Source organism: Artibeus jamaicensis, unplaced genomic scaffold, assembly GCF_021234435.1.
Source record: "Artibeus jamaicensis isolate MK-2021 breed Jamaican fruit bat unplaced genomic scaffold, CSHL_Jam_final scaffold_3151, whole genome shotgun sequence".
NCBI classification, from domain to species: domain Eukaryota; kingdom Metazoa; phylum Chordata; class Mammalia; order Chiroptera; family Phyllostomidae; genus Artibeus; species Artibeus jamaicensis.
Window position 1 is genome coordinate 4399896 of NW_026522037.1, and position 70723 is coordinate 4470618.

Below are 70723 nucleotides of genomic sequence, written 5' to 3' on the forward strand. Positions count from 1 at the left end.
GTCTTGCGACCCAGCTGCTGGGGGCGGGGACCCCAGCAGCACAGCAAGCCGCAAAGATGCCCTTTCGACGGCCTGTAGGAGCTTCAGAGGAAGACGGTGTCACCTCTCAAATCACCAACTCTCCTGCCGGGGCTGGGCTTGTTGTCCTGGAGCTGACACCTACCCCCCCACCAGAATGGGCCCCCCCAAAATGTTAGCAGGAGAGCATAGTGAGTGCACTGAGGAGGCCTGGCCACGCCCGAGGCTGCCACCCTGTCAAGAACTTCTAGAAACAGACTGGGGAGACTGGAGAGACGCCCCCCGCCCCCATCAACGCCACGCAGCAGGCTAAAGACAGGCATGTTTCTCCACTTCCCTTAGAAACGATCTTCCCTGTGGCAGCTCCCATCATAAGGTCCCCCGGCTGTCACCTGGTTATGACCTCGATTGTTTGGGAAGCAAACAACCGAACCGACATTTAAAAATCAGGTACCCGTGCTTACGCCGTGGACGAATGTCACACACCTGTCCCCTCCTGCCTTCTTCCTTCTGTTTCTTCCCCCTTCTCTCCCCTCCCACCCCCACCGTCTCATAAACATGGGCAGTGTCCAGGTGTAGACCTAGGAACATGAGAACAAGGCTGTGCCTGCCCACTCCTTGGTGCCCACTGACACCACACTCGTGCCCAGCGGGCGAGCTCGGAAGCCCTTTTGTACAAATTTGTGCTCATCTCACCAGCGCCCCGCTGCTGGGGGCCATGCACCCTGACTTGCGTGCTTCCCGGGCTTTAACGTCCACACCAGTCCTTCTCTCCCACTCTGCCTTCCCAGTCCCTGTCCTGCAGACCAGCGGCCACCCGGACGCCCCGTCTGCGTCAGCACAGGTTCCGTGCCTTCGGGAGCCCACACGGAAGCTACGCTTTCTCCTCTAAGCAGCCTGGGGGAGGGGGGGTCTTTCCTGCCCTTTGGCGTCATCCACAAGCAGCCAGTTTAATCCTTTTTGTTGTTGTTCATGTTCTCCGCTCCTTTCCTGTTTGTTTTTTTTTAATTTTTTCCTAACAAATAATAAGCAGGGGCTTTGAAAATATCTTACATGGAAACAGTCAACACAAAACATGCCTTTGTACATGAGCCTGACTTGGGGACGAATCAACAATACCAAAGACGAAAAGAAACACCTATCCGGACAACTCCGTAGCCCAGGTTGAGTCCCCCGACCCGCCCCAGCCCCCCCCAACCCCCATCCCAGGAGTACAGCGCGGTCTTGTAACTGGAGCCTGGCTTAGCCAACGGGGGTTCCCCCCTCCACCCCCATTCTGGCTGCGGTGGGCCTCTAATGGCCCTGGGTCTTGGGTGGTTTGGGCTCATGGATGACGGCGGCCGCCGACAGCCACGGCCCTATAGCCCGGGCAGTGCTCTGCTTGGCCACGCTGTAGTGGCTGATGACCGTGTAGAAGCGGCTTCTGGAGCTGGGGTCCTGGGACGAGTAGTAGGCCTCCAGGGAGGCCGGGATACAGCGCTTGTGCTGGGGACAACAGAGAGAGAGAGAGAGTCAGGGGCAGCTCATAGATGGCTTCCAACCCACACCGCAACATGGCCACCCCATCTGGGGACCACGGCCAGAGAGCGGGTGACAGACAGCACCCAGCCTGGGCCTCCCCAGCATCATCACCATCACCACCATCAACTCTGATGAGAGGAGAATGGATCCATGCCTTCTCTTCATTGGCATCCACATTCTGCGCATGGCAGCCTCCCTGCAGACTGTCTGAAGTGTAACGTGTGTCTGGCCAGGAGTTTTCGACTTTGCGTGAAAGACTGGGTCTCTGGTAGGAAGGAGAGCTCCTCCCCACAGGCGGGCACCACAGAGGGGGCCTGACGTCAGAGGGACCGCATGTTAGTGGTGAGGACAGTCAGTCACCTGCCAAAGGGCTCTTACCTTATAGACGAAGCCCTCTGGGCAGCTGTGATCATAGGTGAAGGCTTTGTAAACCACCAGGAACACAATGCAGGCGAGGAACGCGAGGGCCAGGCTGACGAGGATGGTGACCTGGAGGGAGACACACTGACAGTCACCCAGCCTCTGCTTCCGGCCTCAGTCCCCACACGTAGCCAGGCAGGGGTTCGGGGGCCCCAAGACCAGGCTCTGTCTCAGCTCCCTCACTGCCTTCCTGCCTGACCTTGAGCAAACCATCTGCTCTCTTTGGGCCTCAGTTTCCCTCTTCTGCCACATACTTTCTGAAGCTCCTTCTTGGTCCAATGTGGGACCCCCCCACCCCATTTACATTTCCTGTTAACTGCCTGGGGACAGGAGACATGAGCATTCCATCGCCACCACCCCGATGCCAGTACCGAGTTTCAATCTCAGACATGTCCTGCTTATTTCACTTCCACGTGGACCAAAGACACCTTCCCAACCCCAGCCCCTGCTGCCCACCTCCCATCTTTGCAGTCATTGAGGCCAAAATCACGAAGTCATCCCGGACTTCATTTTTCTCATGTTCTGCGTTCAGTCTACCAGCAGATACGTCTGTAATCTGACCACTTCTTGTCCCCTGGGTCTGCTGCGCCCTGGCCCAAGCTGTCACCACTTCTCACCTGCAGCAGCCACACAGCTTCCCAACCAGCGCCCCCCACCCCCCAACCACACGGTGGGTTCTCACATTCATAGCCAGAGAGACCCTTTCAAAGTCCAAGCCACACACTCTGCCCCAGCGACGCCCCGCTTCCCCAGCCGCCTCCAGAGCACCCAGCACTGAACGGAGTGGGACCTCGGAGCCAGGCTGTCTAGACGGAAAGCCCGGCTCTGCCACTCTCTGTGTGACCCTGGACAAGTTGCTTGCCCTTGAGAGCCCTCTGTCACCGTCACCCTCGGTGAGGGAGACACCGCTGGCCTCCTCACACCGGCCGTGAGAAGGGAGAATGTGGTGGTGCTGGGATCCCTCGGGACCGGCCTGGCCCCGGGTCATGACCTCGGTCAGCATCCCTGCAGCACGAGCCTGTGTCACATCACGGTGAGTCCCCGCAGCCCTGTGGGGAAGGTGCCATCCATATGCCCATTTTGCAGATGATCCTTCAGAGGCTGAGGAAATGAGTGGCTTTTCATATGCGAGGGCACAGTGAGGACTTGAACTTGGGTCTGAAGTCCACCTGCCTAACCATACCCGATTCTGTCCGTCCATCTATACCTGCACAGGTGTTTCTTTTTATTAAAAAACCCATTGCCCCGCGATTATAAAGGCAAAATTGGAAGTCCAAGAGGAAAAACACTCGTTACAATCCTGTTTTTACGTGTCCTTTATTCATGCTGGCCACTCGCAGCCCTGCCGAAACCTCCCCTCCTTCTGCTGGTTTTCAGCCTGCTGGTTTTCAGCCTCGGTCACACAGACCGAGTGGGGCCACCCAAGGGCTGGGGGAAGCCTCAGCTTCACCGTCTGCAAATGACTCTTCACCCATACGCAAGTCTGCACAACACCCCCAGGAGGTACCACCATGACAATGTCATGTAAACACCAAAGTGACAAACCCACGCTTCTTGTGGCCCTTGCCACCCTTGTGCGTCCTGAGAGCTGAATCTGGTTCAGACATTTCCTCAGCGCGAGGACCATCGGGTGTTACACTCTGCCGCCATCAGCCGGGGCCTGTCGTCTCCCAGCTACCAACAGCCCCCAGATGCAAGGCGCGCCGTGGCCTTGGGCTTCTGAAGGTCCGAGTTCCTGCTCCCTGGAGGGCTTGCTGGTAGTTTGCGCAGCTGGAGCGGAAGAACACTGCCGGCATGGGCCATCAGTTCCCTGGCCTCTCCTGCGTCCCCCTCCTATGCATCATCCCTGCTGGCCACCGGAGGAACTTCCTCGATGACTCCTCTGAGCAGTGCATGACAGGTTAAAACCCCACATTGCCCCACCGTGGGCTGACTCTGTGCCCTTACGCAGTGGGCCTACGACCTCACTGAGCCTCAGAACCGTCTGAGATAGGTCAGACATAGGATCCTAGGCCCCGCACACGGAGACTCTGGCGCCCGCTCTGCTATTCCGGTGACGAACCCAGGGCCACAGAGGCTGTTGGCAAACGGTAAGGTGGCCCATCGGTAGAGCAGCAAGGCTGAGAAGGCAGGTCTAAATGGGTCTAAACCACATTTTCTTTCCTTGGCACGCCACTACCTTCATCCTGTGGCCTCTGTCTACCTGTGCCACGTCACCGATTGCTGCCACCCCAGGAACGCACACACACACACACACTCACACACAGACACAAAGACTCACACACACAGAAAGATGCACAGGTACAAACACAGAGCTATGCACACAGATGGACACACAGACAGATGAACACACCCTCCATGGTCCAAGTTTCTGAGAATCCTAGGCTCTCCGTACATCTTCCACCACCTCTTCCTGGGAGGGCATCTCGCACACACACACACCAGGGCACCTCCCCACAGCATCCTTCACAACAGGCCTCTCTGGGGCCCCAAGGGTGGTCCTTCCATGGCTCCCAATCACCTGTGCCCTCGTGACCCCTCACTCCTCCAGTCTCCCTGGTGACTGCGAGCTTCTCGAGGGCAGGGAGGGTGCCCAGGGGCCCCCTGCCCAGCTCATGGCCTTGCCACGCCACAGAGTGCATCTCAGCCATCTCTTCTCTGAAGGACTCATACCCACGGCTGCAACCGAGTCCAGGGCCAGGCCCCAGAGCAGAGCCCAGTCTCCTCCCTGCCCAGAGGGCCGTCCATTCACATCCCGGCCCCTGTCAGGGCCACACGCTGTCTCGCTGCATCCCAGCCCACGGGCTCCTGGATGCAGCCGCATCCCCGTCTCCATGGAGACGCCAGCCCTGCAGCCCACAGAGCACATTCCATTAAGCTACTTTCATTCCTCAATCCCCTTTCTTGGCAGAAGAGTTGATAAAAAAAAGAGAAATGGGGTCAGCAGAATTGCTTTGGATAATTAGAAATCATCTTCCCCCCCTTCCAGAGTGTGGCACCGCGGTGAGGGCCAGCGGGGCTTTCTGGGCTGAAGAAGCTGCTCCACACCCTCCCCTAACTCCTGCCCTGGGGAGAAATCACACCCGCCCACTCCGCGAGCACATGTGACTGAGTCCTCTGTCCTCTGCACCGCAGCCCCCTGCCTTTGCCCAGTGGGCAGAAGGGTCTCTACCCAGTGTTCTTCCCCTCCCCCTCCTGCCCTATCACAGACCCACCCACACCAGCACACACACACACTCCCCTCTGCCCCAGGGAGGGTCTTGAAGGAGTTTTCCCAGACCACAGTTCACGGAGGGGCCCGAGGTGGCCACCCTTGGGGAAGTGGCCGCTGCTGGCATCTGGGAGCTGGGCTGCCGGAGACTCCCACCATCCCCAGGACGAGTCCGCCTGGCTTGCTCTGCCCACACGGCACCAGCAGTGGGGTACACGCTGAGCAGCTGCCCTCCTTCTGGGAGCCAGGCACTTGGGTACAGCCCGGCACCAGGTGGAGGCACCTCTGTGAACACCCCTCAGCAAAGGCCCTGGGCCCCGAGTCTCCCCTGAGTGCCCTCAGCTCCTCACTCTGTAACAGGGGAGCAGTGGGGAGAGGCGATAGCAGGTCAAACAGGTCACCTGCCTGGCCTGGGTCTGAAGCAGGGCATGCTGGGAAGTGAGCGGATTGGAGCGATTTCCCCCGTGACATCATGTCTTGGGTAGGACTGCCAACCCTCAAACGGCAGGACAGGCCTGGAGAGCGAGCCTCCGTTTGGTCTCCTCCCTGCTCTGAGGTGAGTTCCTTAGCGGGGCTCAGACCCTGGAGGGGGAGCTGTCTGGGCTTAGGGGCCCTGCTCCCACATCCAAGAGGATTTCATTGCAAAAGCTGACGGTGGACACTAAGAATTATTAAACATGTGTGGTTGTTTTAACTTTCTTTCTTACTCATAATTGTTAAACCAGCCCTATAAAGGTAGGTCTTGCTATCTTTCTCATCTTACAGATGAAGAACGTAACACCCAAAGAAGCCATTTGCCCAAAGAAACTCAAAGACCGGAGCTTGGAGAAGCAGGGTTTGGACTCGGGCGTGATCCCAAAGGTTGTGTATGCCCCTCGCTCCACATCCCTGGAGCAGCGCCTCCTCCAGGACGCTATTAGGATAGCACAGACTGTCCCATCCCCAAACTGAAAGTTTCCATTATCACGTTGCTGGGCCAGCTCCCCGTGGAAGCCCCCGGCCAAAACCCATTAAAGGAGCCCATTCTCTGGGGCCCCAGTCAATCCAGCTAAGTAAATTGCCTTTTGAAAGGAAAAGGAAACATCTGTGGTCTCAGACTTTCTATGAGCAATTCCAGAGTCTCCCAGGAGAAACTCCCCCCAGGAAGGAGGAGCGGGCGCCCGAGCCCATCCAGAGCCAGGCACGCATCAAACCCTCATGGGGCCATTGAAAGAGGAAAAAACACAATTTACATGGGAACAGTTCAGAGCATAACTCATTTCCCAGTTTAATCTGCTATTGGCACAGTTGTTAAAAGGAAGAAATGAGGGTCCGGGGGCCCCGCTTATGAAAGAGATAAATCTCTGGCCTCCTGCAGTATTTTCCAATTTGAAAGTTCACGCTGTCCGTCAACGTGAACCAGAGGATATTAAGACCTTGGACAGTGAGCATCTTACACGATGGAGATGCTGAAGCCGTACTTCACAAGGTCTTCAGAAGCCGATAAAGAAAAGACAAATGCGAAATGGAGATTGGAACCCGTGCACGCACATCTAAACAGCCTTTAAGAGGGAAGGGGCCAACCTTTTCTTGCCACCTACTATGTGCAAGCACAGAGCAGGCAGGTGACAGAAACCGGTGAGGAAGTCCAGGGGTGAGGGAATGGCACGTGTTGGGCACCTCGAGGACTGGGGTGGACGTGCCCCTCCCACCCCGGGCAACTGCGGCCCAGGACCGGAACATGGTCTACCTCATGGCTGATCTGCTTTTTCAGGAAAATCCCCATAAAGACTTAAACTGTAAGTGCAACTTCCCGATTTTAAACTGGGGGCAGCAGACACAAATCTGTGCTTTCAATGAAACCTTACAACAATGCTGTAAAGTCCATTTTTTAACCCTATTTTATAGAAACAAGTTTTCAAAAAGGGGCTGGTTCCGGTGCAGATAGCAGTAATGGCTGACACCAGGACTTGCCCCCCATCTTTTCTAGAAGGATGGTGATGAGGCCTGAGGGGAGTCAGGGAGCGGAGATGGTTAGGGTTGGGTGGAGAGCCGGCTCCCAGGCAGCGCCACGAGCGCCTGTGGCCCCTCGTGGAAGCTGTCCCACAAGCGAGGGACCGGGCCGAGCGTACCCGGAGTTACTGGGTACACACCACAACTGTGCAGTAAAGCTCCGCTCTTCCTGACTTGCTACGGGGACTCCCCAGGGTCACTCAGCCAGGATGGGCTGAGCCTCTCCTTTCAAACATTTGTACCACACGCCAGGGCCTTCCTCCTGCCCGGGCTGCGGGGCAAGGAGAGACCTTGGGGCTTCCACTGCGACCCTCCCAGTCCCCGGTGCCTTGTAAAAGATGGCCCAGACAAGAAGGCGCTCACAAAGTGAAACCCGTGAACTCAAACGTCACCTGGCCCTGCTGCTCCCCCCTCCCCGCCCCCCCGCCGGGCGTGACTGCAGCTGCAGGTCTGTCCTGACACGCAGGTGCTTGGGCTTCGAGCAGAGAGGTCTTGACGTTCCCGTACTGCTTCCCGGATGAGGGTATTAATGTATCAGCTGAGAAAACAGAAGTCTTCCAAGAGTTCAGGGATGGGCTGTGCCTCAGCTTGCCTTGGGCCATTCAGGGACTGGGGTGCAGGGATTTAAGAGGGATTGGGTGCATGGTGGGCGGAGCTGGGCTGTAACACCAGGCCGGCCCTGTGGCCTGAGCAAGCAGTGCGGCTTCCCTGGGCATCCATGTCTGCAAACGTGGGGCCCAGCCGAGCACCCACCCACCCACCAGGCAGGCGCGCAGCAGGGACGGCTCCTACGGACCCTGGCTGTGGTGCTCCCAGCAATGCTGGGCTTCCTTACTGTCGCTCTTGGAGACACTCTCCCCTTAAGAAGTTGCCTGGAGATCCAATTGCTTGACTTCCTGTCACTAAAGCAGCAGCCTGCCGGGACCTCTTAATTGCACCGAAATGGTCTGTTGAGTCACAGCCTTACCACAATTTCCCGTGGTTTTACCGGAGCAGGAATCGGGCCCCAGCCTCCTGCCCCCGCTCCCTGGCTCCGCATAATGGAAGTGCCTGTCCCTTATCATGGCTCTGACTCGACAAAGGCGAGCAAGTCACGCGGCAGACACGTGGGGTGGCACACACAGCCAGCCTGTGGGGCCCCGGAGACCACTGTGCAGAGCACTAGAGCCCGGGCTTGGAACCTGGTGATGTCCCTTTCCTGCAAACACGTTCCAGGCAGGTGGGCCGCACTGGGCATCAGGGCCCAGAGGGAAGGGCCAGCGTCCTTTCCGGGAGCAGAGCTGCTCTTTGCAGGGTTGGGGGGCGAGGTCCCAGTCAGGGCCTCTTCCTGGGCATGGAAAATGAAACAGGGAGTGTGGAATGTTCTTAGCTCCAGGCTGAGAAAGCGGGTTTGACACCTGCCTGGGCGAGACCTGAGTTTGGGCCAAGCTGTTTGCTCCCTGGAGGATCCCAGGGCTTGGCCAGGGCAGGTGCTCGATCAGTCTGTGCAAGTCAGTAAGCGCCACCTAACGAGTTCCATTCATCTTATATTTATGACACCCTCTGTCCTTTTCCAGAAATGACTGAAGGCCACGCACAGGCTCCATGATTTACTCGTCGCTGACACTCACTGGGAACTCGCCATGTGCCTGGCACTGCCTCTAGCCTGTGACAGTCTCTCCGTGGTGTCTTTGCAACCACCCTTCGAGGTCGGTATTGCTATCATGTCCCCACTTTACAGATGAGGAAAATGGTCACGGACAGAGGGAAGGACTGAGGGTGTCCGTGGATTGGAGGCAGGGCTTCTAACGGTGCTCACACTTGCAGTGGGCGGGGGCTGGGGGGAGACAATAAGTTGGCTCCAGGTTTTACCAGAAGCCCGACCCAAGACAGAAACTGGGTCCATTAAAAAGCACTCAAAGTCTAACAGGGGTGCCCATCCTGGGGCCCCTGCAGCTCAGGATGGCTGGGAATGCGGCCCAACTCAAAATTGTAAATTTACTCAAAACACGATGAGATGTGTGTGTGTGTGTGTGTGTGTGTGTGTGTGGTTATGTGTCACAGTGTACTGAATGTGTGGCCCAAGACAACACTTCTTCCAGGGTGGCCCAGAGACACCAGAAGGTTGGACACCCCTGGAGGAAGGTAAGAGCCGACTGACTACTGGGAAGATTAGCCCACGGCTCCTGTCTCAATCCAGCGGCTGCGGGCACGTCACTCCTGTCTCACATTCTGATTTTTCTCCGTTTGGCGAGAACGAGGATGACAACATCCCCGTCTCGGGGCAGACACGAGGGTCAAAGGAGCAGCTGAAGGCAGCAAGCACAGGGCCTGGACCCCAGGAGGTGCCCCACGGATGTCCACCTCCTGGCTTACTTCTGGTCTTTCCCCCACCCCCACGGAGGGCCGGAGGCACCTTGGCGCGTGGGAGCTCACTGGAAGCTCACTGCTGAGGCTGCGGGGCCGCCTCATTATTCCTGGAAAGGAAGAGAGAGGCCATGCTGGGCGCTTTTCAAGCGTGTGCTCCTGAATTTCACATGAGGGCGGCTGAACGGTTTGGCGAGTCCCAGCCGGGGCCCCGCTTGAAATCCATGTTAGCAGGAAAAGGGCCTCCAACTTCCCATTACGTTCTTGCTGCCCTGGGAGACCGGGAGAGTCACGCTTCCCCTGCATCCCCTGCCGCCTCGGAGACGCGCGATTGATTTTCCTGACCTCATTTTCGTGTTGTAAAGAACAGTTTCCCCAGGGCTCCGTGAGAGCTGAAATGGAGCAAATCTCATTCATATTTTACCATGTAACCCAAGGACTAATTGTGTCCCTGACAACAGACATGGACGGAACAGCTTGTCCACCGTGGCCCAGGGCCGGGCACGCGGGAGGCGGAGATGGCGTATAAGCATTCTCTGCCCTCAGCAGAGATATTTGAAGGCCAGGGAGAAGCACTGTGATAAAGACAGCACAGGGGAGCGGGGCAGGGTCGGGGAGGCGGGTGGGGACAAGGTGACCTGGCCAGAGACAACAGCCTGTGCGAAGGCACGGAGGTGCGGGTGGTGCGAGATGGTGACACAGGAAGTTTGAAAGGGAAACAGAGGCAGGCTCGAGAAGAGTCCGGAGTCCCAGACAGAATCTGATGGGATCCTGGAGGGCTAACAGGTAAATACCATCAATCTGCTCTTCACTGACAGGGTTCCAGCTGAGTCTTAAAAATTACTCAGGTGCCCTCAGCCAGTTGGAGCGTTGTCCCTTACACCAAAGGTTGTGGGTTCAATACCCGGTTGGGCACATAGAGGAAGCAGACAATCGATGTGTTTCTCTCCCATCAATGTGTCTGTATCTCTCTCTCTTCCTTCCTGTCTCTCTAAAAATCAGTGAAAACATATCCTTGGGTGAAGATTTTTTAAAAACTGTTTTTTAATTCTTCGGCGCTTTGGATGGAAATGGAACTGGAGGGGGCGATATTGAGGGGTGAGAAGACCAGGCAAGGGCTCTAAAAACAACCCAGACCTGAGCGAGTATTCCACGATCGTCTTCTTCCCAGTCCAGTACTAAGCCAGGTATTTGGGGAGATGCCAGAATGAGGCGATACGCTCAGGTTGACTGGGTGCCCACCATGGTCCAGGGCTTTGTATATGGCATCTCTTCTAAGTATCACAAAACAAATTTAGAATCTTCATCCAACACATGGAAGACCCAAAGCTCAGGGAGGCAAAGAGAAGGGAGTCACACAGGTGAGCAAGGCCGGGCTCCACTCCTGTAGATCAGCCTCAGAAATAGCTGTGGCCCCAACACAAAAAGGAGACAATTATTGTATCGGTGTGTGTGGCCTGCAGCGGATGTTGTCCTGCAGGTCCAATAATGACCAATGTGGCCCTGAACGGTAATGAAATACACAGCCCTGAGCCCTGTTAATATCCCATGATAAACGTTGTGGCTTTAAACTCAAGTTCATGTCCATGGAGGTTTCAGCTGCATGCCTACATTCCAGGGCAGCAGATAGAAGCTGGGTCTGGCATTCCATGACTCACCCACACCACGGACCCCCAGGCCTGGGACATGGCGGCTCCTCTGTAAATACTTATGGGCTGAATGGGGCCACTCAGAGAAAAATCTCTGAAGGAGACAGAATTAAGAGAATGATGATGGGTTTGTTTCAAAGGCTCATCTTTCAAAGCTTTAGAGGGGTGGCTGGTTACAAATGGAATTTATTTGTCTATTAATTCTTCACATATTTACTGAAAAACTCCCTACATCCTTCCAAATATCACTAAGCCAGGTGAGTTTATGGGTTTACTCTTTAACAAAAAGCTTGAAGGAACAGATTATTTCTACTCTTTCAAATTTTCCTAGAGCATTTAGAAAGAAGAAGGTATGTCTGTTCTCTTTCCAAAGATGGCATAACTCTAATACTATACCTGCCCCGGACAGCACAAAAAAGAAAACTCAACACAACCTCACAATCTTAATAAAGCAAAGATTTAAAGAATATATTAGGAAACGGAATCCAGTGCTATGCCATGACCAAAGGAAAACATGTAAGAATAGCTTCATATTTAAAAACCTATCAGCATTCTCTTAATGTATCATAATGTTAGATCAAAGAAGCCAAACCATATACCATCTTCTTAACTGTGGAAAGGGCTCTGGGAAAAACCAAAGTCCATTCCGTTCTCGTGTAAATGGTAAAAGACTGGAACTGGTAGATCTAAGGATACTGACCAATGCAGTTGGACAAGAAAAATGACACTAGGCGTCTAAAATTTGGAAAGAAGCATTAACATAAAAAAACCCTAAACATTAGAAAGGGTAATCAGTGTTAGCATTATGGGCAGATGATACATTATACACGTAGAAAACCCAAAGAATCAACATGCTTTTTGACTTTTTTTTCTTTCCCTTTTTAAAATTGTTTCTTTTTTCCTTTAAAGAATCAAATCTTTAAACAAATTACTAGAAACAATAAGAAAAGTTGGTACCTGCCTGGTGGCAAGTGCACAAGATTGAAAAGCATTTTTATTAAGTATAAATAACCACCAGTTTAAAAATATAATGGAAGAAAGGGTCTCCTTTATTATTATCAACAAAAAAATCACTAAACTACTTTGAAATAAATTTAATTAGAACTATAAGGACAATCTTAAAGCTCAGTGGAAAACTTTGAAAGAAGACTTCAATAGATGCAAAGTTAAATACTGTCTCCAGATGGCGATACTTGAAATGTTAAAGATGTAGCTTCTCCTCAAATTAATCTAGAAACTCAGGGAATGCAAATTAAAAATTAGTGTGATTTTTGGAAACTAAACGATGTATTAACATTTACAGGGAGAAACAGACATATGAGAATGGGTAAGGACTCTCTGGAAAGTAAAAGGGAAGAGGGAAGAAGAGTTTACAGAGACTTTTAAGAGGCATTGTAAATCCAAGTCACTGGGAGAATTTGGTGCTGTCTCCATTTCCAACGCCAAACAATTGTCAGGCCAGTGGAAGAGAAAAGAGCTGAGAAGTGAACGGGAAGGCACGTGGGAGTGCGGAACCTGGGGAAGGCGACATGCCAAGTCAGACACAATTAGCTCATGATCGCAGACCGCCTGGCACCTGGCCATTCACAGAGAAATGAAATTGGATCCCCAGTTTACTCTTTACAAATTCCAGATGGGTCCCAATTTTAACATAAAAATTAAAATCATTCAGATTCCAGAAGAAAACAAGAGTGCGGGGCGGGAGAGACCTCGGTTTTTATAGAGTCGAGGGCGCCCATACTTTCCTTTCCACGTTCTGGAGTCGGTGATCACAGCAGAAGTGAGAAACCCCGCAGGCTTGGAAAAGCAGTCACACCACAAACAAAGCGGAAGGCAGAGGACAACTGAGAAAAGACCAAACAGGCAATAATGACTAAGCGCCTAGCTCTGGGGAGAGGCCATGCCAAGCAGGGGGAAGGATTAACAAGCAGTGCAACCAGATAGAATGCCTTCCAGGAAAGGAGCCAAGGTCAAGAGTCCATTAGTACACGGAAAGGGGGCTCCATCTCACCAGTAATGAAAGACAGACAAGTGTAGACAAAGCTGAGGCGCCATGTTCTATCTGTCGGATTGGTAAAACTTTTCAGGATTGTTGACACTAACAGTGGGGAGGAGAACACATTCGTAGGCAATGGCGGAGGAAGGACCGGTGGGACAAGGACCGGTGGGACAATTGGGGAAGATAATGTGGCAAAACCCACTCAAATGGAAGACTCACATACCCTGTGGCAAGGCTTTTAAGAGGAAGATTCTCATGCCCTCCAAATACACATGTAAAACATATGAAAGATGCATGAGCATGTATGTGAAAGACACACTGGGAGGCTCACTGCCGTGAAAGACTGAACTCGAGATCAACAATGGGGCACTGATTGGGAAGGATCAGGAAAACCCTCAGCGTGCAGTCATCAGCAAGAACCAGATCTCAACGTACTGATGTGGACGGGTCTCTGAGATAAGAGAAAAAGGCCAGGTGCAGAGGAATGTGTACAAAAAGGTCCCATCTGAGAGAACAGAAAGGGATAACAAATGTGTAAATGTTCTGTAAATCCAAGCTGTCCGATACAGTCACTGCTGGTCTCGTGTGGCTGTTGAGCATTTGACATGTAGCTTGTGCGGCTGAGGAATTGAATTTGAATTTTATTTAATTTCAGTTAATTGGAATGCATCTAGCTGCACATGGACAGCATATAGACTGTGGATATTGGGGGGGGGAGAAGGATTATCTAGACAGATAAAAGGAGACTCATTTCCAGTGCATGCTTTTCTGTACAGTTGGACTTTTGCACGCGTAATTGCGTGACTCTATTTCATTGTAAAAGAAAAGTTACTGGCCCCCCAGGGTCGACAGTCACAGGGGTGTAAGGCAGAATCAGGAGGGGTGACATGGATCCTTGGGAGCCCGGGCTCCCCTGGGGCCATGGAGGAATGCAGATAAGGAAGTAACAGCCTGTAGGAGGTCAAGCAGACAAACTCCTCTGTGAGTAAGGCCCCAGAGGAGGAAACAACCACCTTTTAGGACAGGTGCATCCCGGAGGTGACATTTCAGGGGGCCTTTGAGAGGAGTAGGTGTGCACCAGATGATGGGGCCAGAGAGAAGCATTTGGGATGGAGGGAACAGCTAAGCTAAGGAGTAGAGATGAGCTGGGGTATGTGTCCAGGATTCCGAGAGTAACTCAGGTTGGCAAGGAAGTTGTAAAGACAGGAAGGAGAGGAGGTTGAAGACATGAGCAAGAGACAGCTTCTGAGGATGAGGTTCAGAGGACCAAGGAGTTCGGATTCCACCCTGAAGGCCAGGGAAGCCCCAGAATAGTTTTAAGCAGGAGAGAGAAGTGCTTGCACATGATCTGGGGAAGAGACACACATTGGCTATGACTTGGAAGGTCAAAATCAAAGACTGCAGCTGGGAATGAGGGTCTGGGTGAAACACAAATAAGACTCACCTTCATCCTCTGTAGGAAAATCACAATAAAGCTATTTATGGACCTCAAATTGCATTTTGTACATTTTGCCCATGAAAACACTCACATTTGGTCTTTGAGAGTTATGCAGTGCCAAGAGAAAAGAAAATCCAAAGGAAGGTAGTATTCCCACCTTTTACTGCCACCTCATTTTTTAAGCCCCCTAAGCCCACCCTTGAGAAGTCTTTTGTCTTTGCTAATTTTCCTAGGGCTTCAAATATCCAGGAGATGACGAGGAAACTAAACCGTGAACCACACAAACCTGACGCTTCTTGGTGGGTTGGCAGGGGCGTGATTTCTGTGTTTAGACCAATAAACTCGGTAGTAAATCCTAGATAAGGTTTCTCAGCCTCGACCTTATTGCTGTTTGGGGCAGGATAATTCTTTGTTATGGGGGCCATCCTGTCTCTTAGGATGCTTAATGGCATTTCTGGTCTCTACTCATTAAATGCCATTAAATGCCACACACACACACACACACACACACACACACACCGGTTCTGACGACCATAATGTCCCCCAGGGAGCAAAGTCATGTCTGGTTGAGAGTCCTTCTCATAAAACATCGAAGACAGAGAGCCCTGGGTGACTGGCCCACCCACTGTCCTTGTTTTACAAATGGGGACCCTAAGACCCAGAGGCTGAGACAGGAAACTGGGTTTTCTCACTCTGTTTAGAGGCCTTCTCTTTTTTAGAGACAAAAGATCCTTTTTTTGGCCTCAGAAAAATGCGATAAAAGAAAAAAAATGGGAAGGATTTCAAGTCAGTTTCATCTAGCTGAGTATTCATTTATTCTCTCCCTGACATGCAGGAATTTTGACTCATTAACTTGGTTATCTCACCACAAATACCCACAAAAGTAATAATAATAATAAAGATTATGAAAACACCCCCCTAATTCAGCGTTTTCCACTTTTTGCTTGTCCGCCGTGACGAGGTTAAGGGGAAGGTGCCTGGTACACCTGACCAGGGGCCGCTGGGGGCCAGGCCCTCAGCATCGTCAACATGGTCATTACAACCATCTGCACCCCAGCTTACAAAAGAGAACACAGGCTTGGGGCAGTGAGGTGACCTGCCCAAGGTCACACAGCCAGTGCCTTCTAGAGACAGCCTTCGAGCCCAGGTCCCTCAGACTGCGGGGTACAATGAACTTCCGGCGGCGGTGGAGAGTTAGAAGGAGTCCATGACTGTCGCCCAAGGGAGGGCCGAATGCCCTCGGAGAGCCCCGTCCTCCCCGAATTGCTGGGATCGTAGAGCCGAGGGGCCTGTCAGCATCTCCGGGAGGAGGCTAGGTCTGCGCCGCAGTTGCTATGACAACTAGTTTTCGTATAATTATAGAAGGCAGCAGTGAGACCACAAGCTGCACATTCAGTCGCTTTGTGAGCACCTGTCTCCCTCTGACACTTCTAGGAGCTTGAACATAATACATTTTTGTAAAAACCTCACACTTCATGGGACTATGTATTGTAGCCGTGGAGGCTCGGAGAGCGAGAACGCCAGGGAGACCACACCTCCCATCACGAGAGGGCACGGGGCGGGGCACAGGCCCCAAGACAAGGCACGAGGAAAGTGGCGTTTCTCCCTTGGGGAAGGTTTGCTTCTGCATTTTCTCCCGGCTCAGCACCTCTCAGGGCTCAGCTGAAGCGCGTGCAAAGAGGAGGAAGGAGGAAAGGCAGCCAGAGGGACACGGGCCTGATGTGTGCGAAGCCACTAGCTGGGCAGCAGAATGTCAGCATTCTCGAGACCCCTTTTCAGTTCCATTTGTCTTTCCTTTCTTCTTAATCTGTTAAACTTATTGGGTGATGTTGGTTGAGAGGATAGTTCAGTGTAGTTTAGCCAGTTCCCCAACAGAGCAGGGTTTCCTGACTTGGAAGACCGTGTAACGGAAGAGCACAGGCAAACGCACCCTCCCAAGGATCACACGGGCACTGCCCCTCGGGGCGAGAAGAGCCTGGCGCTTCCCCTCGGCGACTCTGTGCCTTGTCTGACCTCTCTGACGCTCCGTTCGCTCCCCTGCACGTCAGATGCAATGCCTTCTGCGTGAGTGACAGCAGAGATCAAATGGGAAATGACTTGCTAACCACTTGGCACATAATAGCAGCTCAGTAAAATGGCAATTATTGTCATTCAGTGATAACAAACAATACTTTTTAAAATACTGTTTTACTTGCCAGGACCCTCTTCCTTCGATCATGGGACCATGGGGCTGAGGTGACCAGATGACACCCTGCCTTGAGCACCACATTCTGCATCCCACGGGGAGCAGGGGAGCCCCGGGGAAGCCAGTGTGCCACCACAGAGCAGAGACAGGTGCAGGAGCCAAGAGAGACGTTCAGATCGTAGGACTCTCAGATGAGAGACTGACCTGGGAGATCGAAGGCAGGTTTCTGGAGGAGGTGAGACCTGGGCTGGGTCAAGAGGCAGAAAATGTGGGACAGCCACCGAGGTGGAGGACAGTGCCTACCAGAGACCGGGACATGAGAAAAGCCACGGTGGTCTGCAGGGACACTGAGAGGCAGGCACAGCTGGAGGGCAGAGACACCGGCCCGGCAGCAAGGACTGCCTTCGGGAGAGCCTGTAAGGTGGAGCAAGGCCCTCGCACAGATGCCTGCGGGAGGCAGAGGGCCATCGAAGATTTCTCCAGTGAGCCTGGCCAGCCAGACCTGATTTGGCCCATGATGGGTGGAAGGGAGTGGGTTGTTGACAGAGAGTCAAAAGCTGGCTCCATGGGAGGGCTGAGAGAGGAGAACCTGTACGGCCAGGGCGGCGCCAGTTGGAACGGAGGCCCCGACTGCGACAGAGCCAGGCACACCGCCCAATGGAGACCCAGCCGGGTGCACGCAGTCCATCCGGTCAGAGGGCCCCGCGCAAGCACTGGAGCTCATGTGACCACAATAGGAAGCTCACACTCAGAAGCAACCGTGGAACCACTTTGATTCCTGTTACCCTGGCCCTCACACCAAGACTGTGACGTGGACACCACTGCCCCACCATGCAGTCTGGGGGACACAGCTTCACAGACGCGAGATGACCGGCTTCAGTCCAACCAACGTGCACCGTGGGGCCCCAGCCACGCACTCCCTTCCTTCTGAGTTGCCTTTGCTCCCACAGGAGAATGCTGGGGGACAGGCTCTGGAGGCAGGGGGGCGGCGGAGGGGGCGTGGCTTATAGCGTTTGCCCATCTCCAGGGTGTGAACACTCGGCCATGGTTGGTTGCAAGCTTGCATGGGTTCGACACCCAGTGTGTAGACTCCAAATGACGGCTCTGGGGAGCGGGGCTTACCAGCGCCAGCCCCTCCCTGCAGGAGCGCCACAGGGCTCACTGAACTCTCCAAGTCTCCTTCTGCACTACATTTATTAACAAGTGACCCTCTTTCCAGCAGCATTTGTCTGCTCATGTTTGCGGCTGTGACGAGGAGACACTGGTGGTGACGGCAGCCAGTCACTTGGTTATGGAGTGGTCACTGAGTCACTCAGTCCCTCCTCCGAACCCTGGGCACGTTCCTCCTGACAGAACACAATCATTTGTTTAAAAAAAAAAAAAAAAAGCCCTGGCTGGTGTGGCTCAGTGGATTGAGTGCAGGCTGTGAACCAAAGGGTGGCCAATTGGATTGCCAGTGAGGGCATATGCCTGGGTTGTGGGCCAGGTCCCCAGTGGGGGCCACATGAGAGGCAACCACACATTGATGTTTCTCTTCCTCTCTTTCTCCCTCCCTTGCCCTCTGTCTAAAAAATGAATAAATAGAATTTTTTAAATAAGCTTTTCAATGATCAACAAAAATACATTTTTTGAAGGTCACTGTCACAGCACAATTCTGTCAGGCCAGGAGAAAGCACCCAGCAACACAGGCCGGCACCTCCATTCAGATTTCCAATGAAACCCCAGCCAGAGGGGCAGTAAGGAACCTCGGGCCCCGTCTCAGCCTTTGCCCCCCCACCCCTGCAAGGTCCTGACTCTGCCCCTCACCCGGCAGGTGGTATTTGTAACAACTTACCTAAAACTCTCCTCCCAATATGTCTTTTAAAAATAGGAGAACAGTAAAAACCAAGGCACCAGATAACAAAGTAAAACTCCTTATATCCATTTGCTTGTGTCTCCAAATATCAGAATCCTACCCATGAGAGGCAGCCCCTGGTGCTTGGACAGTAGAGCACAGGCCAGAGCTGAACATGGGGTCTCCCCTCCCTGGGACGGCGTCACTGGCAAGGCGAAGGGAGAGGACCCGGCTTTAGACAAAGCTATGGACACAAGGCAGCCAGGGCTCGGTGTTTATCATGTGGAGCTTCAGTGTCAGCCACGGGGATTCTTCTGTTTGCTCACTCACCTGTTTATTCAGCTATTGGAGAGATCTCTTGGTGTTTAGGGTGGCCAGGGACTGGCGAGGCTCTTGGGAGCACAGAGGAAGGAGACACCGTCCCAACCTCAGGTCGGCAGGAGGCACAGGAGGTAACTAACTCGGTGGGGCCGACACTGTGCAGCCGGTGCTAGAATGGTGGGGGTCACAGAGCAGGTGCGGGAGCCCCAAGGGGGAAGGACAGAGTGCGCATGGGCGGGCAGGTGAGCCCACACTGGCCAGGAGCCATTGACTTGGGTGCTCCTCCTGGCCCAGGGCTCTGGAGGAGCCCTGGGCCAGGAGGTGATGAGTGAGAACTGAGAACTGAGACTTTCAGGAGGGAGAGGGGCCTGGATCTGCCGGCTAAGTCAGCAGGTCACCTCCCATGCTGGCGCTGGAGGGAACAGGAGCAGAGTGCCATGACCCCATCTCGTGGCCGGATGAGACAGACAGAGGGAAAGGAAAGACACAGCTGGCAGGGAGGCTCGCTCCGCAGCGTGATGGTGAGCCGCAGGGATGGTGAGCCTGGCAGCTGGGACCATTCAGGGCATGACACCGTGAAGTGCCACTCACACGTGGAAAGAGAGCCGGAGCCCCAAGTCCACTGGGCCAGCGGGTGGACGGAACCATGAAAACACAACACCCTGTCATGGGAGGCCTGACGTTTCAACGGGGCTTTCGTTTGACTTTTGTCTAGATTGTTTGTTGCCATTCATTTGTAATAATAGTCCACAGACACCGGTTCTTTAGACAGAAAGTTCTAGTGCCCTCACTCACTTCTCTCTTTTCATCTGTCCATCTGGCTGGCAGGAATGGGGAGTCCTGGTCCCTCCCACTCTGGCTGCACCCCCCTGAGTGGGCTCTGGGGCCGGCCTGCAGGCACCCCAGGATCTTTCCCCGTGGGCCCAAGCACCCTGCCATCTGGCTTGCCCGGGCCGCAGCCACCAGAGTCAGAGTTTCTGACCCCAAACCAGGATGTGTGGTTGGCGATGAACACTGAGGCTGTCCCCAAAGACCGGGGCTCGTGTTCCAATACACCGGACACCCTCTCCAGGCCGGCCCTGTGCAGGGAACTAGGAATAAATGATGGGCCCCGATGCAGCCCTGCCCTCCAGGGGTCAGAGGCTACAGAGGGGAGTCGGAGAAGGCAATTTCAGGTACAGCCACCAGGCCTCATGGGACCTGCAGGGCCCCAAACCCAAGAAGGTGGCTCCAGAGGGACAGCACAGCTGGGGAGGTGGCCAGGACGCTCTCATCTAACCCACACATTTGCGAGCTCGTCCACAGCCAGGACTTATCTTATGCATCTATTTTCTCCCAGAACAGGCATTCGGCCCGGCCTGCAGCAAACCTTCAGCGAGACAGGGGGGAAGCAAAGCAAAACAGGAAGGGTGGGGAGAAGGCAGGAGGCCACCGCTCGGCAAGGACATGGCACTGTGACCCCGCAGTGTGGCAGACAGCGTGGGAAATAGAGACACAGAGCTGGATTCTCGTTTTGTCCTGACAGGACCCGGCTCAGTGGCTTCGGGAGTCACTTCACCTCTCTGAGCACCAGTCTCTTCCTCCGTAACAGGGGACAGTGACCGTAATGAGAGTGCCAAGTTCACAAGGTTGTTGCGGGGCTGAGGGGTGGACATAAAGCGTCTTTGGGATTATTCATGTTATGGCTGATACGTTGAGAAATGGCCTACCAAAACACATTGCCTGCTCCCCGGGAGGCAAAGAAATGGCTCTAGGGGTCAGTGTTGAGAGCCAGAGGCTGCCGTGTTCTGACATTGAACGAGCTACTCTTCGGACAATTCCTCCAGGGTTTCCCAGCCACATTCCCAGGGGACAAGCCGAGGAAGGGACTCCCAGGTCTGTTTCAGTCAACAGACAAAGTTCGGCTAATTAGGCAGAAAGCTAAGAACACAGGAGGGGAAAAGGGACCTAAACAGGTAAGCAAGACCCAGAGTGTGACAAGGACTGGGACCACTTATGTCAAGACTGTGTCCTGGCTTTTGGATGAGGAGTCAGGAGCTTGGGGAAGTGAAGGCACTTTCCCAAGATCATGAACCTAAGAGGACATCATCTGAGCTGCCCAGATGAATCTTTCCCCTGAACCCAGGAGTTGCCAGAACACCTCTCACTCATCAGCTTAAGACAAGCGACCTCCAAATGCAACACTCAGCTCCTTGTCACACCAGCCCAGGGACAACCAGGTCTGAGAACATGCCCAGATGCACCAGCACCCCCATGCCACCAGCGCCTTCCAAGCTCAGAACACCAGCATCAGCCCCTCCCTCAGCATTGGCCCCTCCCACAGCGCTGGCCCCTCCCTCAGCTTTAGAAGAAACCAGGCCCCCAGGAGTAAGAAAGAAGGAGGGGCTTCTCTCTGCATGCCCCTCCCTCCTCAAATAAGACTGCTGAACGATATTTCATCTATGTGGCCCTTTGTAAGAACCTTCTTGGTCTTAGAAAAGACAAATATTCCAGGCAATTCCTCCAGCCAATCTTCCTCAAGTCGTCCCTCCCCGAGTTGCTCTCATCTGTCATTCTCTCACAGTTTAATTGCTCTGAGCTGCTCTCTCCGGGTCAATTCTGGAATGTGAAGTCATAAACCCTTCCACCTCCGCAAAGGTGTTAGAATGAGGGATGGCTGTATCTTTGCTGTCCCCATGGTTACCTCTGCTGTGAGCAATACACTGCGGGGGGCGGTGCGGGGGGGGGGGGGGGGCGGAGCCCAACCAGGTTTACCAGCACCACGCTCTCTGAGACTAACAGCATATCCAATTTCCAGCCCGGAATCTCCAGCCCCGACCTCCGCCCTGAGCTCCGGACCAGTGACATCCAAGGGCAGACAGACCACCATCCGCCTGCAACACCCCCCGTGCACCAGGCACCTCACACTCAGTGTGTCTCCCCAGGCTCCCCCTTCAGTGGGTGGCATCCCCCCGCCAAGTCAGCCAGGCCACATGCCAAGGAGCCCTTGAGCCCTGCCTTCTTTTCCAAGCAGGACCAAGTCCTGTAAATCCCACCTCCGTGACAGCTGAGACCTCAGACTCATAAGTGCCCCCACAGCCCCCTCCTTCATCCCCCCTCACTACCCTCACCCCAGCAGGTGCTGCCCCAGCGGGGCCCGGAGGGAGCTCTCTTCAGGAGAGCAAGCGCAGCGGATGAAGGTGCACAGCTTTAGGTAAGCAGAGGACTTCACTCCATTCCTCCCACTTTGTTCTAAGTGGCAGGGCCCTCTGCCCACACCTGACAGTGCCAACGAAGGGCTGTCCCCCAACACCAACACTCTTCCTTCCTGACCCCAGGCCTAACCGGGTCAAACTGTGTGGGATCTTCTGCGGGCCCCGGACCCCAGCCCAGCTGCAGCTGTGCTCTCAGCTGACTCACGTCTCTTCTAACCTGTAGTCCCCAGCTGCAGGCAGGCGCATGGCTGAGCAGACAGGCTGGCCAGGCCCGGCTCCGGTGCTGGCTCTGCCGCTGACTAGCTGGGCAGCAGGTCACGCCGCCGCTGCCGCTATGAGCCGCAGTGGCCCTTTAAGAAGTGAGGGATTATGGGATTGTGTCCATTTCTCAGAGGTTCGTGGGCAGTGGGTATGATAAAGTAGCTACACCACCAAAAGTTGCCAAAGAGAAAACAAGCAAACCAAACCACGCTCCATCTCCACATCTGGGACCCAGGCACAGACCGCAGCTCGACACATTTCTTCCCACGTCCTGTCTCCTCGGAATAGTGTTTTGTTGGTTTTTTTGTTTGTTTCTTTTAATAGTTCCAATGCTAGAAAACATAAAGTTGTAACCTCTGCTTTATTCACATGATCTTCTCTGTGAGGTGTCTGCCCAAGTTACTGCCTGCCTTCCTAACCATCGTTTAAATGACTGCAAAATAAGGAATAATTTCATCAAAAACTTGGAACACTCTATTGGTAAAAGAGCACATTTTAAAAGTGATGACTTTCTTTTGTTATTGAAACGGCACCTGCTCATAGGAAGTTTGGAGAGCACAGGAAAGTAAAACGGAGATGAGAGTATCTCATGAGCCCATAATTCAGGGTAAACTACATAGTCCCTGGGGAAAAAAGTGATTCCTAGGAACCGTTAAAATAGTCCATCCTGGGGGTGTGGTCCTACGTACGGGATCATGAGAGCGTTGTTGATAACCTAGCATTGTTTCCAGTACTTTGGTTTTATAAATAACACCCTAACCAGCTTTCTTTTTTTTAATTGTTGTTCAATTAGAGTTGCCCCTATTATTCTCCTCTGCCCTACCCACCCCCAACTCCCACGTTGTTTTTTTTAAAGATTTTATTTATTTATTTATTTATTTATTTATTTATTTATAGAGAGAAGAAGGGAAGGACAGAGGGATAGAAACATCAATGTGTGGTTGCCTCTTGTGAGCCCCCTGCTGGGGACCTGGCTCACAACCCAGGCATGTGCCCTGACTGGGAATCGAACTGGCGACCCTTTGGTTCACAGGCTGGCACTCAATCCACTGAGCTACACCAGCCAGGACTAGAATCAACATTTTTATACAAGCATCCGGGCATATTTCCAAAGACCTCCGCAGCCTGGTGCACGTGTATGACACACCAAGACACCCCGGCCCTTCCCACACAACGACCTGCTGGTTCCTGGGTGCACTTGAGTCAGTTCAGGCCAAGTCCATGTTTACTGGGCCCACGCTGTGTATCAGACAGTGAAGTGACAGCCAAAAATGAGAGCCATCCCTGCTCTCAAAGTGGAGTCAGCATCCAGGGAAGCCCCACATCCTAGGGAGAGGCCACATTCCCTCCCAGGCTCACACACCTGGCTGCTGGGACACAGACTTAGCACAGAGAAAGACAGGGTCATAAACAGACCAGGATATCTACCCACGTCCAGGCGCCAAGTCCCAGATAAGCACCCAAGTGCAGTTTCCATTTTCGAAGCCCTGGGTCACAGCTGCCACAGCACGGTGACTGTTAGCGGTGTGCTTCTCCTGAAGAGCCCAGAGCTGTGCTCTGTTCCGCCGGCGTCCTCACGGCCACACTCGCGCGGTCTCCACGTGACTGATAGCGAGGGTCACCGCCCCGCTGGTGGCTGCAGGGCGGGTAGGCATGGAAGCGGCTCACACCCAGACAGCCTGCTCCACTGTCCATCCTCAGGACCCCCTGCTCTGCTGCCTCCATGGCCAGCTTCGCCTCGTAAGTATCTTTTAGGTCTGCCCACGTCTCTCTATCCATTCACCATCTTTATCACAGCCACTGTTGACTTTCATTTGGACACTGCTTAGCCTCTGGTCCCTCTTGCCCTCTAGAGCCACCAGCCACGTCAAAGCCAGTGCTTTGGTCAAAACCCAAATTCAACCGTGCCTCTTGCAGAGAGGCTTCTAGCACAAAATCCAAACCCCCCCCACACAGCACTCGAGGCCTGGAACCATCTGCCCTCTGCCTGTGTCTCCTGCCCTGTCTCCATCTGCTCCCCACGCCCCTCCTAGAGCCTGGCCTCGCTGCCACTGTTCTTATTCCGTGTTGGGGCCAGATTCTCTCCAACCTCAGGGCCTTTGCACAAGCCCTGCTTCCTTCAGCCACCCAAAGTCCTGCGTGACCTCCCCAGAAAGTTCCCCAGAGTCCCCTCCTTCCGTGCCCGCCGAGCGCGCCTCACCGCCCCTTCGCGCAGTTCCTCCCACCGCATACCTACTCATCAGCTGCCCTAGGGACCCCTCCACCAGGAAACAGAGCGACACCTGTTCCGTCTCCCCATTAAGTCAGCTTTCCGTCCCTTTTGTCTTTACTGCATTTCGCTGCAACCATCTACTGACTAAAATTTGAATTCCTGTACATGCTTTCATCCCATTTCCTGGAGACTGTGAAAGGCAGAGAGATGGTTGACAGGAGGGACAAGAAGACACGAGATACGTTCAGCAATTACCCAATGGTCCAAACGCTCCGAAGCAGAAGAGAGCGCAGGTGGTCCTCCCACGGCAGAGCTCCTGGGATTTGATTAGACTCAGTGACCCAGACAGTGTGGTCCCAAGAAATGCGTGGCGTTTGCCACTCTCCAGTAGGACCTGTCTCACTGGTGCGGGGAGCGGGAGCCAGCAGAGGCCGGCCTTACCTTTACCTTTCTGATACACTGCCAAGACACTGACCGTAAACTCGGCGATTTTCGGCACCCGGAACTTCCCTTTGTTCTTCTGCTCGGGCTGGAACTCTGTCCTCGTCTTCACGATCACCTGAAACATTCGGCCAGAGTTAGCACGTGTGCAGACTGGAAACCCTGCTCCCTCCTTCACTTCACTGGGCAGAACTTCCTGCGAGCTGCATAAAGGCCCCCTCTCCAGCACATGCAAGAAAATGGAAAATTCAAGTCACCCACCGCACGCCGCCAGTCCAGTGGAGACAGCCGAGGACGACATCCAGGCCACACCCTCCCAGATGTTTTATACGCAGGTATTATGTGTACTTGCTGGTTAGGCAAGAATGTATTTCCTTTTCACGCTGGATTTGTCGTCTATGAACTAGAACCTACTTTCGTCACACACTATGTTAGTATTTTTTCCACCTAGACAAATATGTGATTGTGTTTTTGCCCTTTTTTAAAAAAAAAGATTTTATTTATTTATTTTTAGAGAGAGGGGAAGGGAGGGAGGAAGAGAGAGAAACATTGATCCTTCACCTCTCACGCGCCCCCCACCGGGGACCTGGCTTGCAACCCAGGCACTGAAACTGAACAGGAAACTGAACCAGCAGAAGGACGCCCAGCGCACTGAGCCCCACCAGGCAGGGCGTATTTTTCCTGTTAATGTAGCATCCTATTCAGTGCATGCAGATGCTATAATTAATCTGATTAATCTCCATTGTTGAACATTTAGATGGTTTCCACCGTTCGGGTCACACCGACAAGCTCTGGTGAGCACCCCGAGGCTAATGCTTTGCACATAGACTGACTTCCAATTTGATGTAGGGGCTGAGAAGCATGGCGGCCTGTTGAATCCACGGTATTTTCCTGAAGTCTGAATATTTTGCAGAGGTGGTTAATATCTTCCTGAGCTGTACTGTCAGCCTGCCAAGGCATTTATGGAACGCCAGCCCCCTGTGTGGGCAGAGGGGGTGGAGAGGCAGCCTGGCAGACAAAGCTGCCGAGTGCCACCGCACTGTGGGGACCCAGGGACAGCCCGAACCTCAGGGCAGTAGCCCTAACGTAACCCCTATGAACCGAGTCAGTGCGTCCTGCGAGCCGGAAGCCCTGGGGTGTTGACTGCCCCGGCCTTTTGTGCCAGGAAGCTTCTAAGACATCAAGTTCCAAAACGTATATAATTTACAGAATATTTGTTCATATCACTTACAGGTTTCTAGTATGTAATTACTCTGTGATATTTATAGCATACATAGCACTTCTTTTTAAAGCGCCCCATTTGCCATGTGCAGTGATGGGTCGGGGTGCAGAGTGTAGGCAGAACTGGGCTCGGAGTCTCCAAATCCAGGCCCCGCTGGCCTTGCACCCCTGTGACATGTTGCTTGTGCCCTGAGTGACTTGTAAATGAAAACAGTTCTTTTGGCTTCGGAGCCTCACTCCTCAAACCACCAAGTTCAAACACAGGCCAAGGGACAGTGGGACACCCGACCCCGTGTCCACCCCCCGTTGTCAGCTCCTCTCTGTAGGTCAGAGAGCAACCAAAGCAACCCAGGCTGCGACATGATACTTGACCTTCAACCCTATGAAAGTGCTACCTCGTTGGAGCCCCATCTCCAAGTCCAGAGCAGATCTTTGCCCACCTGCCTGGACTGATCACCCCTCTGAGCCTTGGGCAGCCAGTCTGTGATGGGCTTGCCGCTTGCTGCTGCTGGGAACGTCCCTGCCCTGAGCTCTGGGTTGCCTCCCCTCTGCCGGCTCACTGACCGGCCCACCTTTGGCCCGACCTCTCGGTGTTAGACTCTCTCAGGGTCAGGTCTTGGGCACTCTCCCCTGCTCTCCAACACCCCCACTGCCACCTCCCCAGGGGCTCTCACTCCCATCGCTTCCGGGTCCATCCGCATCCTCACAACCCCCACCTCTGCATCTCCAACCCAGCACTCCGGTCACCCCACTGGACATCTGCCCTCCCACCCGCACACCCAAAAGTCTCATGTCCACGCAGGGCCCTTCCTTGAGTTCCCTGACCCACCTACCCCTCGACATTTTCTTCCCCGTGTGACCCTGAGCTCAGGAAATAGCAGCAAGATCCACGCCATCATTCATGTCAAATCACATCCAGGAACCTCCCACAACCCTTCCCTCCCCTTCATTCCCAAACGCATTCCATCATCAGCTCCCACGTCCTCAAAAATTGCTCTTGGGTCGACCCATTTGTCCGGTTACACCTCTGCCACACCAGCCCAGAGCATCCTCATCTCCCCTGGAACGTTCGCTCAGGCAGCCTCCACATTCCCATTCTTGCCTCCCCACACCAGGGGAAAAGAGCTTCCTACACCCAGTGGGCGGATGCACCAGCAAACACTGGAAGCACCTGGGGAAAACTCCGAAGGGGTGGTTTTGAGTGGCCAAGGAGCAGGGCTGGTGAGATGGCAGGAGGCAGTCAGAGGCTCCAAACGGCAGGTCAAGCACCGTGCCGTTGAACTTAGGGTGGCGAGGAGCAGAGGAAGGGTTAGGAAGCCGGGAAGGGCTTTGCAGAGGTGCAGGACAGGTCGGCCAGCCGCAGTGAGCCTCAGTGGGTCACTGAGAAATGAAGAAAGCAGAAGAGCCCAGCCCCACAAAGCTACTAGAATCAACCAGCTGGGAGGCGTGGGTGTCATGGAGCTCAGTGTTCGGTTCTCATGGAGAGGAGCCAGAAACTGTCCCCTTTTGTTAAAGAAGATAGCATGACAGTCACTTTTATTAGTGCTATGAAGGGGAAAGCATAAAGAATGTTAGCCGATCGTTATTAATTGGACCTTGGAGGAATCGGCTTGCATAAGCAAAGAGAGGGGAGAGGGAATAAATTTGCAGAGAAAGGCTCTACTCTCAGCAGTTGCAAAAAAAATGGAGCAAAACAGAGCCTCAAGCTCCATGAATAATAACAGAAATGGGAGCAAAAGTCAAGAGAGGACAGAAAAAATTTTCTTCTGTCTACTGTCAAGAGGGTGGCTAGAGATATTTGGGAAAAATGGACGTCCGGATGTTCAAATATCATGGCGGATTTGGGCAAAGAAATAAATTTGTTTTCATCTTTCTGGATCAGTTCGCAGGGCCCTGTCAGTGGCTGATATGAAGAACATCATTTAACATAAGTGTGAAATGATGGCATTGAGGAGATGGGATAAATTATTCATCCCGAAAGGACCCCTCGGCTGGATCTATTCCCCGTCCGCTGGCAAGGCCAGATGATACATGATGGTTCAGATGGCGCAAAGTACAGATCATAAAAATTTAAAATACTGCTTCCCGGGATTATCAATAATGAAGAGGCCCCCACATGGCGGGGCCCCAGTTTGGCAGGAACAACAAATAAAAGTGCAGAAGACCTGACAAGAAGCAAGACTGTATTTTTCTGAGCTGGACTGGCACCTGACAAAAATTGGCAGAAGCCGCAGCCATTGGCTCATCCCTGCGGTACAGAGAGCTGTTCAGAGCAGGACAGAGATTGGCCAGCAGCTGAGGACCTACTATGTGCCAGGCACAGGGCTAAGGGCCCAGCTCACCCCCCCGAACTGCCCTGGCAACCTTCTCTCCAGTCCTTGCATTCTTCAGAATTGTCATTCCCGGTTTTCAGGCGAGGAAATTGAGACTCAGAGAGTTGTCGCTTGCCTATGACCACATGACTGGCAAGTGGCTGTGCTGAGTCAGTGTCAAGGATGACCTGCCCTCTCCTGCAGAGTTTTGGAAAGGGGGTGCCCACTCTGTGCCAGGTACTGGGCCAGATGCTTCACTCCTTCATCGCTGCCCACCCTCTCTGCAGTCCGGCGGGGGAGCGATTGTCCCCATTCTACAGACGAAGGGCAGGAACGACTACACCGCCTGATGTGGCCACAGAGAGGCAGGACCAAGGCTGTAACCCTGGCTTCTGGCTCAGATCCAAGTGCCACCCACTAGAGAGGTCGTCATTCAAGAATCATTACACGGCAGCTGTGTGGCGAGGGGTCAGGTGGGGCAAGATGAGGGAGTCTCCCGAGGGTCCTCTACCAGGGGCTTCCAGATTCTTCTGCTCTGAGTAAGGGTTTGCTTCCTGGGCTAGAATCACATCCCCAGCTCCACCGCCAGGCCCTCCACCTGTGGTCTGGAGGCTCGGTCCATGTCACCCCCTGCTCAGCTGTGCTGGCGGCTGGGGGCCAGCCCCTGAGCTTCTGGGAACAAAGATCCCGGGGCTGAGTCGCCAATGGTAATAACAACAACCATAGCGGCAGCAATGGTAAGAAGTACCTGCCAATAAACTTTTACTCTGCACCAGACACCGCGATAAATGTTCGACACTCACTGTATCCTCTCATTTCACATTTAAACAGTTCTCAGAGGAAGATATTGTTCCCATTCCAACAACAAGAAATTGGGGGCTCAGAGTGGCTAGTGAATTTGCCCAGGGTCACACAGAGAGCAAGTGATGGAGTCAGGATTCGAATCCAATCTCTGTGTATGACTGCGAGCAAGTCACGTGAGCCGTCCAAGACTATTTTATCACCTGGGAAACTCGGGTGACTTTAGTTAAAGAACAGAAAATTTGATACGTGCTCATGGTGAAAAGTGTTTGAAATACAGAATAAAGTTCTTCGAAGGGTCCCACCGACCCCCATCCCTCCATCTTCAGCATTCAACAGTTTTCTCGGGAGACTTTCCAAACTGCTTTATAAATTATAAGAATGAAACACATGCAGGTGTTCCCACAACTGGGACCACCCCTACGATGCTCTTTAAAGTCGTTTTCCCCGCACGCTGCGCCCCTCGAGCGAGCACAGGCCGATCGGCCTCATCCTGCCTTCAGCCACTCTGGTTCCCACGCCCAAGCACCAGGGTTTGCTTAGCCCGCCCCTTTTTCCATGGAGTGTCCTGGTTTCCCAGGGTTTTATTGGCCTTTGCATCCTAGCTAAACTATACCCCCAGGATAACTTCCTACCTGCTGGAAGCATCCCAATAAAATGGCACACAGAGCTTACGTCTTACAGACCATGTCAGCACCCCCTCTGAAAAGCATTGCACCCAATTATATAACCGACAAGCGCACACCAGCACCTGCTAACTGCTAGCGTTAGCAACACCAGGCTCTAGCAATTTGTTTTGCCATCTGATAGGTAGAAAGCTCTATTTTGTTCAAAATTATGTTTTTAAATTATATGGAATTTTTAATAGGCTTAGTGGTCATTTTATACCTGCTCGTTGGAACTGCCTAGTCAGAGCCTTTGCCCAACTTGGAGTGATTTACAATCCCATCTCCTAAGAGACTTTGAGAAGCAGAACCAGGTGGTTCCACGGGGCCGGCACCTGTGGAAATGGGCATTTCTGCGGCTCCCTGGGGAAGGGCAGCTGGGCCTCTGATCCCGTGGCTCGGGGAGAAAAGGAAACTCTTCAATGAAGCCACAAGAGAGGGCAAGAAAGGACACCGGACTCAGTAACAAGAGCGGCACCTCCTCTGCCAACCTTCCGGGTCTACCCGTCTGGCCCCTGCACCCCAACCCTTGAAACCCCACGCTTCTCAGCACGTTTTGCTTTAACAATGGGCCTCCAAAAACACCCACTTCAGGGTCTATATTCTCGATGTCCAGTGGAGGAGAGGAAACTCCAGTGAGCACCATCCATCTGCTTTTAGACGATTTTCATGTTTTTCTTTCACAGTAACCCCATTAGGTCGGTATTGTGCTCACTTTCCTGTTGGAAAAAACCAAAGCCCAGAGATGCTAAGCAACTTGCCTAAAGCCACACAGCAAGTAAATAGCTTAGCTGGGATTTGAACCCAGGTCTCTAGAACTACAAAGAGCATGTGGTCTACCGCGCGAAATATGAAGCGTGCCCAGCATCAGTAATTGACCTCCAAGTGTCTGCACTCCTTTCCCCCCACAAGCAGGGAAGCCAGGATGCGTAAAGACTGAGTAATCCATCGAAAGGGAAGGAACGTTTGCCAGGAGCCTGGCTGCTGGCCCGCCAAGTGCACGATCCACCTGGGGCTTCGCCAGCGTGGGGCTGGGCCTGCCTGTGGCTTGCTCTCTGCTGACCTGCCATCCGCTCACTCCCAGCACACCTGTGTGCAATCGTGGCTGCCCTGGTTTCTTGTGGCGTGTCCCAGGACAGTGTTTTGCCTCTCCAAGACGGTTTCTGCATCTGTAAAGTGGGGGTGATGGTAACGACCTCACATAGAGCCTGTGGGCTGTGTTATTACTGTGGTCACCTAGATAAACGGAAATTAGTGAGGGCCCAGAGGCAGGTTCTGAAATGTGGTGGCCCAGCTTCTCCAGAGCTGGCTCCCACGGCCCGGAGAAGGCCGCCCACCTGCTGAGACTCTAGCCTATCCCCCCGCCTGCCAAGTGGAGGAATCACGCCCAACTTTACATTGGGCAAGGGGCAGCGTGCCTCATTCAACTGGTCTTTCCTGCCACCCGCTGCATGCCAGGACTGAGGCTACAGGCATCAGGGAGAACCAGGGCCCTCGAGCTCAGTGTCACAACCAAAAATGTCTGCAGACGTTGACACATGTCCCCCTGGGGGAAAGAGCCCATCGCTTTAGATCAGTCTGACATGTGGTGTTCCAGGTACACAGTGGGGAGCAGGAGGGACGGAAGCCCGTGGAGCAGGTAATGAAGGACCAGGAACACTGAAGTGAGAATTTGAGGATGGTACCCTGTGGGGCTGCCCGAAAGGGTTTCTGCAGGGAAAGGACCTGGTCACAACTCTGGGGACAGTAGCTCAGGTGCAGTGTGGAGGACAGAGTACAGTGATTAAGAGAAGAGAGGGGACACCAACTGAGGGCCCTGCGCTCTCCCCTCCTGAAGCAGGCGCCAGTCCCCCAGCACTGAGCCAGGGCACCAGAGGCTGGGTTTGCCCTGGGGGATGGTCCCCGGCACCTCGGGGAGGAGCTGTCTACAGATGAAGGCATCTGTGTTTGAAGAAAGACTCTCTGGGAGGGGAGTGGGGGGCTGTCTCATTATCAAAGGTGGAGCGATGTGGAGGGAGAACTGGGGTGTCAGGTGCACCGGGGCTCAGCCCCAGCTCTTCCTCTCCATCTGGGCAGCTCAGACCAGTCACTCCAATGATCTGAGCCTCAGTTTCCCCTTCAGTGATATGGGTTCACTAGCACCCACCGCATGGGGCTGCAGGGAAGATGAGCCGAAACAGCGGCTGCGAGTGCCCCGCATGGCCCGTTCCCGGCCCAGCACAAGGGCATGTCCTCTCCATGTGGCCTCCAAACGTTCCCCCTGAAACTCGATTCCATACCAGAGAGCGCTCAGTGAACAAATCTAAAGACAGTCGTCAGGAGCACCCTCGTTCCGGCCAAGCACACTCTGCATTTTACTTTCACAAAGAAGAAACACTGTGACTGAACACCGGGGCCAGATGGGCTTCTGTCCCACAGCCATGTTAGCTTCACTCGTTTACCATCTATATGACCGGAGCCTCGTCAAAGGGCTGACAACTGGGTCCGGACCCGCTTCGCCTTCCCTGGGCCCTGTGGGGGGGGGGGGTCCCGATGGTGTCAGCCCCACCTCACACATGAGGCTGGACAGCACAAGAAACCTGCTCTGTGTCATTGACCAAGGGAGGCTGGGAAGCGGGGGAGTGGTCAGTGATGGTCATTAGGCATGTGCAAGGCCCCTTTGGCTGTGGAGCGGAACTCACTCTTAATACATCTGTTCTAATGTCAGAGGGAAAGCTTGGTTGCTCTTGTAAAGATTATAAAAGCTAAATACCAGCACAGAAAACTGCTAATTCAACATCCCGCTCAGAAAAGACAGAGGCCTAAGCAGAACAACTCGCGTGAGTTGCGTTGGGGGCTGGCGACTCAACTTGAGCTTGAGCCCCGGTCTGTGGATGCCCAGGCCAGCTGGCTCCTTGTTCCTGCCATGGTGGAAGCTTCTAGAACAACCGTGCCTGGGTTCTAGGTCCTCCAGACATTGCTGAAATGCTTGCCAACTCTGTGCTTTAGGAAGATACTTTACCACTCGGTGCCTGAGTTTCATCATCTTTAAAAACTGGATTAAAATAGCAACTTCCTTGTGGGCTCTAATAACTGTTAAAAATGGCCATTCCTATTCTCTTACAGTTAGTTTTGTCCCAGGCACTTTAGACATGAAGCCACTTCTATGGTTCTGACCATTGGGAGGTAGGTGTGATCACCCCCATTTCACAGAAGAGAAACCCGAGGTCCACCCGGTAAGAAGACTTTGTCATGAACATCAGAAGGAAGCTGTGTGATGTGGCCCTGTAGGGTTGTGTTCCTTTGGGATTCACATCTTTCCGGATGCATTGGTTTCCCTTTCCAGGCAGGGCCCCATTTGTCCTTCAGAATTGGGGACAGCTTTGTGGTCCATCTGCACTAGGTGCTCAGTGGTTATTGGGTCTGTCTCCTCTCTCAAGGAGAGAAGAAAGCCCATGAAGGCAGGAGGATGGAGTGGGATGGGGGCATAAACAGGGACAGAGGTAGGAGTATCTCTGCATGACTTGCAGGTGTGCAGACAGTTGGGGGAGAGGTGACCTCACCACGGTCACCTTGGCACACCTCGCAAGGACATGCAGGTCTCTGAGGCAGCAGGTGTTGGCTGAAGGGTAAAATTTTTCCTGAAGCCTCACAAAACCTCAAGAGACTATCTCCCCTTCTCCCCAACTTTTATTATATCTGGGCTCAAATTCCAGCATCACCACACACTCCTTCCGTGAGCTTGGAAACTAACCAAACTTCTCTGATCTTTCACCTTATTACCTGTGAATGTGAGTGCATAATTCCAGCACCCAGGGGTAAGGAGTGTCTAGCACAGTGCTTCTCAGACTTGGCTGCACACAGGGGTCACCTGGAAAGACTTAATTAACTGTGATGCTCGGGTCCAACCTTCAGAGAGTCTCATTCGGTTGTTCTTGGGTGTGGCCTGGATTTCAGGATTTGCAAAGTCTCCCAGCTGATCCTAACATGCAAGTCAAAAATTGGGAACCTCTGCTCTGCCTGTACCAGACACCCAGTTAATGCTGTTCCCCCATATCACTTCAGTGTTAATTGCCTGCTCGAATTTAATTTTTGAAGGCTTTATCTGTTTCTCAGGACAGCTCAAGGTTTCTTTATTTCTGCCACCCCCGTGCACATTCTCACATTGACAAACTCTGCACTTTCAAAACAGATGACCCAACCCCCAGCCAATCAGCCAGGCCCTTTATCTAGCTCTGGCTCCTCTTCTGTTCATCGGAGAGAGCCAATTGGTTCAGACACACAATGCCCTCCTGAAGACACCAATGAGAGAATCAAACAGACAGGATGGTCCACTGTTCACTCCCTAGCCAGGGAGCTCCATAATTTGTCTCCAAATCTCTCTCTCTCAGTATGTAAAAGCTCACATGATAAATCCCCAGGTACACCAATGGCTCTTAAGTGGCAATGTTTTTCCCACCTGTGTCCATGCGCTAACCACCTCCCCACTCCCCCCACAGGTCTTTGTATAAATGCCCACCTCCTTTCCTCATGGACTACACCCATGCCGGGAGGTATCCCTTCAGCCCGGCATTCATTCCCAGCCACACCCCCCCAAAGACACTCTACGCTGGTCATGCTATTTCCCATGTGTGCCCTTTGCCTTAAATACCTCTTGCTCCCACGGTCTACCTGGAAGATTGGTACTCACCTTTACAAGCCAAATTCAAATGTCCTCTGCAGCTTGCCTCGCCTTTCCTCCCAGTCCCCTCCTGCTCACAGCAGAGTTTAGTTGTTCCCACACCTCTGCTCTCACAGCCTTTGGGGCACTCAGGAACAGCATTTGCCACGAGGCCCATCTTATGCCTTATGCTGGGTAGGGATTTTGTCATCTGTCTTTTTATAGCCAACTTCCAGCACAGGGACAGGGCCTTAGCAGGTGCTAACCAAATGCGTGTTGGGCTGCATCCAATTCTCCACCCTGAGACCTGTACCAGTTGATTTTTGAAATACCACCCCCCAAATAATCAAGACGGTTTTCTCCGTCACCATTTAGAAGCTTATTCGTATTTATCTGGCATGATAAAACTTTTAAAAGGAAGACACATGAACCAAAAAAAAAATGAATAAACACTTACCATAAATCTGACACAACACAGTGATGTCATGCCTCTGGAAGGAATAGCTGTTTTACAGGAAGGCAATGCATTTGGCTGATGCAGGGATGAAAGGGTTGGGGGTGGCATGTTCTGCCGCTTTATTTCCTGAGATGGGGGAGAGTGGAACTGACAAGAAGAGACCTGTTTTACCTTTTCCGGAGCGGGCAGCTGTAAGTGATTCACCTCCAAGGGGGTGATGAGAGGGACCGTCTGGAAGCCATCCTCCACCGAAGGTGGCTTGGGTCCCTTCTCGCTGGGGTTGCTGTTCAGCTTCACCATCCTTAGGCTTTTCTTCCCGACCTAGGCAAGCAGGGAGGTTTCAGTTACAGCCTGAGGGGAGGCAGGCAAAGAGAAAGCAGCGCTGCCCCCACCGCCGCCCCTCGGGCAGCTCTCAGTGTAGGGACCAGGCATGGATCTCCCGCTGGATCTCCTGACATGACTCCCTTCTCCGGAAAACTTCTGTAATCATCCCAACATGTCATCTGTCCACAGGGCTCAACAGTCCTCTAATCTGGGAAACTCACACAAAAATACACAGGCTTAAAAAATATGCAAGACACTAGAGCTTACATGGGCATAGCATCTCAGGGAAGAGCTTACTCCCAACACACAGTTAAATCCTTTTATTCTGGGTCGCCCTGCGGTATGGAAGATCTCACCTTACCACCATGGTTGCTATTTGAGTCTATTGGTTTTCCTTCAGCAAACCTCCCTAAAGCATAACAAATAACACTCACCGCCTTGACAGGCAGTGTGCCCTTTTACATAATACATAGCTTGTACAGGAGACACAATTTCACCAAACAACCCCAAAAAGGACAGGCTTAAACCCGAACCTGTTATTCAGCCATGGTATAGCTCCATTTCCTCAATAGCGGAGGGCCATTTTTTTTTTCCTTCCATGGAAAGTTAGCAAGCCCCGTATTGCAAGACTGCCAACTACACAAACACATCACATCTATTCCTCTCCAGCTCCCTCAGAACGGTGCTGGCGCCCCACCCCCAGAAGCCCCGCACAACTGAATGTCTCTTGTCAATCCGGCTGATGGAACGTTATTAGCAGAAACAGGGCTGTCGCGGGGGTGAAAGGGATGGTGGAGGGCTGCAGGGTATTGGGGAGTGGTGATCGCGAAAACAAATGCCTACTTACTGCGTCGCACTCTTGGGAATCAGAGCAGATTCAAGCCAATTTGGAGAGGAGGAGGACGGCCAAAAATCCTCCCTCCTCGGCCGGCTCCTGGTGCTGAAAGGACAGCGCCTCGCGAGCGTCTAGATTGCGAGCTTCTGAGAGCGGAGGCGCCCGCGAGCGAGCAGGGCTGAGCTCCCGGCAGCGGCCCGCCTGCTCGCCGGCTCGCTCGCGCCCCCTCCCACCGAGGACGGGCTCCCGCACCATCTGTCATCTGGCACCACCTGCTGTTTCTCATGCATGGCCACAACCCGCACGGGACAGAATGGTTTCAAGAAAGTGGGAGGGATTCTGGCCACAAGCACACACAAAATGTAACACGTCGTATAACAATCCTTGAGCCTTTAGAAAAACTGGAAAAGCAAAGCACCTTTTACTGGGAAAAGGCACCGCCTCTGAAGGTCTCCCAGAGCAATAACACTGTGAAACACAGTGGTTCGGGCCCTGCGCCGGGCTCTGACCTGGAGAAACGAGGACAGGGGAGCTAATGTTTATTATCTTCCGTGCAGGGGGTGGGGTATTCCTCCGGGCCCTTTGAGACGAGTTCCCTCGTCTGCAAAACGCGGTTTCCAACAGTGCATACGAGGCAGGGTTGGTGTGAGATGGGAATGTGATAACCTGGGAGAGCATTTAGCTCCGAGCAAGCTGCGCATGGACATCCACTGCCGTCCCCACGATGCCGCTGTGATCGCACGGGTCACATAAGGTCACGGAGCTGAGAGGGCAGCAGAAACTGGGATTTGAGCCCTGATCCAGTGCCACGCGCTCCAAGTGGACAAAATCGTTTCTTGGAAGAAAGGAAGGGAGCATTTCCAAAAGGTGGAAGGGAGCGCTGGGTTCTCCAAACCACAGATATCTAGGTACTGCCTTACCGTGCAGAACAGGGTCAAGTCCATGGGTTTTCCTCCTGACCCTAGTGGCACAGCCTTAAGTGAATTCCTCATTGTAAACTGAGGATACTATCGGGTTGTTAGAAGGATTAGATGCATTACTATACATAAAAGTGCTTAGAACATCTGTAAGTGTGAAACAAGTGTCCACTATTATTCGATTATTAGATAAGCATTTTAAAAAATCATCTTTCATGAGTCATTTTTTAGTTTTCTAATTTATACTTTAAAAATTATTTTCTTCCTCATTTCCTCAAGTTTATTCCATTTTTTTCTTTTGAACTTTCTGGGACAAATATCTAATTTACTGATTTGCCTTCTTCCTGTTTGATACTGAAAGAAATTAATGCTATTAATTCAATTTACCTCTGAAATAGTGCTGCTTTTTTATTATTATTATCATTCCTCGGTTATTTTAGAACCAAAGATTTGCTTCTCTGACTTAAGTCATCCAGTAAAATAAGATTTTTTCATTTTAATTTCTAAATGCCTGGATTTCATTGTTGCTAATTTGTATCTTTTGAGACCAGTTTCTGGTTTTATTGCATGAGATCCAAGAGTGCTTCCTGCACATTTTCTGCTGTGGGGAGCATATTAAATTGTCTTCGTGGCCTAAGACATGATTTATTTCTGTTCAGATTCTCTGAGCAGGAAGAAATTGTCTTCTATATAAATATAGATTTTTATACACAACTATTAAATCAACTCTGTTACTTACCTCATTAATTTTCTTTTACTGGCTGGATCGGCCGAGAAATTAAAGAGGAATATTGTTACTTTCCATTACTACTGTGATATTTCTTCTTGCATTAAAGCTATGTTATCTGGTACATATGTTCATGAAGTCACATCTTGTGAATTTTTTAATTTTATTTTTTTATTGATTATGCCATTATGGTTGTTCTATTCCCCCCTTCATTCCCCTCCACCCCTCACCCCCCACCATTCCCCCCCCCTTTAGTTTATGACCATGTGTCTCAAGTTCTTTAGATTCTATATTTCCCATACTATTCTTGCCCCCCATCTATTTTCTATCTACCATCTATGCTACTTATTTTCTGTTGACCTTCTCCCCCCTTCTCCTCCTCCTCCCACTCCCCTGTTGCTAACCCTCCTTGAGATCTTCATTTCTATGTTTCCACTCCTGATCTAGCTGTCCTTTTAGTTTGCTTTTGTTTTAGGTGTGGTTTGCTGTCCTTTCAGTGTTCATGTTTTTTTAACTTCTTTTTCTTAGGGATGTAAAATAGTTTATTTGTCTCGTTTAGTTTTTGTGACTTGAAGTCCTCTCTATCTAAAGTACAGTTGAAAACCGTTCTTCCCAGCCTTTTATAATTAACTCTGACAATGACATACAATGTCTTCTACTTGACATAATTTTTGTGATTTCTTTCATTGTTTCCTACATAAAGGTTTTTTTCTCCAGTTATTTGGAAAGAACGCATATGTTTTAAAATTATGTCTCTGGTGATTTTTTTAATATGTCGAAACGTATTTGAATTGACATTCACCCCTCAGCCTTAAGAATAAACCAAATTCTTTTGAGCTCCTCCCACGGAAAATGAGATAATTCAGACACATGGCGTGTCTTCCTGTTGGTGTGTCTCATTTCTCATGTTCTCATCGGATGTCAAAGCTAAGTCTTTGGTTTCACTGTTGCATCTTTCCCCGTTTATTCCCATTTCTGAGACTCCCATCAGCACTCAAAGCAGGAGAAAAGTGAATACAATGTGAATCTTTTTCCAAATGCCTCAGACGATGCTTCATGTGGAAATGATATTTTACATCCATAAATTTCAATGAATCGGTGACATTGGTTCATTGTGATTGGTTCATTGCAGTTGGTTCATTACCTTACGAGTTTTGTTTTGTTTCGTTTCCTGTATAGACACATCACCAATGAAAGAGATGATAAAAGCACTTTAAATGTCTCATTATAAATCTTGTTAAGTTGTCAGCTTATGAACATTATTCCAAATGTAATGGTGTGATAGGAATGTAAGCTTTTTAGAAACTTAAGAATCTCCCAGAGGCAAGCATAAAAAAAAAAACGAACTACGCTCAGACTCTGGCTAGGAGCTCTACATTTAAATTTCAAATAACAGTCAGAAAAGCTATGAAAAGCAAGAGATTCTCTTCCCTCTTAAAAAGGAAATGGGTCATTGCCTACTTTTGATTTAAAAGGAAAAAAAAAAAAAAGGTTGAAGGAGAGGCAGAAAGGCCAGCTCAGACTTCTGCAATCGGCTGGAAAGAGTTGAGGAAGGTAACTGCAGATCAAGAAGGCTAGCACTGCTTAGAACCAGCAGAATGACTTACCTAGAACCCTTCCAGGGAAAGCCGGGGAATCCATTTAGAAAGCAATAAATTTGATGAGAAGAAAGGCTTTTTGAGAAAGCTTTTGAATTTCATCTGGAAACGTATGTCTTTAGAAGGAAGACATTCCAGGAGACTCTTTCCTGTTAAACGATCCATTCATCTGACTCTTCTAACACAAGGCTGCCCAGCCTGTGTTGTAAAATAAGTCACAACTCAGTGGGAAGTTTGGGAGTTAGAGAGCTTTGAACGCAGGACATTTTTACTAGCGAGAAGGGAAGAAGGGAAGCAAAGAAAGCAGACTTGGTCAGACAGTGAACTTGAGCTCAACCAAGTCTCAGCAATGCCCTCAGCCAGTCTCCCGAGGGCCTCTGCAACTAAAAAGGCCCTTTTTAGCTGTCCTTGGCTGAGATGTGGGAGGGTGCCCTTCTTCAAAAGTTCAAGACCTTGGGCAGGGCGGCTCTCTCCACCCGAGGGCAATTTGTGGACCAGGCTAATAGCCAAAGCTGTCAGCCGACAGCTAAGGGACAAAGACATTCGGTCCTGACAGGACATCTACCTGGGCAGCACAGTGTCCGTCGTGGCTCTGTCCTCTTCTGTATTCACGCCACACTTGACAATCACACCCCATGCCTTCAGATGCCATCCATATGCCTGTAACTGCTAAGTTTTCTCTCCGGCAGAGAGATTTCTTCTCCACTCAGATCTTGAAATACAACCATTCCCTGGACACCTTCATTTGGATGGTTCAGAAGCACTTACCTGAATTCTCCACTTGTCCAAATCTACATTCCTGGGCTCTGCCCAGAATCTGCTCCGCCTCCTGCGTGGCCCCACCAGAGAGCTGCCCCATCATGCACCCATCGCTCCAGCCAGAAAACTGAAAGTCCTTGACTTCTCCCTCACTCCTGCACCCGATCTCCAAGCCCTGACTCTTCCCCCTCCCAAATCTCTCTCGAGTCACTCCTCTCCGGCCCCCATGACTCCTCCTCGGTCCCCTCTACCTCCCTAGCTAGCATGTCTCCTGACAGCTGGGTTTTTCTCCCCACCAACCTATCTTTTATACTGTAGTCCGACCAATTCTGGTAACCGGACTTCCTATCCTAGAACTTCCCAGAGGCTTTTTAAAAGAGAAAGACCAAAATCTTAAACCTCAGCTGTAAGGCTCTATGATCTGTCCCCTCCTGACCCAACAAATGTCTCTTCCTGCCTTGTCACTTGTCCCCTTCCCCTGACCTCAAACACACCTCCCCAATCCAGAGATTGTCACATGACATTTCCTCTGTGGTGCACCCCCTTTCAGGGGGTGCTCTTTCTGCTCCTTTAATTGCTTAGGATTCTGCAGAGCCCCTGAAATATGACTTCCTCAGACAAGCTTCCCCCAAGACCCCAGACTATGGATGTATATGCTCCATGTTCTGTTCTTCTATGTTGAAATACCTACCATTTTTTTAAATGACAAGATCATTTGTGCTGTTGTGGTTGAATAAGAATCGAGACTGAGTTCTTGTGACCTGAATATTAACAACCAGGCGGTGGATGGGTAAATTTTGGTTCATCCCATACGATGAAGTATCATCCAGTCATTAAAATTGTCATAGAACACCGTGTCAATATGGGGAATGTGTATCATGTTGAGTGAAAAGAGGAATCAAATTGTATAGACATCTCAACTATGTGAAAATGTGAAGACGTAAAGATACTAAAATGTTTATAAGATTTTTTTCCTGGAGATTTTAATCTTTTCTTAGTATTTTTTTCTCATCTCCCCAAAACATTATTTATTTTTAAACTAATGAGAGAAAACATGAGTAATTTTCTACTAGAGGAAAAAATCCACTGGGTTCTAGAAAACATACTTATTTTTCTAAAAAAGAAAAAGAAATAGTGAATTTGTAAGAGATTAGTAAGGCACGTGGTGGAATAGGAGTTGAATGTAGGGTCACTGGGCACCATGGAGACCTTGGGGGAAATTTCTGGTATGGCCGAGAGACCCTCTGATTCACCAGAAAGAACACATGGTAAACATCTATTCTTCTTCTTGCAGCTTTACTGAAGTATAATGAATAAACATTGTATATATTTAAGGTTGCCCCTGACAACCACCATTCCACTCTCTGCCTCTATGAGTTCAACTTCTTTCGGATTCCACATGTAAGTGAAACCAGGCTGTACGGGTCCTTCCCTCCCTGGCCTATTTCACTGAGCATAATGTCCCCCAGGGTCACCCATGTTGACACAATGACAGAAGTTCCTTCTTTTTAAAAGACTGAATAATATTCCTCTGTGCGTGTGTATCACATCTGCTTCACCCATTCAGCCATGCTCAGGTTGACTCTGTCCGTATCTTGGCCCTTGTGGAAAATGCTGCTGGGAACACAGGGGCTTGGATGCCCCTTCAAGGTGCTGTTTCCATTTCCTTTGGAAATGCACCCAGAGGTGGAGTAGCTGGATTAAGTGGCAGTTCTATTTCTGACTCTATGTTGTTACCCGTGGTGGCTGTGCCAATTCCCTCAACAGGGCGCAAGGGTCCCATTTCCCCACATCCTCGCCAACACTCGTCTTTGGTGTCTTTGGACAACGGCCATTGTAACACATGTGGGGGGAGGTTTCACTGTGGTTTTGGTTTGCATTTTCCTGATTGTTGGCGACGTTCGGTATTTTTTCTCATACACCTGCTGTTCTCCAACAAAGTACAAGGATGTGGGCGTGCCCTCCGGGGATGTGCGCATCTTCACCCAGGAAAGAGACTTCAGTACTTGCAAATTCCCCATGGAAAGTGCGTCTCTAGAGAGAGGTGTTGCTTGCTGAGTTTTTTATGCTTAGACTGACAGGCAGGGAGAAAAGTCAGCCCTCACCGACTCATTGCTTCCTTTTGATCCATCCTCAAAACCGTTGCCGAAGTGGTTCTGTTAAATGTTAGTTGGTTCCTGTCAATCCTCTGCTCGAAACCCTCTGAAAGTTCCTCATCCTGCTCTGAGAAAAGCCATCAGAATAGTGAGACACACTCTGGTGTCTATTACCCTCTCACCTCCTCTCTGCTGGTCTCCCTTCACCTCCTTGCTTCTCTCTCTCTTTCCCCTCCTCCAGCCTCAGGATCCAGCCTGTACTCAGAAGGCTCTTCTCAGGCTCCTTCCTCTGATGCCTGCCTGTCTGGCTCCCTTGCTTCAGGCTTTTATCTCAAGGTCACCTCCCATGTTCAGCCTTCCCTCCATCTGCCTGCGTGACGCTGCATCCCTCAGCCCACCCGCATCTCCTCTACTTGTCTCCGTAGTACTTGTTCTTCAAACATACCGATTGCTTTAGTTATCCAGTTCATTATCTGTCTTCCCCTGAAGACAGACAATTTAATATGTTTTGTCGATTCTGTTCCCCCAGGGCCTAGAACAGAATCTGGAACATAACGTGTACTAAATCAATAAGCGGATGAGTGAACTAACGGATGCCCCACTTGAACCGGACTGCTAAAGGGCAGCAGACTCGTGGCTGGGTGGCAGGCTCCTGGCCCTGCCCTGACTGTAGGCTCCCACCTTCAGGAGGGAGCGGGCAATGCACCTTTGGTGGCTCCTGTACTTGGTGTTACCTTTGCTGGGATATTTCGGCTTTCCCTTGATCTCTGTCTCTTTTTTTTTAATTTTAAAAAAATTTTATTTATTTATTTTTAGAGAGAAGGAAAAGGCAGGAGAAAGAGAGGGAGAGAAACATCAATGTGTGGTTGCCTCTCAAGTGCCCTGTACTGGGGACCTGGCCTGCCGCCCAGGCATGTGCCCTGACTGGGAATCGAACTGGTGACCCTTTGGTTCCCAGCCTGCGCTCAATCCACTGAGCACAACCAGCCAGGGCTGATCTCTGTCTCTTAATGTCCAGAAGATTCCATTTCATGGTCATGGCAACTTAAAAAATAAAAGCTCTAGCCGCTGGTATATAGTCAGTTACCTGATACAAACACTGAAATGACAAACTAAGACCCTGGGACTACTGAGTCATCCATAGTCGATGATGCTATTTCCAGCTGTTTAAAAACCTCTAAACTTCACCGGCTTCCAGAATTAGGCTCCACAAGGACACATGGGGATCACAGAAAGACCTTCTTGACAACTGACGATTAAATGAAGCCATTTGGTACCGTACTGGAACACTTCCAGAAGTACGAGAAGTCTCCCCCACACTCAGAATCTTGGAAAGCGTAGAACAGGGTAAATGCGGGCGCATTCGGTGAAGCGACGAGGCAGGTCCTTCACTCAGGAGCCCGCAGACTGATGCGATTTCCCGCTGCAGCCGCTCTAGGATAAAATGCTCCTACGCACAACCAGATTTCTAAAAGCACAGGGGTCTGAGGGCTCATTTAGGGTTATCATTTACTAACAATGAAAGTAAACAGATTAAACAAGTGGTTAACAGGTTTACCAGGAGGAAAGGGGGACAGCCGGGGCCCAGACTGCAGGACTCCCAGCAACTCGGCTATTCCCTCACCCTTCACTTGACTTGGAGGAAGTCTGGGGAAAACAAATGAACCACTGTGGCAGGCAACGATACGCACGGATTTTAGTGGTGTAATATTAAAAAGCAATATTAAAAGTCCAAAAAGAGTATATGTAACATAATGTCCTCATTAGAAAATGAAACACCTGGATGCAAGTTTTAGAAAAACATGTAACTGCAATAAAACGATACAAAAAGCAAAGAAGTCATACAAACAAAACCAGTGTGGTGTTTATTGTGACTGGAAATGGCAGGGAAGGTGGATTGGAAAGTGCTGGGCAATATAATGAAATGTAAGTGACTTTCAAGATATTATCAGCAAAGAAAAGTTGTGTTAGGTTTGTTACATTCTATTTAATGAAACACAGATTTAATACATTTTCACCAGAAATTTTTACATAAAAATTAAAAGACTCAGAGTAGCTCTCTAGCACATGTACTTCCATACGAGCCTTCATTACTCCACGGTTCTAGAACAGTGAGGCAAACTAAGTGTGTATCCAGCATTGGAGTCATACTTCAAATCTGATAAATACTACACATCTGATAAACTGAAACAGCTTTGTCAAGCGCGGTCACATATAACACGAACCCACACTGAAATGAACAGAACATCTTCATTCATGTTCACCACGAAGCCTTATGCAGCATTAATTAGTATAAACCAGTAAATGTCTCATTTTACAATGACTTAAGTTTTATAAGCTAAAATTTGAAGCTTTATCCAAGAAATTAGCAGGCTTAGAATTTCCCCAGCACGTTCCCAAGACCCATGACCCTCCTGCCAGGAGGCCTGTGGACCGACACTGCACGGCAGGCAGGGCCTGTGTCACTGGCCAGGCCCCGGGTCCTTCAACTGGAAACCAGCAATCTGCCCAACAGTCATGGCAGTGTCGCCACAGCCCCGCGCTGCTCTGGCCTCCGAGTAATGAAATCACAACGAGAGGGAGGAGAAACGTTGGCGTATTTGACAGCCCTCCCTGCTGGCGCTGTTTCAGGAGAGCTCTGCGTCACTGCCACTCTGCGATGCCTTTGTGGGAGCCGGGGGGGAAGCGCCCCATCTAGACACCCCCAAAAGAACGGACGTGGTCACCGTTATCATCCTGGATGGGAAACGGGGCCTTCCACCTCCGGGGAAGAGGCGGGGAGTGTCCGCGGAGCTTGATCTCGAGCAAACCCCTTTGTCTTTCCCACCTAATGTCTCAGGTAAGCCCAGGACTTCGGTAGGACAGAGGGAGACACCAGGTGACCAAGGAGCAGGAGAACCGGTACAGGTCCTGGGTGATTGCTGAGTAGAGAATAAAAGGATTTCACAGAAAACACTTCTAAATTCTGTCCAGAGCTCTGACTTTCTCATTTTGTTGACTTAAAAGTATCTAATTAATTAGACAGGAAGAGAAAATGTCTTCTCTCATCTCTGCACGAAAGTTTCCCTAAAATATTCCAGATTATAACAGAGAACATGCATTAATTTACTGCCTTTCCTTAGGATGAAAAGGTGGCTTAAATAACCATTTGTTTTAACACCCAAAATAACTTTTGCTGCATAAATTGTAGGTTTTTGTCATAAGATAATTGAGAAACTTAGAAAATGTGAGGAAGTCAAAGGAAATTTAAGTTTTATTTAGAAATTACACCTAAATGAAGGAATAAATAAAGCCATAGTTGCAGCCTCATTAGTAAGAGGTAAAGTTGGCAATTTTAAAAGAATGCAATTGTATTAATATGCTAATTTAAACTGCATGTATAAGTTTAACTTAAAAGAAATACATAAATATTAATTCTGGAAATAATACTTGCATGCATACAATAAGAACATTTAATGAATAATGTTAACTTGCAAAGAAATACTATCAATTCATAGAGAAGGTAGTTTTTCTATTCAACTACGTGAGTCCCAATTCAAAAAAACCCCTCAAATTAACAAATAATTATGATTCAATTTAAAGTTCTATCTTTAAATTCTTCATAATCTCCTTGGTAAACAGATCCTAAATAAAAGATGAGAATCGAATCTTATTAATACAAAATAGACTCCAATCAAGGCTACTCTGGAGTGCTTTGGATAATTTTTGCAACTTCTCCATACACGTGAAGTCGTTTAGAAGAAACAGCTAAGACGATGTTCCGTGTTGGTTCATTACCTACTGAACGGGCACAAACCCTGGGCCCCGGATTCACACAAGACCCTTCAGTGGGTGGGGGCACGAGACCCTACAGCCGGTGGACTTGCGTGCCTGTCTTCGCTCTGACTGCCCTGGCCAAGCTTTAAACAAACGGCACCCCCTAAACATTTTCCTGGGTGGCACGTACTTGCTCAGGTCCGTGTCCAAAACACACTCCCTCCCCCACACTCCCATTCGTAAGAGTCTATTTTCTCTTTCCTAAGGCACAGCTCACTTCCCTTTTCCGGGGACAGATGGGACAGATAAAAAAAGTACTTTCCAAGCCCCACCCAACTGGGTGCAGTCTCTCCCTCAGAGTTTAATGAGCCCAGATAATTAGTAAACCAGGGCACAATTCAAAAGAAACGAGGGAAAGATGATATGCTCAGTTTTAAATGTGTGAAATTTAAAAGTAACTGTAGAACAGCCTACAGAAACTCAGAGGTACCAGACCAGAGGTGAAGGGTAGGTTTAAAGATCATACACCCAGAGGGAGCCATTGAAGCTACAAAGACATGGGCCAGTCATCTCCGAATAAACACGGGAAGGGGACTAGGCCCCACAATCACTCCTGGGCAGCATTTGGTATTAGGTGGCAGCACAAGGGACAGATAAAAAAAGTACTCAGAAGAGCAGAAACAGAACCATGGCATTAAGAAAGAAGGAAAATTGGAAGGAGTAGTACGAAAACAATATTAAACATGACAGCATGTTCAAAGAGAGAGCTAAGCAGACATATGAACAAAAAGAAAAACCGGGACCATGGAGACAGTAATTTCAACAGCATCGCAAAAATGGGCCCCAAATAAAGTTTATTAAATTTCAACTGATATTTCATGAGTGCCCACTATATGCCAAACATCGGTGTACAGAAGGAAACTGGCAGGAATTGGTGATGAGTATACATACACCGAAGGTGGAGAAAGTAGGATACAGAGGGGAAATTGTAAAAAATCTATATTTTACATTATACTTGTTATCCAAATAGACTCTTACCAGAAGATGATAAGGTGATTCATTTGGTGTAATCTGAGTCTAGAAACGATATAAAATACAAGAAAAACTCAAGTTGGCCTCTAGAAATGGTTTTCCTATTAATAAATACATATTAGGGAATAAGTTATAACATTTTAAAAACATGATTAGTTGTTGTACTCTGGCTTCAAACTGCAATACAAAATAATGAATTACAAGGAGGCCTTTTGTTTTTAAGAGGTTATTTCTGAAAAATACTGCATATTATCTTAAGTTGTTGAACAATCCGTACGAGATGGTTCTGCGGTTAACAGAAGGCCTGTTGCTGAAGTACAAGAGAAACTGACCAGCTCAAGGTTGCAGCAGAGCAAAATTAGATATAATCTAGTTTGGTTATTAAAGTAATTGGTTCTGGAATAACAATCAGAACAAGGTCTAGGTTTTGTGCACATTGGTCTGCTTATTCCAACATCCTTTTCACCTAAAACCACTGACTACTTTTTCCTCCTAATCACCTTTCCTGCCTCATTCCCCTTATTAACTGAATAAGAAAAGTAAAAAATAGTATCACTAGTTTGGACATTGGCTTATATGCCATTATTGCAAACAATTTCTGCTATTATTGGTGCAATATTACACAAACAATAATGAATTTCTAATCATACATTACACAAAACAGCACTCCATTATAACTATTTATTGTTTGAAAATATTCCTCACAAAATTTAATTCTACAGATTCACTGTCAAAATAGAAGTTGTCACCCTGGCTGGTGTGGCTCAGTGACAAACCAAAGGATCACAAGTTGGATTCCCAGTCAGGGCACATGCCTGGGTTGCAGGCCAGGTTCCCAGTAGGGGGCATGTGAGAGGCAACCACACACTGATGTTTCTCTCCTTCTCTCTCTCCCTTTCTCTTTCTCTAAAAATAAATAAAATATTTTTTTAAAAGTTGTCATCAGGTGACTGTACTAAGAACCTACTGAAGCAGTCAGCATGGTAACACATGTATCAGAACATGCATGAGAAGGAAAAATAATAACTATCATGATTTATCAATTCATGCAGCATTATTATAGATTTTTAATGCAATTTAATTGCTTGAGAATCCAGATCTTCCAATTACTTTAATAACTACACTAGATCATACCTAGTGTTGCTTTGGCCACAGCATCAAACTCACTATTGATACAGCTTTAGAACATGGTTTAATTTATGAGATGTTTTCCAGGAATGAGGTAAGGACACCAAGGCCCTAACTCAAGGGCAGATTATTAAATGCATTAAATTTGATGGCAGCATCCATGTGACTAGACTGATGTATAGTCTTATACTGCCGTTGAAATGTGTTTCTTCCTCAACATGGGTGAGTTCTGTAGTCTGTACTAAAAAGTCGGCATTCAAGTTCAGATTCAACTAACAAGTGCCTTCCCTTTGCTCGGTGGACTGCAGTCAACATTCCCCTCCTGCAACCCGCCCTCACGCCCGCCCCGTGCCACTGCCCCTCCCAGCCCTAACAGTGGCACATGGTGCTTTCTGTCCGGTTATCCACTAGCCCCATTTCTGCAGTTCTGGAGGTTGCCTGGGACCATCAGGAAAACTGTGGTTCCAGCATGACCCGAAAGCGACTGAACTGTTACAGAAGCCCGTCCTTAAGACAAGAAAAAATTTAACTTACTTTCACTAGAGAGTCTTTGGCCTTTCATCCTGAGTCGGTATTTTTCATTTTCTTCAAGCATTCTACAAATGAGCTTGTGCACTTTCTTCCACACAGAAACCTTAAAGAGACAGCACAGTTAAGGAGCACAGAGCAGAAAAGCAGGAACGGGTTTAGACGGAGGCAGCGGGGCCTGACGAGGTCTGTGGCAGGGCAGCGGGTGTTATCGTCCTACAACAGTATTAGCACTCAAGCACAATCAGTTTCTTTAAATAAGCTTTTTTTAAATGATACGGCAGCCATCACAATACGATCTAACCACATTATTTCAAATGGAGTTGAAGACAACTGAGCAGTACTACAGCCACCTTACGGAAAAAACCAAACGGACTTTTTGGCCAACCCAACAATAAAAATAATGAATTTCTATTCCTAATGAATTTCTATTCCTACTCCTGGGCAATAATTTGATTTTTAATTTATTTTATTCTACGTAAGAATAAAACATTTCTGCTGAGACATCCCAAAGCAAAATGACTAGAGAGCATGAATGGACTAGAATAGAAAACACAACGACTGTGGGAGCAACAGGCAGACCCCGGCTCAACTTCGGGTTCGCCACGCACCAGTGGCTGGACGTGGGCCCGTGTCTGCCATGTAATCGTTATAAGTAAATATTGGCTATTGCTCTTTTCTTCTCACCCAAGAGGGACCGGTTCTTGGAAGAAATATTTCTTAGTGGGAAAATTAGGTGCTCACCCAAAATGCATTTGGTCAGTCACCTTGAATGCCATTTACATGCTGTGCGTAAATTATAACTCAAACGCCAAGCTCAGAAAATACGATTTTATGTGTCATTATCGACTAACAGTTTCTTTAAAGTGAAGTATAAACAGACAGTGGAAATCAAAGATGTGTAGAGTAACTAATCTTGAATGTGTTTAAAACACTCAAGTTACCGTAACATTTGGACCAGAGGTGAAAAGGGTTCAGCACGAAAGTTCCGTCCTTGTCAGCTTTCCTGCCAGACACTTAAGTACATTCCTTGTCTTTAAAAGAGCAATATGACACCAGCAGTTACATGATTTTCTGTGAAATCCATAATTTTCTTCTTACATTACATTATCTGTCAGAGTTTGTTATAGTCTATGGAACATATTTTCACACTTGGAAAATCTCCCAGTGGGTTACATTTTGATTGAAATGTGTTTTATACCTTCAAACGCTGCAAGGACTATTCTGTATGGTTAACGAATATAATATTCCCAAACCAAGTTCCATTTCTGCTAATTAATTTTAGTTTCTCGTTTCAGTAAATCGAACTTTTCAAAAGATGCAACTATGTTCACAATCTTGAGTACCTTCACAGGTTTATATTTAGTGAGGTTAATCCAAAATGCAAATACTGCTCATCTCCTAAAATATACCTTTTTCTTTTTCTTCATTATTTTGGAGGCTTCATTGAAAGGTATGGGAAAATCATACTTTTTACACAAAGTCTTCTGGATCAAACCTAATTTAAAAAAAGAAAGAAGAGGAAATGTCAATGTCAGTGCCTATTTATTTTAAAGGCGCCCGATCCAGAGAACAGAGACAACTATACATGACTCTTGAGCTCTCACTGGGGAGTTTTACAATTGTTGGTGTATTTCTGATCATGGGGTAAGGTTTTCCTTATTAGCTAATATAACGGTGGGAAAACAAAAAGAAAAAACTACAGAGAACCCTGAAAGTGCCTAGGAAATATCCTTCCCTTTCTGATTTGAAAGGTGAGCCCCTAACAGGTCAGCAACAGGAAGCAAACACCAGCACCCCATCCTGCCCCAACGCACTTCTATGATCTCCTTTCTTCTCCATTCAACGTCGGATAAAATACGCTTCCAACGACACAGAACACCTGTGGTTCCCCCAATATGCCTTGTGCTTACCACGCCCCCCATGCCCGCGGCCTTTGCATTGCTGTCTGGCTAGAACACCGTGCGCATGTGCATGTGTATACACACACACACACACACACACACACACAGTGCACCAGGTAAATTTCTACCTGCTCTTCAAGGTTCGGCTCACACGTCACCTCCTCCCTCAAGCTGGCACAGTCCCGAACAGCGCTGGCTCTAGAACAAGTTGGAGCACTTAGCACATTTTTACATCATGTATTTATGTTGCGATTCCTCCACTCAGCTGTCACTTTCTAGAGGTCAATGGCTGTGTGTCTTATTCATCTTTCTCTCCACACCACCACACACATAGGAGACACTACTAATAAAAGTTCCTCAGCATCCTGACGGAGCACCCTGACGGAGCACCCTGACTCCGCTCACTGAACCACACTGCTGTCCCAAACATCCACTGTTAGAAGAAAGCATAAGGGCTGTGTGTCCAAAGACAATGTCGTAAGACAATGGGCATGTGCTCCCTGGAAGCCTTCATCATTGTTCTCCTTTTGTCTGGACACCTCGGCCCCTTCCTCCCTGGTCCCTGCCCTACTTGGCTTCCTCCCACTCACTCAATGTTCAGCTTTCCGGGCGTTCTCTGTCTCACAAAGCACCCTGTGCTCAGTCCTCACAGGATGGGTCACGGTTTACCTGGGGAGTGTGTTTTACCCTTCATGAGAGGTCCCGCGTCTAACACCTTATAAATCAGCTATACAACGAGCACTCCACCTGTTGTGTCCATTCGAACACGTTCTAAAATGGCATTTCCCACTTTGTGAGAAGCACGCTGCTGACTGTGGGCGGGACACAGACCTGGCGCTACAGAACACCCACTCGCGTGATGAGAAACTAATTCCCTTCCCACTGCTTCGTCAGTCTTCTGATTACATCAAGGAGGTCTAGGCTGGGAATGAGTGCGTCACTAAGACTTCTCTAGGACATGCCAACCGCCCTCTGTGACCAGACAACCATCAGCAGGTGACCTACTGGGCTATAATTTAATACTGTTTTGCCTTTATTAGATTGTTTTCAATTAACTTCTATTTATGGCCAATGGTACAGATTTTCCACTGTGGTAATAATATAAAGGATTCTAAAAAGAAATTTAGTTGAGAGGGCAAATGCACCTGTTTAAGTAAATATGTTAAGGAAATGGCAGTACAGATGAGCGCGTGGGGCAGGACAGTAATTGAAGCTCCGCTCTTCATATCCCTGCGTTTACCCATCCAGCCAGACGCCTATGACCTTCGGAACACTCTGCTTGCATCATTCCCAAATGTTTTCCATTTGTAAGTCTTTCCTAGCCTAGACATGCACCCCTTGAGCTCGGGACAGGAGCCATCAAGTCTATTTGTGATTCCGTGGGGATCGAGAACACATCAAGCAGTAACACAGAGAATGCAGAAAAGAAAAGAGACAAAACTATTTCTCCCTGTGTCTTTGGGCACCTCATGGAGGCCGCTCCCACATGTATCAAAGACTTCAGTCAGATGGTGTCTCGGCTCTGCCTCTAGTCCTCGCTCTCCACACACTCCGACCGAGTCAAAATATACTTCTAGTTCCTCCCTGATCACTCGCCATCGCCGATCCACACGCAAGACTTTGTTCACATGCTTTTCCCACTGATTCCCTCCTGTCTCAGCAGCATGTGTAAATCTCATGCAGCCTCCACCACCACGAAGCCTTCCCTGATTCCCTCACCCCTGAACTATTCACCACTTCCAAAGCATGTGTTGGTACCTCCCCCACGGCATTCATCGTCTGCTTCTACGTGCAGATTACAGCTGTGTCTCCCAAGTTCTGCGTGAAGAGGGAGCCAGCCTCATTTATTAGTCTTGTTTGACATGTTAGAAGAGTTACCCGATTTGCCTGTCCCTGGATTTCTAAACTCCACTACGTCTTACAAACAGCTCACAAGTTTATCTTCCAGAAGTGTACCTCTCTCTGAAGGTTTCACTCTACCATGCAAAAGTCCTCAGTGACTATAAAATGACAGCCGCCAAGGGAGGGAAGAAAAAGGAGGGAGGCTAGAAAGATACCTACAGGAGACGTGAATGACCAACAGAGTGACTAAATCCATCCAAAATCTTAAAATACTAAAACATAACCAGGCACAACAGAACACAGACTACAGGAAAGAGATTTAAAGGGCTAGACACCATATATAGTACCAAGCATGCTATTGAATGGGGCCGGCTCAGTTTAAAGGACCAAGCAAGAAAAGGGACAGTCTTCCAACTGCGTGGCTTCTGGGGGAGAAAAAGCAAAAAGAAACGATCATAAATTAGGTCACAAAGGAAATATCAGTAACATGCATGAAGTTGAAATGCTACAAACAACACTCTCTGATAACAACGCAATAAAACAAGAGTTCACCAACAAAAATAAAAAGAGTCCTGGAAATTAAAAAAATTTCAAATCTATCAAGCAATTCTAGGGAGAGGGGGTAATACAAACTGAAATTGCAGAATTAAAAAATAGTGACAATGAGAACACTACATATTAGAATCTAAGGCACTTAAAACAGATTAGAAAAAATTTCATTGCACTAACATTTTTATCAATGAAAAGGAATAAAAATAAATAAATAAAATGTCCTGCTCAAAAAAGGTATAAAAAGTAGAAAGCAAACTAAAAGATAGACATTTAAGAAAACAATAGTTTTATCTTTATTTATTAATGAGGACGAGACTTAACAAAATGTCTCATTGATAAATCAAAATTTTGTTTTTCAAAAAAGCTAATAAAATAGACCCCAAAACTGGCTAATTTGATCAAGAACAAGATAGAAAGCACATACTTCCAAAAAAGAAAAGAAAAAAAGAAATGACAAGGGGGAAATAACCATGGAAACACAGACATTTTCAAAAATCACAAGACACTACTTTGCAGACATCTACGTAAATAAAGTTGGAAGTTGGAAACATAGATAAAATGGGTAATTTCCTAGGGAAATACAGATTACCAGCACTGACCCATCAGAGTTAGAAAAATCAGAGACCAATTTTCACAGGAGATATAAAGTTACTACAGAATTATCCCATAAAAAGTAATACAGCCAGATGGTTTCCCAGAAGAATTCTACCAAGCCTTCGAACATCAGAGAGTCCCAGTGTTTTGTAAATTCCAGAGCATTGCAAAGGAATGAAAAGTTCCTAATTTGTTTTATGAAGTATAACTCTGATACCTAAACCAGATGAACAAATAAAAGGAAAGAAAAACTACAGCTCACTATCTCTCACAAATACCAATGCGAACATTCTAATCAAATTATTAGCAGGGGCCCAACACTATTTTATGAAATAATACATCCTAACCAAATAGAGTTCATTTCAGGAATGCAAGGTTGGTTCAACGTCAGGAAATCCATTTATATCCTATGACACATTAATAAATCTAAGAAAAAATGTTTACCTCTGTAGATCTGAGAATGCCTCTGATGAAATCTAACAACCACTCCATCGTGATAAAAACACCGAAAAAAATAAAAACTAATTAATGCTTTTTAATGTTTTAAATAGAGGTGCCGGAGTCCTAAGGCCAGCCTCTTGTTTAATGGAGAATAGTAGAGGGATCTCCCCCAGATCGGGAACGAGGTGAGAATGCCCACAACCTCCGCCCGATTCCTCAACACTGTGCATGAGGCATCAGCCGATGGCAAATCAAATCTACTGCCGGCATAAGAACGGGTATAAAACTAAAAACGATCTTTTGTCTAGAATATCAGCATCCCGGGAAAACCCTGTGTCAGCAATAACACACTAACTCTGGCGATAAAAGGATTCGGTGAAGCATTAGGATCTGGGATTAACATAGAAAAACCAGTAGGCCATGTGGAGGAAGTCAATTGGGAAAGCCCACAAAGTGCAGGAGCTGCCTTCTGCGAAGGGCCTGGAGCAGGAAAACCTGCGGAGACCAAGGGTTCGGGTATGGGGGCGGGGTGTTGATGGGCGTGGCTTTTCTGTGGGTGGGCGGTGGGTGACCACAACGTTCCAAACGCGGCAGCGGGGAAGGTTGTACAACTCTGTAAAGAACAACGCATCGTACACTTTAAGTGGCTGAGCTGGATGGACTGTGAATTACAGCTCAACAAAGCTTTTTTCTTTTCTTTCTTTTCTTTCTTTTTTTTAAGAAACGCACGGGTGGAGGGTTGGGCCCTCAAAAGAGAGGCAGGTCTTCTCAAGGCGATGGGAAAGCTCCGTATCATGAGTGTTAGTTATTAGGGGTGCAGCTGTGTCGAAACTCCTCAAAAAGCACGTAAATCGTGCTTTTGTTTTTAGAAGGCGATTGTTTTTAAAGATCAAGAGGCTGCATAAGCACAAACGATAGGCACCTAGGGGACAGCAGGAAAGAGGAAACCCGGTTTACAATAGCAGCAAAGATCCAGTGCCAAGGAATAAACTGGAGAAGAGAGTTTTTTAAACACAGAATATTCCCGAAAGGCACAAAAGTAGACTGAACACATGGAAAGAGTCTGTTTTTAGAAAGGAGGTGACTCGACATCTTAGAGGTCTGCTCTCCTTAAGCGACTGCACAAATTCGGTGAATCCCGGTGGGAGCCCCATAAGGACGCCACGGCGCCCTCATTCTGGGGGACCGCGGTGGCTCCAGCCGAGGACCTCTCCTCCCAGATGCAGTTCTCGGGCTGATCTCGAAGGACTTTCTCGGGCACCTGCGCGCCCAGGCCGAAGCACACCGGAAGTGACTGGACACTGACGGGAGGGCGGAGCCTGCCGCCGGCCGACCAGTGGCGCTCGAGCCAGGAACGCCGAGCGAGGCCGCGCCCGCGGGGCGGGAGGGCTGACGGAGCCCACGGCCCTGAGACCCCCGACACCTGCGGGACGACTACCCGGAAGCGTGAAAGGCGGCCCGGCCGGCCCACACCCCGCCCGCCCCCGCCTTCCGGTCCCCTTCGCGCCACCTGCACGCGCTGAGGACTTCCCGCTGCTCCGCGCACTCGACGCCCGCGTCGCTGAGGAGGCCGCGGGGCCCCCGGGCTCGGAGCCGGGGAACAGGTCCCCGCCGCCCGGGGTCCCCGCCGCCGTTCCACGCGGCTCCTCCAGGCTGCCCCCTGCCTGCAGCCCCGGGCTCCAGCGGCCCTCAGCCCGGCGGCCTCCCAGCTGCAAGACGCCGCCACACCGGTGCGAGCCGAAGCGCGTCACGTAGACGAAGCGCGCCGGGTCCTGCCCCAGCTTCCCACCGGCCACCGCCATCGCAGCCGTCAGCCTGCAACCGCCGCCGAGAACCCTCAACCTCCACCCGACTTACTTCGGCGGGGGGGGGGGGGGGGGGGGGCGGACCGCGTGTGGGGGCGGGGCGGACTGGGGCTGGACCACTGTGTGTGTGGGGGGGTAGGCAGCTGAGGGGAGAGACCACTGTGCGGGGGGGGGACGGTAAGTAGTTGAGCAGACTGTGGGGTGAGGGGGAAGGGCTGAGTGAGGGCCGGACCACTGTGGTGTAGGGTGGGGTGGAGTGTGAGGAGGAGGAAGAAGGAGACCAGGCTGGACCGCTATCTGGGCTGACGAGGAGACAGACTGGACCACTGTGTGGTGCAGGGAGATAAGAGGTACTGAGGACTGGACCACCGTGTGGGGGGAGGGGACCACTGTGGGCAATGGACCACTGCGGGAAGGTGGCACTGGACCATAGTGGGGCTTTGCAGCTGGGAGCCAAATCGCGTGCTGCCGGGGGCAGCCAGTGCAGGTGGAAGGAGGGATGGGGACACGGCAGGGCAGTGAGAGGCGTGGTGCCAGGTAACTCAGGGGGTGAAGGGCAGAGGGGCGCTGGGGAGAACCACTCTGCAGGGAGAAGGAGGCCGGGGGAACCTAGAAGGAAGAGAAGAGGGAGGTCGCTTGGCTGGGGGGGGGGGGATGGTGGCCACTCACGTGGAAAGTGGTGTTAGTGTGGTAAACACCAACTCGAGCAACAAATGGTTGGAAACTTTCAGGAGTTTAAGATGGAACTTTATTGGCCAAAGCTTCACCTGCGCAGGGGCAAACTCTCGAGGTGTCCGGAGACACGTGCCAAGAAGGCTGCAAATGAGAGTCGCACGTGCCAAGAAGGCTGCAAATGAGAGTTGCACCTGGCACTTACAGCCTAGGGTTTTTATTGGGGTGAGCAAGCAAGCAAGCAAATACAGAAGCAGACGTAGCTGTTAGCAATTGGCTATCTCGAGAGAACACACATGGCTGTGCTCTCTGCTTGCAACAATGGATACTTTTCTGCAAAGACAAGGTCAGGCACAGGCGGTTTATCTTGTTCAGTCTGTACTTTCTGTACTATCTTCCTTGTTGAGTCAGTCTGGAGTCTGCCTTGGGTTCCTCTTGGCTACTTTTATCTAATTCCGGGCCTAACATTCCCCCCTTCTCTTGGTTATGAATCAAACCGTTGATTCGGTCTCGTTTGTCCCCAGGTAGTATGCTATATGGCTGGGACAGGACCATTAGCTTGACTACTTTTACCCGTTCTCTGATGAAGGCGAGGACCTTGTTGAGTATTATGGGTCCAATAGTTAATAATAATAATAATATTAATAGTGGCCCAGCTATGGCTGAGAGTAGGGTGGTCAGCCAGGGGGAGGTTCTGAACATTGAGGCACACCAGCTGGAGTCATTGTCTGCTTGTTCTCTTTCTTTTAACCTTTTCGTTAGTACTTTAATATTTTCTCTTATTACTCCTGAGTGGTTGGCATAAAAACAGCATTCTTCTCCTAGTGCCGCACAAAGTCCCCCTTGTTGGAGGAATAATAGGTCGAGCCCTCTTCTGTTCTGCAGGGCTACTACTTCTGCTAACGAATCTACCTGATGCTCTAGATAGATTACTTGATCCTGGAGGAGCGATATGTCCCTGGAGAAGGTCTGGGATAATTGTCTTAATTTATTTTCTCCATGGATAAAAGCTCCTGCCCCTACTGCGGTGGATCCTAATATCCCTATAGTAGCTATAATAGGGATTAATAAGGGGGCCCTCTTGATCCTTCTAGGTGGGTCCAGCAAGAAGTCTGGATTCCCTCCGTACAGGTATACTTGGGGTATAATATATGCACTGACACATAGCTCATGGGAGTATACACTTGAAAGTCCCTCTGGTGCATATAAACCAAAGTCCCTCTGGGGCCCTTATGACTAAGGGCTGGGTACCGTTGGCTGGTATTTCCTTCTGATTTAAGCAGTAGTCACCATAACTAGAGTTGAGCAAATTGAAATTAGCTAATGAGTAGCATGTACCTTTCCCATAAAACTCCGCCAGGGAAAGGGGGCTATCAGATAAGCAGTCTTCTACTTCCCGCCGGGGTGAGTCCAGATCTTGTAGCCTGGCACCTGGAACGGAGGTTTTGGCTCCTAGCCCTATATAGAAGGGTGGTCTTGGTTTCAAACATAACCAACAGGATTCTGTAATCTTGGGCTAAGTGTAAATAATAAACTGGAAGATCTAATCTAATAGTTCTAAAGTGGGTACACCTTGGTTGTGAGGTCTCTCATATAGGTGACCTGGAGCAGGGATGAGTACCTAAAGTTTTGTTTCTTTTTTTTTTAATTAAAAATTTTTAAATATTTTTTATTGATTATGCTGTTACAGTAGTTCTATTCCCCCCTTCATTCGCCTCCACCCTACCCCCCATCCCCACCATTACCACACCTTTAGTTTATGACCATGTGTCTCAAGTCCTTTAGATTCTATATTTCCCATGCTATTCTTGCCCCCCCATCTATTTTTCTGATTTTTAATTTTTTATTGATTGATGCTTAAGTTGACAGTTGTTCTATCTCCTCTCCACTCTTCCCCACCATTCTCCCCTTTAGTTTATGACCATGTGTCTCAAGTCCTTTAGATTCTATATTTCCCATGCTATTCTTGCCCCCCCATCTATTTTCTATCTACTGTCTATGTTACTTATTTTCTGTACCTTCTCCCCCCTTCTCCTCCTCCCACTCCCCTGTTGCTAACCCTCCTTGAGATCTTAATTTCTATGTTTCCACTCCTAATCTAGCTGTCCTTTTAGTTTGCTTTCGTTTTAGGTGTGGTTGTTAATAACTGTGAGTTTGTTGTCCTTTCACTGTTCATGTTTCTTTAACTTCTTTTTCTTCGATAAGTCCCTTTAACATTTCATATAATAAGGGCTTGGTGATGATGAACTCCTCGAATTTGATCTTATCAAAAGCACCTTCTCTGTCCTTCCATTCTAAATGAAAGTTTTGCTGGATAGAGCAATCTTGGTCGTAGGTCTTTGGATTTCATGACCTGGAATACCTCTTTCCAGCCCCTTCTTGCCTGTAAGGTCTCTTTTGAGAAATCCGCTGGCAGTCTGATGGGGACTCCTTTGTAGGTGACTGTCCCCTTAGCTCTTGCTGCTTCTAGGATTCTCTCCTTCATTTTAATTTTGCCTAATGTAATGATGATGTGCCTTGGTGTGTTCCTTCCTGGGTCCAAATTCTTTGGTACTCTCTGAGCTTCCTGGATTTCCTGGAAGTCTATTTCCTTTGCCAGATTGGGGAAATTCTCCTTTATTATTTGTTCAAATGAGTTTTCCACTGGTAGCTGTGCCTTTCCCCCTTCTAGTACCCCTGTGATTCGGATGTTGGAGCGTTTAAAGATGTCCTGGAGGTTCCTAAGACTCTCCTCATTTCTTTGAATTCTTGCTTCCTGACTCTTTTTTAAAAATTTTTTTATTGATTATGCTGTTACAGTTGTTCTATTCCCCCTTTATTCCCCTCCACCCTACCCCTCATCCCCACCATTACCCCCCCTTTAGTTTATGACCATGTGTGTCAAGTCCTTTAGATTCTATATTTCCCATGCTATTCTTGCCCCCCCATCTATTTTCTATCTACTGTCTATGTTACTTATTTTCTGTACCTTGTCCCCCCTTCTCCTCCTCCCACTCCCCTGTTGCTAACCCTCCTTGAGATCTTCATTTCTATGTTTCCACTCCTGATCTAGCTGTCCTTTTAGTTTGCTTTCGTTTTAGGTGTGGTTGTTAATAACTGTGAGTTTGTTGTCCTTTCACTGTTCATGTTTCTTTAACTTCTTTTTCTTCGATAAGTCCCTTTAACATTTCATATAACAACGGCTTGGTGATGATGAACTCCTCGAATTTGATCTTATCTGAGAAGCACCTTCTCTGTCCTTCCATTCTAAATGAAAGTTTTGCTGGATAGAGCAATCTTGGTCGTAGGTCTTTGGATTTCATGACCTGGAGTACCTCTTTCCAGCCCCTTCTTGCCTGTAAGGTCTCTTTTGAGAAATCCGCTGACAGTCTGATGGGGACTCCTTTGTAGGTGACTGTCCCCTTAGCTCTTGCTGCTTCTAGGATTCTCTCCTTCATTTTAATTTTGGCTAATGTAATTACGATGTGCCTTGGTGTGTTCCTTCTTGGGTCTAACTTTTGGTACTCTCTGAGCTTCCTGGATTTCCTGGAAGTCTATTTCCTTTGCCAGATTGGGGAAATTCTCCTTTATTATTTGTTCAAATGAGTTTTCCACTGGTAGCTGTGCCTTTCCCCCTTCTGGTACCCCTATGATTCGGATGTTGGAGCATTTAAAGATGTCCTGGAGGTTCCTAAGACTCTCCTAATTTCTTTGAATTCTTGCTTCCTGACTCTTTTTGTTAAATTTTTTTATTGATTATGCTGTTACAGTTGTTCCATTCCCCCTTTATTCCCCTCCACCCTACCCCTCATCCCCACCATTACCCCCCCCTTTAGTTTATGACCATGTATCTCAAGTCCTTTAGATTCTATATTTCCCATGCTATTCGGCCCCCCCATCTATTTTCTATCTACTGTCTATGTTACTTATTTTCTGTACCTTCTCCCCCCGTCTCCTCCCTCTCCCCTGTTGCTAACCCTCCTTGAGATCTTCATTTCTGTGTTTCCACTCCTGATCTAGCTGTCCTTTTAGTTTGCTTTCGTTTTAGGTGTAGTTGTTAATAACTGTGAGTTTGTTGTCCTTTCACTGTTCATGTTTCTTTAACTTCTTTTTCTTCGATAAGTCCCTTTAACATTTCATATAACAAGGGCTTGGTGATGATGAACTCCTCGAATTTGATCTTATCTGAGAAGCACCTTCTCTGTCCTTCCATTCTAAATGAAAGTTTTGCTGGATAGAGCAATCTTGGTCGTAGGTCTTTGGATTTCATGACCTGGAATACCTCTTTGCAGCCCCTTCTTGCCTGTAAGGTCCCTTTTGAGAAATCCGCTGGCAGTCTGATGGGGACTCCTTTGTAGGTGACTGTCCCCTTAGCTCTTGCTGCTTCTAGGATTCTCTCCTTCATTTTAATTTTGGCTAATGTAATTACGATGTGCCTTGGTGTGTTCCTTCCTGAGTCCAACTTCTTTGGTACTCTCTGAGCTTCCTGGATTTCCTGGAAGTCTATTTCCTTTGCCAGATTGGGGAAATTCTCCTTTATTATTTGTTCAAATGAGTTTTCCACTGGTAGCTGTGCCTTTCCCCTTCAGGTACCCCTATGATTTGGATGTAGCAGCGTTTAAAGATGTCCTGGGGGTTCCTAAGACTCTCCTCATTTCTTTGAATTCTTGCTTCCTGACTCTTTTTTTTTTAAATTTTTTTATTGATTATGCTGTTACAGTTGTTCTATTCCCCCTTTATTCCCCTCCACCCTACCCCTCATCCCCACCATTACCCCCCTTTAGTTTATGACCATGTGTCTCAAGTCCTTTAGATTCTATATTTCCCATGCTATTCTTGCCCCCCCATCTATTTTCTATCTACTGTCTATGTTACTTATTTTCTGTACCTTCTCCCCCCCTTCTCCTCCTCCCACTCCCCTGTTGCTAACCCTCCTTGAGATCTTCATTTCTGTGTTTCCACTCCTGATCTAGCTGTCCTTTTAGTTTGCTTTCGTTTTAGATGTGGTTGTTAATAACTGTGAGTTTGTTGTCCTTTCACTGTTCATGTTTCTTTAACTTCTTTTTCTTCGATAAGTCCCTTTAACATTTCATATAACAAGGGCTTGGTGATGATGAACTCCTCGAATTTGATCTTATCTGAGAAGCACCTTCTCTGTCCTTCCATTCTAAATGAAAGTTTTGCTGGATAGAGCAATCTTGGTTGTAAGTCTTTGGATTTCATGACCTGGAATACCTCTTTCCAGCCCCTTCTTGCCTGTAAGGTCTCTTTTGAGAAATCCGCTGGCAGTCTGATGGGGACTCCTTTGTAGGTGACTGTCCCCTTAGCTCTTGCTGCTTCTAGGATTCTCTCCTTCATTTTAATTTTGGCTAATGTAATTACGATGTGCCTTGGTGTGTTCCTTCTTGGGTCCAACTTCTTTGGTACTCTCTGAGCTTCCTGGATTTCCTGGAAGTCTATTTCCTTTGCCAGATTGGGGAAATTCTCCTTTATTATTTGTTCAAATGAGTTTTCCACTGGTAGCTGTGCCTTTCCCCCTTCTAGTACCCCTATGATTCGGATGTTGGAGCGTTTAAAGATGTCCTGGGGGTTCCTGAGACTCTCCTCATTCCTTTGAATTCCTGCTTCTGGACTCTTTTTTTTTTTAAATTTTTTTATTGATTATGCTGTTACAGTTGTTCTATTCCCCCTTTATTCCCCTCCACCCTACCCCTCATCCCCACCATTATCCCCCCTTTAGTTTATGACCATGTGTCTCAAGTCCTTTAGATTCTATATTTCCCATGCTATTCTTGCCCCCCCCATCTATTTTCTATCTACTGTCTATGTTACTTATTTTCTGTACCTTGTCCCCCCTTCTCCTCCTCCCACTCCCCTGTTGCTAACCCTCCTTGAGATCTTCATTTCTGTGTTTCCACTCCTGATCTAGCTGTCCTTTTAGTTTGCTTTCGTTTTAGGTGTGGTTGTTAATAACTGTGAGTTTGTTGTCCTTTCACTGTTCATGTTTCTTTAACTTCTTTTTCTTCGATAAGTCCCTTTAACATTTCATATAACAAGGGCTTGGTGATGATGAACTCCTCGAATTTGATCTTATCTGAGAAGCACCTTATCTGTCCTTCCATTCTAAATGAAAGTTTTGCTGGATAGAGCAATCGTAGTTGTAGGTCTTTGGATTTCATGACCTGGAATACCTCTCCCCAGCCCCTTCTTGCCTGTAAGGTCTCTTTTGAGAAATCCGCTGACAGTCTGATGGGGACTCCTTTGTAGGTGACTGTCCCCTTAGCTCTTGCTGCTTCTAGGATTCTCTCCTTCATTTTAATTTTGGCTAATGTAATTACGATGTGCCTTGGTGTGTTCCTTCTTGGGTCCAACTTCTTGGTACTCTCTGAGCTTCCTGGATTTCCTGGAAGTCTATTTCCTTTGCCAGATTGGGGAAATTCTCCTTTATTATTTGTTCAAATGAGTTTTCCACTGGTAGCTGTGCCTTTCCCCTTCAGGTACCCCTATGATTCGGATGTTGGAGCGTTTAAAGATGTCCTGGGGGTTCCTAAGACTCTCCTCATTTCTTTGAATTCTTGCTTCCTGACTCTTTTTTTTTAAATTTTTTTATTGATTATGCTGTTACAGTTGTTCTATTCCCCCTTTATTCCCCTCCACCCTACCCCTCATCCCCACCATTACCCCCCTTTAGTTTATGACCATGTGTCTCAAGTCCTTTAGATTCTATATTTCCCATGCTATTCTTGCCCCCCCCCATCTATTTTCTATCTACTGTCTATGTTACTTATTTTCTGTACCTTCTCCCCCCTTCTTCTCCTCCCACTCCCCTGTTGCTAACCCTCCTTGAGATCTTCATTTCTGTGTTTCCACTCCTGATCTAGCTGTCCTTTTAGTTTGCTTTCGTTTTAGGTGTGGTTGTTAATAACTGTGAGTTTGTTGTCCTTTCACTGTTCATGTTTCTTTAACTTCTTTTTCTTCGATAAGTCCCTTTAACATTTCATATAACAAGGCCTTGGTGATGATGAACTCCTCGAATTTGATCTTATCTGAGAAGCACCTTCTCTGTCCTTCCATTCTAAATGAAAGTTTTGCTGGATAGAGCAGTCTTGGTTGTAAGTCTTTGGATTTCATGACCTGGAATAGCTCTTTCCAGCCCCTTCTTGCCTGTAAGGTCTCTTTTGAGAAATCCGCTGGCAGTCTGATGGGGACTCCTTTGTAGGTGACTGTCCCCTTAGCTCTTGCTGCTTCTAGGATTCTCTCCTTCATTTTAATTTTGGCTAATGTAATTACGATGTGCCCTGGTGTGTTCCTTCTTGGGTCCAACTTCTTTGGTACTCTCTGAGCTTCCTGGATTTCCTGGAAGTCTATTTCCTTTGCCAGATTGGGGAAATTCTCCTTTATTATTTGTTCAAATAAGTTTTCCACTGGTAGCTGTGCCTTTCCCCCTTCTGGTACCCCTATGATTCGGATGTAGCAGCGTTTAAAGATGTCCTGGAGGTTCCTAAGACTCTCCTCATTTCTTTGAATTCTTGCTTCCTGACTCTTTTTTTTAAATTTTTTTATTGATTATGCTGTTACAGTTGTTCTATTCCCCCTTTATTCCCCTCCACCCTACCCCTCATCCCCACCATTACCCCCCCTTTAGTTTATGACCATGTGTCTCAAGTCCTTTAGATTCTATATTTCCCATGCTATTCTTGCCCCCCCCATCTATTTTCTATCTACTGTCTATGTTACTTATTTTCTGTACCTTCTCCCCCCTTCTTCTCCTCCCACTCCCCTGTTGCTAACCCTCCTTGAGATCTTCATTTCTGTGTTTCCACTCCTGATCTAGCTGTCTTTTAGTTTGCTTTCGTTTTAGATGTGGTTGTTAATAACTGTGAGTTTGTTGTCCTTTCACTGTTCATGTTTCTTTAACTTCTTTTTCTTCGATAAGTCCCTTTAACATTTCATATAACAAGGGCTTGGTGATGATGAACTCCTCGAATTTGATCTTATCTGAGAAGCACCTTATCTGTCCTTCCATTCTAAATGAAAGTTTTGCTGGATAGAGCAATCTTGGTCGTAGGTCTTTGGATTTCATGACCTGGAATACCTCTTTCCAGCCCCTTCTTGCCTGTAAGGTCTCTTTTGAGAAATCCGCTGACAGTCTGATGGGGACTCCTTTGTAGGTGACTGTCCCCTTAGCTCTTGCTGCTTCTAGGATTCTCTCCTTCATTTTAATTTTGGCTAATGTAATTACGATGTGCCTTGGTGTGTTCCTTCTTGGGTCCAACTTTTGGTACTCTCTGAGCTTCCTGGATTTCCTGGAAGTCTATTTCCTTTGCCAGATTGGGGAAATTCTCCTTTATTATTTGTTCAAATGAGTTTTCCACTGGTAGCTGTGCCTTTCCCCCTTCTGGTACCCCTATGATTCGGATGTTGGAGCGTTTAAAGATGTCCTGGAGGTTCCTAAGACTCTCCTCATTTCTTTGAATTCTTGCTTCCTGACTTTTTTTTTAAATTTTTTTATTGATTATGCTGTTACAGTTGTTCTATTCCCCCTTTATTCCCCTCCACCCTACCCCTCATCCCCACCATTACCCCCCTTTAGTTTATGACCATGTGTCTCAAGTCCTTTAGATTCTATATTTCCCATGCTATTCTTGCCCCCCCATCTATTTTCTATCTACTGTCTATGTTACTTATTTTCTGTACCTTCTCCCCCCTTCTTCTCCTCCCACTCCCCTGTTGCTAACCCTCCTTGAGATCTTCATTTCTGTGTTTCCACTCCTGATCTAGCTGTCCTTTTAGTTTGCTTTCGTTTTAGGTGTGGTTGTTAATAACTGTGAGTTTGTTGTCCTTTCACTGTTCATGTTTCTTTAACTTCTTTTTCTTCGATAAGTCCCTTTAACATTTCATATAATAAGGGCTTGGTGATGATGAACTCCTCGAATTTGATCTTATCTGAGAAGCACCTTCTCTGTCCTTCCATTCTAAATGAAAGTTTTGCTGGATAGAGCAATCTTGGTCGTAGGTCTTTGGATTTCATGACCTGGAATACCTCTTTCCAGCCCCTTCTTGCCTGTAAGGTCTCTTTTGAGAAATCCGCTGGCAGTCTGATGGGGACTCCTTTGTAGGTGACTGTCCCCTTAGCTCTTGCTGCTTCTAGGATTCTCTCCTTCATTTTAATTTTGGCTAATGTAATTACGATGTGCCTTGGTGTGTTCCTTCTTGGGTCCAACTCTTTGGTACTCTCTGAGCTTCCTGGATTTCCTGGAAGTCTATTTCCTTTGCCAGATTGGGGAAATTCTCCTTTATTATTTGTTCAAATGAGTTTTCCACTGGTAGCTGTGCCTTTCCCCTTCAGGTACCCCTATGATTTGGATGTTGCAGCGTTTAAAGATGTCCTGGGGGTTCCTAAGACTCTCCTCATTTCTTTGAATTCTTGCTTCCTGACTCTTTTTTTTTTAATTTTTTTATTGATTATGCTGTTACAGTGGTTCTATTCCCCCTTTATTCCCCTCCACCCTACCCCTCATCCCCACCATTACCCCCCCTTTAGTTTATGACCATGTGTCTCAAGTCCTTTAGATTCTATATTTCCCATGCTATTCTTGCCCCCCCATCTATTTTCTATCTACTGTCTATGTTACTTATTTTCTGTACCTTCTCCCCCCTTCTCCTCCTCCCACTCCCCTGTTGCTAACCCTCCTTGAGATCTTCATTTCTGTGTTTCCACTCCTGATCTAGCTGTCCTTTTAGTTTGCTTTCGTTTTAGATGTGGTTGTTAATAACTGTGAGTTTGTTGTCCTTTCACTGTTCATGTTTCTTTAACTTCTTTTTCTTCGATAAGTCCCTTTAACATTTCATATAACAAGGGCTTGGTGATGATGAACTCCTCGAATTTGATCTTATCTGAGAAGCACCTTCTCTGTCCTTCCATTCTAAATGAAAGTTTTGCTGGATAGAGCAATCTTGGTTGTAAGTCTTTGGATTTCATGACCTGGAATACCTCTTTCCAGCCCCTTCTTGCCTGTAAGGTCTCTTTTGAGAAATCCGCTGGCAGTCTGATGGGGACTCCTTTGTAGGTGACTGTCCCCTTAGCTCTTGCTGCTTCTAGGATTCTCTCCTTCATTTTAATTTTGGCTAATGTAATTACGATGTGCCTTGGTGTGTTCCTTCTTGGGTCCAACTTCTTTGGTACTCTCTGAGCTTCCTGGATTTCCTGGAAGTCTATTTCCTTTGCCAGATTGGGGAAATTCTCCTTTATTATTTGTTCAAATGAGTTTTCCACTGGTAGCTGTGCCTTTCCCCTTCAGGTACCCTATGATTCGGATGTTGGAGCGTTTAAAGATGTCCTGGGGGTTCCTGAGACTCTCCTCATTTCTTTGAAATCTTGCTTCCTGACTCTTTTTTTTAAATTTTTTTATTGATTATGCTGTTACAGTTGTTCTATTCCCCCCTTTATTCTCCTCCACCCTGCACACCCCTCATCCCCACCATTACCCCCCTTTAGTTTATGACCATGTGTCTCAAGTCCTTTAGATTCTATATTTCCCATGCTATTCTTGCCCCCCCATCTATTTTCTATCTACTGTCTATGTTACTTATTTTCTGTACCTTCTCCCCCCTTCTTCTCCTCCCACTCCCCTGTTGCTAACCCTCCTTGAGATCTTCATTTCTGTGTTTCCACTCCTGATCTAGCTGTCTTTTAGTTTGCTTTCGTTTTAGATGTGGTTGTTAATAACTGTGAGTTTGTTGTCCTTTCACTGTTCATGTTTCTTTAACTTCTTTTTCTTCGATAAGTCCCTTTAACATTTCATATAACAAGGGCTTGGTGATGATGAACTCCTCGAATTTGATCTTATCTGAGAAGCACCTTCTCTGTCCTTCCATTCTAAATGAAAGTTTTGCTGGATAGAGCAATCTTGGTTGTAGGTCTTTGGATTTCATGACCTGGAATACCTCTTTCCAGCCCCTTCTTGCCTGTAAGGTCTCTTTTGAGAAATCCGCTGACAGTCTGATGGGGACTCCTTTGTAGGTGACTGTCCCCTTAGCTCTTGCTGCTTCTAGGATTCTCTCCTTCATTTTAATTTTGGCTAATGTAATTACGATGTGCCTTGGTGTGTTCCTTCTTGGGTCCAACTTTTTGGTACTCTCTGAGCTTCCTGGATTTCCTGGAAGTCTATTTCCTTTGCCAGATTGGGGAAATTCTCCTTTATTATTTGTTCAAATGAGTTTTCCACTGGTAGCTGTGCCTTTCCCCCTTCTGGTACCCCTATGATTCGGATGTTGGAGCGTTTAAAGATGTCCTGGAGGTTCCTAAGACTCTCCTCATTTCTTTGAATTCTTGCTTCCTGACTCTTTTTTTAAAATTTTTTTATTGATTATGCTGTTACAGTTGTTCTATTCCCCCTTTATTCCCCTCCACCCTACCCCTCATCCCCACCATTACCCCCCTTTAGTTTATGACCATGTGTCTCAAGTCCTTTAGATTCTATATTTCCCATGCTATTCTTGCCCCCCCATCTATTTTCTATCTACTGTCTATGTTACTTATTTTCTGTACCTTCTCCCCCCTTCTTCTCCTCCCACTCCCCTGTTGCTAACCCTCCTTGAGATCTTCATTTCTGTGTTTCCACTCCTGATCTAGCTGTCCTTTTAGTTTGCTTTCGTTTTAGGTGTGGTTGTTAATAACTGTGAGTTTGTTGTCCTTTCACTGTTCATGTTTCTTTAACTTCTTTTTCTTCGATAAGTCCCTTTAACATTTCATATAACAAGGGCTTGGTGATGATGAACTCCTCGAATTTGATCTTATCTGAGAAGCACCTTCTCTGTCCTTCCATTCTAAATGAAAGTTTTGCTGGATAGAGCAATCTTGGTCGTAGGTCTTTGGATTTCATGACCTGGAATACCTCTTTCCAGCCCCTTCTTGCCTGTAAGGTCTCTTTTGAGAAATCCGCTGGCAGTCTGATGGGGACTCCTTTGTAGGTGACTGTCCCCTTAGCTCTTGCTGCTTCTAGGATTCTCTCCTTCATTTTAATTTTGGCTAATGTAATTACGATGTGCCTTGGTGTGTTCCTTCTTGGGTCCAACTTCTTTGGTACTCTCTGAGCTTCCTGGATTTCCTGGAAGTCTATTTCCTTTGCCAGATTGGGGAAATTCTCCTTTATTATTTGTTCAAATGAGTTTTCCACTGGTAGCTGTGCCTTTCCCCCTTCTGGTACCCCTATGATTCGGATGTTGGAGCGTTTAAAGATGTCCTGGAGGTTCCTAAGACTCTCCTCATTTCTTTGAATTCTTGCTTCCTGACTCTTTTGTTTTTTAAATTTTTTTTATTGATTATGCTGTTACAGTTGTTCTATTCCCCCTTTATTCCCCTCCACCCTACCCCTCATCCCCACCATTACCCCCCCTTTAGTTTATGACCATGTGTCTCAAGTCCTTTAGATTCTATATTTCCCATGCTATTCTTGCCCCCCCCATCTATTTTCTATCTACTGTCTATGTTACTTATTTTCTGTACCTTCTCCCCCCTTCTTCTCCTCCCACTCCCCTGTTGCTAACCCTCCTTGAGATCTTCATTTCTGTGTTTCCACTCCTGATCTAGCTGTCCTTTTAGTTTGCTTTCGTTTTAGGTGTGGTTGTTAATAACTGTGAGTTTGTTGTCCTTTCACTGTTCATGTTTCTTTAACTTCTTTTTCTTCGATAAGTCCCTTTAACATTTCATATAACAAGGGCTTGGTGATGATGAACTCCTCGAATTTGATCTTATCTGAGAAGCACCTTCTCTGTCCTTCCATTCTAAATGAAAGTTTTGCTGGATAGAGCAATCTTGGTCGTAGGTCTTTGGATTTCATGACCTGGAATACCTCTTTCCAGCCCCTTCTTGCCTGTAAGGTCTCTTTTGAGAAATCCGCTGACAGTCTGATGGGGACTCCTTTGTAGGTGACTGTCCCCTTAGCTCTTGCTGCTTCTAGGATTCTCTCCTTCATTTTAATTTTGGCTAATGTAATTACGATGTGCCTTGGTGTGTTCCTTCTTGGGTCCAACTTTTTGGTACTCTCTGAGCTTCCTGGATTTCCTGGAAGTCTATTTCCTTTGCCAGATTGGGGAAATTCTCCTTTATTATTTGTTCAAATAAGTTTTCCACTGGTAGCTGTGCCTTTCCCCCTTCTGGTACCCCTATGATTCGGATGTTGGAGCGTTTAAAGATGTCCTGGAGGTTCCTGAGACTCTCCTCATTTCTTTGAATTCTTGCTTCCTGACTCTTTTTTTTAAATTTTTTTATTGATTATGCTGTTACAGTTGTTCTATTCCCCCTTTATTCCCCTCCACCCTACCCCTCATCCCCACCATTACCCCCCCTTTAGTTTATGACCATGTGTCTCAAGTCCTTTAGATTCTATATTTCCCATGCTATTCTTGCCCCCCCCATCTATTTTCTATCTACTGTCTATGTTACTTATTTTCTGTACCTTCTCCCCCCTTCTCCTCCTCCCACTCCCCTGTTGCTAACCCTCCTTGAGATCTTCATTTCTGTGTTTCCACTCCTGATCTAGCTGTCCTTTTAGTTTGCTTTCGTTTTAGGTGTGGTTGTTAATAACTGTGAGTTTGTTGTCCTTTCACTGTTCATGTTTCTTTAACTTCTTTTTCTTCGGTAAGTCCCTTTAACATTTCATATAACAAGGGCTTGGTGATGATGAACTCCTCGAATTTGATCTTATCTGAGAAGCACCTTCTCTGTCCTTCCATTCTAAATGAAAGTTTTGCTGGATAGAGCAATCTTGGTCGTAGGTCTTTGGATTTCATGACCTGGAATACCTCTTTCCAGCCCCTTCTTGCCTGTAAGGTCTCTTTTGAGAAATCCGCTGACAGTCTGATGGGGACTCCTTTGTAGGTGACTGTCCCCTTAGCTCTTGCTGCTTCTAGGATTCTCTCCTTCATTTTAATTTTGGCTAATGTAATTACGATGTGCCTTGGTGTGTTCCTTCTTGGGTCCAACTTCTTTGGTACTCTCTGAGCTTCCTGGATTTCCTGGAAGTCTATTTCCTTTGCCAGATTGGGGAAATTCTCCTTTATTATTTGTTCAAATGAGTTTTCCACTGGTAGCTG

The 70723-nt window shown here is 48.5% G+C and overlaps 2 protein-coding genes across 3 annotated transcripts; both read right to left on the reverse strand.

Annotated features, from left to right (window-relative positions):
• Window positions 1-1228: 1228 nt before the first annotated feature.
• Window positions 1229-36460, reverse strand: NSG2 (neuronal vesicle trafficking associated 2). 2 transcript variants are annotated; one of them, XM_053656989.1, is made up of 5 exons: window positions 36309-36460; window positions 35309-35458; window positions 25077-25160; window positions 1918-2028; window positions 1229-1503 (listed from the first exon to the last, which is right to left on the reverse strand). In XM_053656989.1, the coding sequence occupies exons 2-5, from the start codon at window positions 35435-35437 to the stop codon at window positions 1312-1314; spliced, it is 516 nt and encodes a 171-aa protein (XP_053512964.1). In that variant the 5' UTR covers window positions 35438-35458; window positions 36309-36460; the 3' UTR covers window positions 1229-1311. The 2 variants fall into 2 exon arrangements, with proteins under 2 accessions (XP_053512964.1, XP_053512965.1); XM_053656990.1 differs by lacking the exon at window positions 36309-36460 and adding an exon at window positions 35995-36045.
• A 10746-nt stretch (window positions 36461-47206) lies between these two features.
• On the reverse strand, window positions 47207-55972 carry CUNH5orf47 (chromosome unknown C5orf47 homolog). Its single transcript, XM_037127907.2, has 4 exons — window positions 55681-55972; window positions 50250-50335; window positions 48844-48943; window positions 47207-47226 (listed from the first exon to the last, which is right to left on the reverse strand). Exons 1-4 carry the CDS (start codon window positions 55970-55972, stop codon window positions 47207-47209), a joined length of 498 nt encoding a protein of 165 aa, XP_036983802.2.
• Window positions 55973-70723: the final 14751 nt, after the last annotated feature.

Bases quoted from the DNA above. Each gene is read 5' to 3' on its own strand.
- NSG2 (XM_053656989.1), bottom strand. From the start codon at position 35,437: ATGGTGAAGCTGAACAGCAACCCCAGCGAGAAGGGACCCAAGCCACCT. The intron at 25,161-35,308 runs GTAAAACAGGTC...CGAATGTTTCAG, and splicing joins AGCTGCCCGCTCCGGAAAAG to GTGATCGTGAAGACGAGGAC. The intron at 1,504-1,917 runs GTAAGAGCCCTT...TGTTGTCCCCAG, and splicing joins CAGAGGGCTTCGTCTATAAG to CACAAGCGCTGTATCCCGGC.
- CUNH5orf47 (XM_037127907.2), bottom strand. From the start codon at position 55,972: ATGGCGGTGGCCGGTGGGAAGCTGGGGCAGGACCCGGCGCGCTTCGTC. The intron at 50,336-55,680 runs GTGGCGCGAAGG...TTTTTAAATTAG, and splicing joins GAAGTCCTCAGCGCGTGCAG to GTTTGATCCAGAAGACTTTG. The intron at 48,944-50,249 runs GTATATTTTAGG...TGTCTCTTTAAG, and splicing joins TAATGAAGAAAAAGAAAAAG to GTTTCTGTGTGGAAGAAAGT.